The sequence below is a fragment of the Podarcis filfolensis genome (assembly GCF_964270895.1).
Source record: "Podarcis filfolensis genome assembly, chromosome: 13".
In the NCBI taxonomy this organism is placed as follows: domain Eukaryota; kingdom Metazoa; phylum Chordata; class Lepidosauria; order Squamata; family Lacertidae; genus Podarcis; species Podarcis filfolensis.
Window position 1 is genome coordinate 11,204,099 of NC_139615.1, and position 72,089 is coordinate 11,276,187.

The 72,089-nt window shown below is 41.3% G+C and overlaps 3 protein-coding genes across 3 annotated transcripts; all 3 read left to right on the top strand.

The window, feature by feature from the left end:
• Positions 1-4,667: 4,667 nt before the first annotated feature.
• Positions 4,668-10,259, top strand: LOC310747319 (vomeronasal type-2 receptor 26-like; the record flags this gene model as incomplete). Its single annotated transcript, XM_083581685.1, has 4 exons — positions 4,668-4,829; positions 5,234-5,677; positions 6,478-6,694; positions 9,358-10,259. 4 exons carry the CDS (start codon positions 4,668-4,670, stop codon positions 10,257-10,259), a joined length of 1,725 nt encoding a protein of 574 aa, XP_083437811.1.
• Positions 10,260-15,590: 5,331 nt separating this feature from the next.
• Positions 15,591-31,365, top strand: LOC310747320 (vomeronasal type-2 receptor 26-like; the record flags this gene model as incomplete). The annotated part of the gene is made up of 5 exons (XM_083581686.1): positions 15,591-15,893; positions 16,317-17,204; positions 17,839-18,066; positions 26,554-27,377; positions 31,062-31,365. 5 exons carry the CDS (start codon positions 15,591-15,593, stop codon positions 31,363-31,365), a joined length of 2,547 nt encoding a protein of 848 aa, XP_083437812.1.
• A 3,322-nt stretch (positions 31,366-34,687) lies between these two features.
• LOC310747321 (vomeronasal type-2 receptor 26-like) lies at positions 34,688-40,644 on the top strand (the record flags this gene model as incomplete). The annotated part of the gene is made up of 6 exons (XM_083581687.1): positions 34,688-35,052; positions 35,777-35,926; positions 36,788-36,887; positions 37,916-38,143; positions 39,109-39,235; positions 39,743-40,644. 6 exons carry the CDS (start codon positions 34,688-34,690, stop codon positions 40,642-40,644), a joined length of 1,872 nt encoding a protein of 623 aa, XP_083437813.1.
• Positions 40,645-72,089: the final 31,445 nt, after the last annotated feature.

Consider the following 72,089-nt stretch of genomic DNA (forward strand, 5'->3'; position numbering starts at 1 on the left):
ACCCATACCAATTATCATATCCTTCCAAATCTAATGCATCAAAATCCCTTAATGTTATCCAATCTTTAATCCATAATAATGCTGCAGCTGCATGGTATAGCTCTAGATCAGGGAGCGCGAAGCCTCCTCTCTCTATTTCATCTGTTAACAGTTGGAATTTTATTCTCGGCTTTTTTCTCATTCTCTGAACTTTGCCCCCCTACTAATATTAATTGAGAACCAAAGCTAGCTTCAGTTTTTGCTGTCATAAATCTATCATGGAAGGCAGGTTGTGTGAGTGTTCAAGCCGATGAAAAGTAGATTAAAATAAAAAATATACACACTCAGGCATATTGGGCATGAAGGGAGATTGCCTGTCACCTGATTCTTCAAAGTCACAAGAGTTCAGAGAAGGAGGATAAGACTTCAACCAAACAGAGCCATTTGGCCCAGAGGATGCTGAAGTGTACAGATCATAGTCACCATAGGTCGAAGCATTGCTAGCCACAGTCCCTGCACCATGGGAGCTTACCCAGATAAGACGGAGGAAGGACAAATAAGCACTATGTAAGTTTGCTAGCCAACTCACATTAGAGTGATTTTCTTTGTACAGTGAGGTTTAAACTGTTGCAGGACCCCACATCAATTAATACAGTTGTTATTGAAAACAGGCAGTGGCGTAGCGTGGGTTGTCAGCACCCGGGGCAAGGCAAGTAATTTGCGCCCCCTAACCCGTGGATTTGTGCCCCCTAACCCGTGGATTTGCCCTAACCCCAGATGTTGCGCCCGGTGCGGCCGGCCCCCCCTGCACCCCCCACGCTACGCCACTGAAAACAGGAAAAAAATGAATATCCAACTAGCACAACAGGGCTTTCTCTCCTCTCCAGCCTCTGTATGCTCCCCACACCTTCCACAAGACACACACACACACACACACACAAACTGTGCACAAGAAGACAAAAGGTTATTCCTCCCCCAATTTGGCATGCAGCAATGCTTGTGGAACTATCTCCCCAATGCTACATTAAATTCTCCCCTCACTGTGGGTAGAAAAACTTTCTCTACCCTCATTGTCCCAATTCCCAAGAAATAGAATTAATGGACCTGAATGTTCCTCTTGTATCTTTGAGAGTAGCAATTATTTCATCACAAGGATTTTAGATCTTGATGCTAAAATGTAATACCTACAATCTGCTGAACATATTTACTTCTGGAGTTGTGTAATTGATGGCTCACAATGGAGTAAAGAAATAATAATTCAGTTGTCATTATCTCCCCAGTAATTATAAAAACCACCATAATCAACTCATCTGGCTAGTGCTTTCCAGAATACAGTGGAAAACAGTTAAACAAGCACTACTGAAATCATTATAAGTACATACGTGTTCCAGGGACACCTAATATTAGGGAGAAGAGAGAGGCAGGGCACTGTCATTTTAGTTAGTTTCCTTCTTTCATTGTTTAGGTCAAGCTTCAAATCAGTGTTTCCTAATTAGCATTCAAGGCACGCATATGGCATGCTGTTGAGGTTAAGGATAAGATTGGAAGATGTGCCTTTGAGAAGCTCCTTGGCAGAGCCAGATGCCATCCAACTAATCTTCAAATCCAGCCCATTTGTAGTAATAAGATCCTGACATAATAGCAGCTCTGCCACATCAGCTCCAATGCCCTTTCTAGTGCAGCATTCTGTTCTTACAGTGATCAGCCAGTTAATATTGTAAACTGGAATTCCTGGCTTCCAAGTGAAGTTACAGTACAGGATGTTGCTGCTGCTGCTTTTGCTGCTCCCAGATTTGGTGTGCAAAGTGCATACAGTTAAGCTCATCAATAATAGTCCTGTAGATATTCCACATGAGTGGTATGAGCCAGGTGATCTCCTCATTGGCGGGATGGTGTCTCATATGCGTTATGTTTTCTCCAAAAGCTTATTCAACAGACACCCTTCTCAAGTCTCCAATAAGACCCCATCGTAAGGAAATGTCCCTTGATTTCATTTTACCAATTCTTTCTTTTAGTGTGGCTGTCTGCAAATAGCTTTGATTACTGTTTAAAAACAGGAATAGACCTGCTTCTTCATGGCTGGGTGGCTGGACGTTAAGAAAATGAAAAACTGAAATGCCTCTACATTTAGATTATACCTATACTAGCAGTTGAAGATTTGGAAACATTAGCGTTTCATGATCCAATTGCTCTGTGGTTTTGTTATAATACATAGCCTCTGAGAGCTTCCATTATGTAAGGGGAGTATGGGGCAGCTTTTGTATTTCACCCAAATTTTCAGACATGTTCAAGCTTTATAGTTCTTTATTTCAGGAGTGGACAACTTTTGCCCCATGGGCCTCACGTGGCCCTCAGCTTAATAGCATATGGGTGGCATGGAGGAGAAAGCATGTGGGGAAGTGAGACAGCTGAGAGGGAGAGGGAGAGAGGAATGGGGAAAAGCAGGAGGTGGGAAATAAATCACAGGGAGACAGAGAAAAAGGTGTAGCCCTAACAACTATTGACTCTGGTCATTGGCTTGTTCCTCACTCACTCCCAACATTCCTGCTTTATTTGTTAGGAGGTGCAAAGAATGAAAGGGTGGGGGAAACAGTTTTAAAAATTATATTGTGATGAGATGAGAAAAAAAACTGTGGATGACACTTAAAATGACCAACATGCAGACCCCGCAGGTATTTCAGATGATAACAAACAAATGAGGCCAAATGTGCTGGCTGTTCTATTTAAAATTGCAATCTAAGGTTCATTCTGGTTTGACAAGATTGAACTTGCTGTGTCCTTTAAAAGTTGAATGTTTTATTATCCTCTTGTGGGTTTAATGTCATACATTTTTTCCTCCAAGTTTAATTTTGCCACTCAAACCCCTTAAATGATTTTACATTTTGTACTCCTGAAATCCCTGATAATTTTCATTTTTTCACTCTGTCGAAATTTCTGTTCTACCATTTTTAGATAATGCTTTACAGTAAATGCATCAAATCTGTAGAATGTCCACCTGTCCCCAACACTTAGTGACTCTAAATTGCCTCTTCATTTTCATGCATTATAGTATGTGCAATTTTATTTTCAACTAAGATGTGCTGTGGATCTTTTTAAATGTACTGAAATGGTGCAATGGGTTCTTGCATAAAATGTAATAAGACTAGAAATTGTTCATCTGGCTTATCACACATAACGTGTAATTATTAATTATTAATAATAGTGTGTTCTCTGCCTCTTCAAGAAGGACCTTGGGGTTAAATGATTCTTTGGTACTTTCTCTGCCTGAGATATTTGCTGTCAATCTTTTCCTGCGGAAATGTATATATTCAACTAGTTTTGGCTGTTGTGAATTTTCTTAGTTGTACTGAATTGAAATAATAATCCTGTTTAGGTTTTGAAAATAATAAAATAACGTTTCTGTTAGCTAGTTTGAGTTATTCATACTAAACATTGGGCAGTGGATTTAATAATAATAATTAATTAATTGTCCATTTTCTCTGGGTCAGACTAATATTATATCCTAATAATCAGTGACTTCCAGCAAAAATCAGGGTGTGAGGTTGATGGTTAATCAGTGATGAGTCATTGAAATATATGCACATAGAGAGACTTGGCTTAAAATGCCCATTTCCTAAATTTTCAACCTACAGGTTATCATTAGGCTTTCAACCTATGAAGAGTAAGATGTAGTGAGGAAATACACATATATTATTTCATACTATCTTTTCATTTTAAATCTCCAATAGAATGTGGTTACCAGAAAAAGGGATGTGCTGTAGAACAGAATGAGAGGCTTAAAGCATCCTAGAAGGGAACACGCATTTGTGTAATGAAACAACTTGCTAAGGGAAAACTGGGAATGAGAGCAAAAATATAACACTTTTCCTTTACAGAGCAGAACATAGCTCAGCAGTATAGCACAGGCTGTGCATGCCAAAAGTCCCAGGTTCATTCCCTGGTTTTTTAAAAATATGATTTGGAAATATCCTTCTCTGAAACACTGGAGAATACATTAGCTGGCAGCCTGCAAAGAAAATACTGACTTTGGTGTGCTGAATATGAAGCAGCTTATCACATTCCTTTTATGTTCACTTAACCCTGGGTTTCAACCTATAAAAAGCTGGATTCTAAAGATACACACAGAGGTCCAGTACTGGAGGAAGTTTTTGCAGGTTCAGGAACTCTCCAAATGTGGTAATAGTTCCAAAAACTGTAGCATGCTTCAGTAAGCATTTGTAGCTGAAGCACAATGGTGATAAAGAACAAAATGGACAGCACTCATGAAGTGAAATTCAAGACAATCTATCCATTCTCTATAGACATCTCCACAGTCTATATCTGCTGAGAGATTAAAAATCCGATTTGAGCTACAGACTGCTCGAAACGGGCCTATCCTTATGAAAGCACAATTCTGCCTTTCTTATAGCGCTTCATTTATGACTAATTATGCTGGTTGTACCCTATATGTATACTCTGGCAGCTTAATCATTCTGATTAGAGTAGACCACTACCGAGACAAAACTACTTTGTGTACTGTTCAAAAGTCCCATGAAATAGCCAGCCACTTTATTTGCAGCGTGGTGACCAAGTTTTACCAGCACATCCTGGCCTTGGTGTTTGCTGTTGATGAGATCAATGAGAATCCCAGCATCCTGCCCAATGTCACACTTGGGTTCCACATCTATGACAGCTATTCCGATTCAAGGATGACCTATCGTTCTACTCTGGACCTGCTCTTTAAGTCACATCACTTTGTCCCAAACTACAAATGTGGCATTCAGAATAAAGTATTAGGAGTAATTGGGGGACTTGATTCTGATATTTCTTCACGCTTGGCAGACATCTTAGGTCTTTACAGGATTCCACAGGTAGGATTTGAGCCTGGGGGTAAGAGGGGTTTCCTTTAATCTTCCACTATAATTCCCTCTCTTTCCAGTAGGAACTTGAATGGGGAAAAGTAAAATCTGAATTATGTGGAACTGATTGGGGAGGGGGTATAACATGGATAATCAGAGATGTGAATGATAAGGGCAAGATGGCCTTCTGAATTCTATTAAATTAACTCTGTTGTATGTAAGGAGAATTGTTGCACCAGTGATATGAGTGAGCAAAAGTGGGTGGGTGGGTGTGTCTGTCTGTCCCTATAAAATAATGCAGAGTTTCACTTTAATTGTTGGAAATTTATAGGATTGCAGTGTAAAGGAGAAAAAATAATAAACGTAAGGATTATGGACCACTGATTCCACTCTAAAATGTCTGATTGTTGTTTTAGATTTCATATGGTTCATTTGAAACAGCAGACATTGATCAGATAAAGTTCCCTTCCTTTTACCGCATGGTTCCCAACGAAGGCCTTCAGTATCAGGGAATTATCCAGTTACTTCTGCATTTCAGATGGAAATGGGTCGGGCTCATTGCTATAAACGACCAAGGTGGAGAAACATTCTTGCAGACCATAGAGCCAATACTTTCCAAGCATGGAATATGTTCAGCATTCACAGAAAGAGTTCAAAAACATATATATTTCTCAGGTAATGGACTTGAAATGGTTGACGACCTACTGAATAATTTGCCAACTTTCATGAAAAGCAAAGCAAATGCAATTATTATATATGGAGAAAGTGCAACTGTTCGATGGTTGGGAGGTGTTATAGGAGTAGTTAAGATACTTCAACAAATCAATCCACAGTATAAAAAGATGTTATCTCCAGAAAAGGTTTGGATTACAACAGCCCAAATTGATTTTACATTGTATACCTTTCAAAAGATTACAGAGGTTGATAGACAAATGTTCCATGGTTCTATCTGCTTTTCAATTCAAGCAAAGGACCTTTGGGATTTTGAAGAATTTCTTAAGAATATAAATCTTTCATGGGCAGATGCAGATGGTTTTATCAACGATTTCTGGGAACAAGCATTTAGTTGTTCACTTTCAAACTCCACTGTGTCAACATACGCATGTACCGGGGAGGAGATGCTGGAGAGCCTTCCTGCGCCATTTTTTGAAATGAGCATGACTGGCCATAGCTACAGTATCTATAATGCAGTTTATGCTTTGGCACAAGCCTTACATATGACTTCCTCAACTAAAACCAACTTCAGAAAAATGGAGGGTGGAGACAAGCTATTTTATCAGAAAGTGGAACCCTGGAAGGTAATGTTTCTGTACTGACAGTTCTGTGATACCAATATTCCATTAACAAAGCAGAACATGAGCACCCAGCTCTTGTCATGCTTTTCAGATTCTTCCCTTCCCTTCAGATGATAATGTTTATACTCTAACTTATCCTCAATTATTCTTTTTGAAAGTACTTTTGACAGCAACTTCAACTGAATTTAAAGTGATTCATGATTTTCCACTCTCTTCCTTTGTCGGCTACTGAAAGTCAGAAACTTTCCATTGTGTAAAGGTTCTCTGAAAGAGAAAAAATGAGTAAAATCCATCTAGGAAAGCTATTTCAATAACCAATTCCTATTTTTGTTAGTCCATTTGATTCTCTTTCACTTTCCACCTAGCTCCACTCATTTCTTCAAGGGATGTCATTCAACAACAGTGCTGGAGATGAAATTACATTGAATGAACATGGAGAATTGGCCGCTGGATTTGATATTACAAATCTAATCACATTCCCAAATAAATCCTATGTCAGAATCAAAGTGGGAAGGCTGGACCCTCAGGCTCCTCCTGGCAAAGAATTCACCATTGATGAGGCCAGAATTGAATGGCACAGAAGTTTGACTCAGGTGGATAATAATGCATTATTATTATTATTATTATTATTATTATTATTATTATTAATTATACCTCGCTTTTATATGAAAAGTGAATATTTCATTGGTGGCAAGCTATCATTTGAATAACTCTCTTTACGCACATGAGCATGCCCAACTCCTTAAGATCATTATTGGTGGTTCTGCTTTTTAGGCTACTCTTTAAATGAGTTCTGTACATACACAGCTGCTAGGGACAGGACTTTTTTTGTGGTGGCCCCTGGTCTGTGGAAATGCTTCCCTTGAGATGTTCATTTGGCTTTGTCACTATTGCCCAGAAGTAGGATGAAAACGCTTCTGTTCCACCTGGCTGCTGATATAAGCTGATTTAGAGGTTGTAGGTTGTGTTTTATATAATATTGTTTTATTGAGATTGTATTTGCATATGGTGTATGTTTTTAAGCCACCAAGAGAGGACATTGCCTGATAGAGCAGTATAAAAAGGTATAAAGAAATAAGGAATGACAACAAAATGTTGGCAGGGCCTTACATGTATTTCAGAAAATAGATGTTTCCTGTCATTACTTTATGTGAGATTTATGAGTCAAGCCTTCAGTTTGTAACATTCAATGAAATGCAAATCTAGTTTTAATCCATTTATAAGACTGAGTATAGAACTTTGAATCTTTCTGAGTTTGAATACAGAAGGAATGTGCCCCCTGTGTAATATTGCTTAAAGCATGAGAGATATCAGATGGACGTAGAATTCTACAAACTATTTAATACTAAACTCTTCCCTTAACTTTATTCAATGCTAAATTTCCAATATCTTTGGATAGGTGCCACCCCTTTCAGAATGTAATGGCATCTGCCAACCTGGTTATGGGAAGAAAAAGAGAGAAGGAGAGAAATTTTGCTGCTATGATTGTGCTCCATGTCCAGATGGGATGGTCTCAAACGAGAAGGGTAGGACATGCTATTTCATGGTAGACCAGATTGCCCAAGTTACTGAAGTAAAATATGAGAGACTGTTTTGCAAGTTTGTTATAATTAACTTGGCACATTTTTTAAAATTATGTTGTTGTACATTATTCTCAGTGTTCATTTAGGTACAGTTTCTTCAGATAGGAAAATATTGTGCATATAATACATTTTAATACAAACGAATTCACATTTAGCATAGTGTAATAATGGCTGAACCTGTGATTTAGAATCCATAAAAGGAGCTTCCATTGATGGTATATTTAATTTCTGGTATTGAGAGAGAAGAGGAATTTTGGATAAACCATGAATCTCAATCCAACCCATAATGGAAAAGCTTCTAGCTGAAGTATCAGACACATTGCAAAAATCAATTGCTTTGTGTATGAGAAAGTATCCTGAAAAACACTTACGATCCAGACAAAGAAATGCATGCAGTAGAGACAATCTTACTAGGATCAAATGTCAAAGAGGAAGGAGACCTTGAGAAGCAATTATGAGACTTAAGGAATTTCCAGCAACTGAGGAGGAACTTGGGTAAAAAAGGACATAAAACAGAGAAAGTTCAAGTTTTGCAAAATGCTTGTATATTTTTTGAACATTTCAATACACTAGAAAGTAGACTTATGCTTGGAGGATAATGAATTGTTATTTTGAAATCATTCAGACCAAGAATGTGAAAGAAGAATCGTAACCCGAGGTACCACTGTAATTATATAAGAATCATTATTATTATGGTTCTAGGGGTTGCTCGTGCATAAGTTGTCGCCACTCCTGGCTAGGTTACCTGGGTGAACCCTTTCTGTCTGGACAGCCTCTCACCTGTGGCTGTCTCAATCGCTGGCAGAATCCGTCAGTGGGCGTTTCTTGAACTTCTTCCAGTAAAGAAGTTCTTTGACGCCTAGTCTCCTCCTACTCTCCCTGCGCGGAAGTCTTCTGCGCAGGGAGGGTGTGGGCAGCGGAGGACCCGTGCTCTCCCCGCTGGTCTCCGGCGAGGAGTCTTGGAGCCCCCTCACCGATTCCCCCATCTGCCCCCCTTCTCCACTGGTGCTACGCTGATTTCCTTCCCCAGCAGATGGGCTGCCTCTCTCCCTACTGGGACCCTCTCTGGCATCCCTCTGGAGCCTTCCCTCCGCCTCTGGCTCCGATGGCAGTTCCCTGACAACTATGGACATTCGTATAAATATTTTATGGCATTAACAAGAGGGCTAGTAAAAATGCCGTTATTATTCAGGATTAAAAAATAAGGGATCAGGATTTTCTAGTATTAAAACTTATTGGGCAATAGTAATACTCAGAATCGATCCACTAAAATGAATCTATGTATTTATTTCATAAAATTTATAAACCACTTCATAGTGGAAAAACTCTAATTGGTTGACAAGTAACTATCTATTTCAGTGGGACTGCTTTGAGTATGATTTGGTGGGATGGCACTCATTATACAAACTGTAATTGCTGATTCATATATGGAATAAAGAACCTATGGTATTTAACAGCAGGCTATGAGGGAATGCTTGTACATCTAGGACAAACATGCTGCTTCTATTGAAAATTCCAGACTATGTGCAGGATTTGTAGGAATCTTGGGCAGAAAGGTATCAAATTTTGCATGGTGAAATATAATGTTTGGTGGACTGCTTCTGATACAGATTTTAATATTCAGAACTATTCTGGTTCAATATTTTGTTAACTTCTTTTCAGATTTAGAAAATTGTGCAAGTTGTGCAAAGGATCTATACCCAAACAAAGGCCAGGATCTATGCATTCCTAAGATACCAAACTTCTTAGCTTTTGATGAAGTGCTGACCATTGTTTCAACTTCCACTGCACTTTTATTGTCTCTGATCACAGCTCTGGTGCTGGGCATCTTCATTAAGCACAGGAATACGGCCATAGTCAAAGCCAACAACAGAAGCCTCACCTACATTCTCCTCATCTCCCTCCTCTTGTGTTTCCTCTGTTCTTTGTTGTTCATTGGAAAACCTAATAAGGTGACCTGCCTTCTCCGACAAACGACTTTTGGTATCATCTTCTCTGTGGCCCTCTCTAGCATCTTGGCCAAAACTATATCAGTGGTTTTGGCATTCATGGCTACTAAGCCAGGATCCTCTATCAGGAAATGGGTGGGGAAAAGATTGGCTTACTCCATAGTCCTTTCCTGCTCTAAAACTCAAGTAGTGATATGTGCACTCTGGCTGACAATCTCTCCTCCATTCCCCGATGTGGACATGCACTCAATGCGGGAAGGAATTATATTTCTATGTAATGAAGGGTCAGTCCTCATGTTTTACTGTGTCTTGGGCTATATGGGTTTCCTGGCCATTGTCAGCTTCACTGTGGCCTTCTTAGCCAGAAAGTTGCCTGACAGTTTCAATGAAGCCAAGTTCATCACCTTCAGCATGTTGGTCTTCTGCAGCGTTTGGCTCTCCTTCATTCCAACTTACCTGAGCACCAGAGGAAAATACATGGTGGCTGTGGAGATCTTCTCCATCTTGGCTTCCAGTGCTGGCCTGCTGGGTTGCATCTTTTCCCCTAAATGCTACATTATTGTGATGAGGCCTGAGTTAAACAACAGAGAACAGTTGATACGGAGAAAGATATAAATGACAGAAGTTTTTGTTGGGTCTTAGGCTACCTGGCCTTGCTGACAATTAACAGTCTCATTGCACCTTTCCTAGTCAGGAAGTTGAAAAAATATAAATAATAGAAGGATTCAGCATATCATTTATGTTCTTGTTATTCCATATAGGAACATGTGTCTTTTATATGAATTGGGACTGTGTGAAGGAATGAAACTGTGGATAAGATCCAACATCACTTTCAATAAGACATTTGTAGCAGATCAGTCTAGGCAATGGAAAAATTCTGGAGAGCTTCAAAATCATCTACACATAGGGTGAACTAGTACACCCTAATTACATTTCTTATCTGAGTGAAAGACTGGTGACAGGGAGCTTCTTAACCATGTCAGATTGCCTCAGATCAGATGTGTTGTTTCTAAAGTGGTAAGACAATATTATCCAGTGTCTCTACCTCCTAATAACATTAGAACTCTCTCCAGAATTGTTTCCAGTAAGCAGTTAGTATGATAGCAAACAATGTCCAATACGTCTTACATAGGTGGAAGAGTGTAACAGCCCCCAGTTGTAGCAAATTAGGCAAGTGGGGAAAGGATGGGGTGGGTTCATCTCTAAAAATATTCTTAGGAATATCTCTTTCTAGCTATTTTTTCATTGTTAGCTCAGTACCTTCCTATCCAGGACCTAGTGTGGGCTGGTTTGATGGCTGGAGAACTTTGCCCCCCTACTAATATTAATTGAGAACCAAAGCTAGCTTCAGTTTTTGCTGTCATAAATCAATGAGCTAGCAATAAAAAAAAATAGCTAGAAAGAGATTGTGCTGATTATCCACTCCATCCATCACCCTCCTGTCTTGCATAACCCTCCGTTGGTCCTTCTTTTCACTCACTTCATATAGTCTGAGCACAAAATAGTTCTGAGGCCTGTTGCAATGTGATGGGTAAGCAGGGATGTTCTTTATTACACAGATATGCAGTAATTTTCACAGCTTTGTTTTCAAGATGCAACTTTAAAGGGCACAATTTTAATATATCATATTCCTGGGCTGTCGGTGGAGCTGGGTGGACATAGATCGCTGGATATTGTTTTTACATTAGCATACAGTGTATATTTTTCCAGAAATTTAAGATAACCATCCAAACAAGGGCTATAATCACTGTGTTCAAAGATACCAGTTTTCCTAGCTTTTGATTACACTTTGGCCATCATTTCATTTTTTTCTGCATTTCTACAGGCTCTGGTCACAGCTCTAGTGTTGGGCATCTTCTTTAAGCACAGAGCACTGCCATAGTCAAAGCCAACAACAGAAGTCTAATGTACATTCTCCTCACCTCCCTCCTCTTGTGTTTCCTCTGTTCTTTGCTGTTCATCGGAATGCCTAATGAGGCAACTTGCCTTCTCCGACAAACAAGTTCTGGCACCATATTCTCTGTCTCACTTAATAATAATAATAATAATAATAATAATAATAATAATAATAATAAGTTTATTTATATCCCACCCTCCCCAGCCAAAGCTGGGCTAACAACAGTAAAAATATCACAGTTTACATAAAATCACAATCAGTCAATTGAAATACATTCTAAAATCAATTCAGAATCAAATTAATGGTAATCATTGGGTTAGAGTTCTATGAGGACTACAGAAGGAGAGAGGGGGTCAGACTGTGCCTTGGCCAAACAGGCCAAACAGGTGGAACAGGTCTGTCTTGCAGGCCCTGCGGAAAGATGTCAAGTCCCACAGGGCCCTAGTCTCTTGTGACAGATAAGGGCCACAGCTGAAAAAGCCCTGGCTCTGGTTGAGGCCAGCCTAACTTCCCTGTGGCCCAGGATCTCCAAGATGTTTTTATTTGAAGACCATAAGGTCCTCCGTGGGACTTATCAGGAGAGGCGGTCCCGTAGGTATGAGGGTCCTAGGCCATATAGGGCTTTAAGGTTAAAACCAGCACCTTAAATCTGATTCTGAACTCCACCAGGAGCCAGTGCAGCCGGTATAGCACCAGGTGAATGTGATCCTATGGCGAGGACCTTGTAAGGAGTCTTGTCACGGCATTCTGCACCCACTGGAGTTTCTGGGTCAGTCTCAAGGGCAGCCCCACGTAGAGTAAGTTACAATAATCAAGCCTGGAGGTGACCGTTGTGTGGATCACAGTGGTTAGGTCAGGGCGAGAGAGGTAAGGAGCCAACTGCTTAGCTTGGCAGAGATGAAAAAATGCATCATGGCCAAAACCATCTCTGTGGTTTTGGCATTCATGGCTACCACACCAGGATCCAGGATGAGGAATTGGATGAGGAATAGACTGGCTTATTCTATTGTCCTTTCCTGTTCCTTGTTCAAGTAGGGATCTGTCTTCTCTGACTGGCAACCTCTCCCCCATTCCCAGATTTGGACATACACTCAATGACTGAGTAAATCATACTGTTTGCTCCAAATGATATGAACCCACTGGGCATGAGGCCTTTTTCTATATCACACACATTTCCTATGTGTGATGGGAACACCATGACCTTATTATAGTCAGAGTGAGTGGTCACAGAGGCCTCCAACTATGTCAGGAAGACTGTGATGTAAAGGGTTTTGGTTGTTCTTCTTGCAAACATTCCAATACAAATGCATCTTAAGTCTATCAATGTTATTAGAGTTTTATTTCCCAGACTTCCTGTGTGCTGACATTGTTTGGATCTTTTCTATCACTGTTCTAAAGATCCAGACAAAAACAGGAGTAGTTAATATTACATGGGTCAGAAGATGTGACACTTTCAATAGTTGCCTATTAGACTAGCCAAAAAAAAAAAAAAGAGAGAAAGAGAGAGAGAGAAAAGCTTTATGTTGTTTTGAACTGTTTTAAATTTTCTTTAATATTGTGTTTTAATATTAATGTTGTGTTTTATTTGTTGTAACCTGCCCTGGGACCTTAGGGTGAAGCACAGGTAATAGACAACAACAACAACAACAACAACAACAACAACAACAACAACAACATTTCATTCTCTAAAAAATAAATATTGAGGTTCTTTCACAGACTGAGTTTTGTTTTTCTTCACCAGCAAGATTTTTGCAGAAGAATTTCAAATCAGATAACCAGCATTCAATAATTTTGCAGCTATCGATTTCCCACTTTAACAGGGGAGGTTTAAGACCTGTTCCTACTCCATCACAGAAGTGAATGTCTTCCCTGCAATTATCTAAATCACTATACTCAATCAGCATGGCCTATTCTCCAGTGGTTTTCAAGAAGGCAGTTAGGAAAACAAAATTCAACACCTGAGTATGAAATGATTATAAGTACTCCAGTGCTAAGATTAGGTATGAGAGGGAGGCAGGGCTCTGTCATTTTGATCAATTTTCCTCTTTCTTTGTATAGAAAATCAGGTTGCTGTTTTTTAATTGGCGTTCAAGCCATGCCATTGTAAGCCTTGCTTCCATAATGCTGCTGAGGTTTATGGTAAGGTGTATTCACATCCCTTTGAGTATTGCACTAGCAGAGTTTGTTGCGACCCAAGGCATCTTGTTTAAATCAGGCTGATGAGAGTATTAATGCTAACATGAATGTTGCAGACTGAAAGATTCAAGAGAGTCCATGTTCAGGGGGAGTTGTGCTCTCAGAATGGTGCTTCTTCTTCTTCTTCTGCTGCTGCTGCTTTCAAATATGGTGTGCAAAGTTCAAAATGTGACTTGCTTGAGAAATAATGCTGTATATATTCCACATGAATGGCATGAGCGAGGTGATCTCATCATTGGTGGAATGGCATCCCATATCCATTACATTTTCCCCCAACTTTTGTTCAACCATCACCCTGCTCAGTCCTCTGTTAACACTCCATTGTAAGTAAATGGTCTTTAATTTTATCTTACTGATTCTTTTATATTCATAAGATTGACTGTGAAGTATTTTTTTAAAAGGAATAGAAGAGTTTTTTAATGGATGGAAGGAAGGACACAATTGTTAATAAGAATATGAAATGATCAAAAAGTGAACATAGACTATGATGGATATTTCAAAACATGACATTTTTTTGATCCAATTGCTCATTGTTCTGGTTATAATGCATAGCTGCTTAGCCGCTAGTAGACTGCGTATCACATGTTGACCTCAGCCTAATTCAGTGTGAATGGAGGAGAGAGGAAAAAATGAGGGAAAGACAGTAGACTGGGTGACAGAAAGAGAGGAAATGGAAGTGGGAGACCTACCAAACAAATCACTTTGGGGAAATAAGTCATTCTATGATTAGATGCCCAAAATATCTGCACCACACACTTCAGATATGTCTTGACCAATTTGTGCGCTTTAAAAATGGCAGTCTAGGGTGCATCCAGGTTTTGCAAAATTATATTTGCTGAGGCCTTCATTATACAAATAAATGTAAAAATCAACAAATATTATTTATCTTCTTGTAGCTGTTGTTTCACAGCCTTTTCATCGGCCACCCTGACTTCTTCAATGGCTTACTCATTTGTTTTCAACAGATTCACAATCAACTTCATGCTTTTACTCTCTGGGATTTTTTCCTCCAATATTTTTAGATAAACCTTTTCAAGTAGGGACACCAAATCTCTGGAATGCCTGCCCTAAGAAGACCCACCTGCTCCTAACACCTTGTTGCCTTTAGATGCCAGCCAAAAATTGTTATTTATAAAGATCCTTTGTGCTACTCGCACAATTTTCTACATCTGAAAAGAAGTTATCAAAATATTGAACCATAATTATTCTGAATATTAAAATCTGCATCAGCAGTCATCCACCAAGTACTATATTTGCAAATTTTGAATACTTTCTTCTCAATTTTCTTCTAAATCCTTCACATAGTCTGGAATTTTCAACAGAAACAGCATGCTTTTACTCATCTCTGAACTCCTCCTTAGACATTTATATTTTCTTAATTGATTGCCATAAATTATTACTGCCCCACATAAATATATATATACTAGCATTCCCCCATAGCCTGTTTTTGAATACCGTAGGTTCTTTATCTCATATATGTTCTTTATTCCATATATTAATCAGGAGTTACAATAATAATGAATGCAAGTTAGTCATGAAGTATTGGTTTCAAAGACACTTAATAATTAATACTGAAAATGAAATCTCTGTTCAATCTATGTGAGATATTAACAATCTGATTTGGCTTGAATACAGTTCTTATTCCTAATATACATAATTATATGAAGCAAAAGTCTAAACACACAATTCAGGCAATAGTAACCAGAATAGATTTTTCCGTTTTCCAATAAGAAAATCACCAGCTAATTATTAATTTGTTTATTTGTGCCTTATCCTCATAGTCAGGCAGTTGAAACTATCATATTTAAAGTGGGTGGATATTGTGCTAAAATGATTTTGTGTACTAGTGACAAATGATTTGCAGTGTGGTGACAAAGTTTTACCAGCACATCCTGGCCCTGGTGTTTGCTGTTGATGAGGTCAATGAGAATCCCAAGATCTTACCCAATGTCACTCTCGGATTCCACATCTATGACAGTTACTCCAATCCAAAAATGGCCTACCGTAGTACTCTGGACCTGCTCTTCAAATCACATCAATTTGTCCCCAACTACAAATGTGACACTCAGGAAAATGCAGTAGGAGTCATTGGGGGATTGAGCTCTGATATCTCCTCATGCATGGCAGACATCTTAGGTCTTTACAAGATTCCACAGGTAGGATCTGAGCATGAGCTCCATGGCAATGTCTTTTTATCCCTGCCATAAATCTCTTCCCATTAGGAATTTGGTATAAAATGGAAATGACTGCATGAGATATAATTTGGGTATTTTTTTTGGGGGGGGGGGAGAGATTCTAAAAATCATGTAATGCTGAGAATTTAGGTAAGTTAATGGGGCAAATATTGAAAGGAAAGTTATACCAAGAAAGAGTATGTGTGGATAATAATAATAATAATGATAATAATAATAATAATATCACTCTTCAAGGATCTCAGGGCAGTTCATAAGATAAAAATACAGGATAAAAGTACAAAATAAATAGTTAAAACAAAACGAAACAGTAACATTAACCCCCTTCCAACAAACTCATTTAAAAGTCCATAGAATATTAATCAGATTTCCTTTTTTCCTTTTCAGATTTCATATGGTTCATTTGAACCAGAAGTGAATTATCAACTCAAGCTCCCTTCTTTTTATCGCATGGTCCCCAATGAAGCCCTTCAGTATCAAGGAATTGTCCAGTTATTGCTACATTTCAGATGGAAATGGGTTGGGCTCATCACTCCAGATAATGAAAGTGGAGAACGATTCTTGAAGGCCATGGAGCTAATGTTTTCCAAGAATCAGATATGTTCAGCATATGCTGAAAGAGTTCAATACAATCTGCACTCCTCTGGCAGCATCATTGATATGGCATCTGAAACAAGGGTTGTATTACCCCCTTTCCTGAAGAGCAAAGCCAATGCAGTTGTTATATATGGAGAAAGAGCAGCTATTATGTGGTTAGGAGTAGCTCTGAGGATAGCTAGGATGGTTCAGATGATATTTCCTCAATACAAAGAGGTCTCTACAGCAAAAGTATGGATTACGACAGCCCAAATTGATTTCACATTAAACATATTTCAAAAACGATTTCGCACTGATATACAAATTTTCCATGGTGCTATCTCCTTTGCTATTCATTCTAAAGAGCTGCAGAACTTCCAAGAATTTCTTTCGGCCGTAAATCCTTCCTGGGAAGATGGAGATGGTTTTATCAAAGATTTCTGGGAACAGGCATTCAGTTGTACGCTTTCAAACAGCAGTGTGTCACCAGGCACTGATGAAATGTGTGATGGAGAGGAGGCTCTCGAGAACATTCCATCACCTTATTTTGAAATGAGCATGACCGGCCACAGCTACAGTATCTATAATGCTGTCTACGCTCTAGCACACGCTTTACATAGCATGTACTCAGCTAGCGTCAACCACAGGACAATGGAGTACAAGAGCAGGCTGTCTCCTCAGAATGTGGAAGCCTGGCAGGTATTTTTTCCTGCTTCCATGTAATCCTGCAGTGTCACACGTAACCATGGGCAAGTTCTGGAATTTAGCCCCTTTAGAACAATAATAAAATTTAAGTAATTCTATTTATCGGAAAGGGGAGTATTTTGTAACAAGGCATTAAATCAACATTAATGGTCACAGATATTAATATAATAATAATAATAATAATAATAATAATAATAATAATAATAATAATTTATACCCCACCCATCTGGCTGGGTTTCCCCAGTCACTCTGGGCAGCTTCCAACAAAATATTAAAAATACATTAAAACATCAGTCATTAAAAACTTCCCTAAACAGGGCTGCCTTCAGATGTCTTCTAAAAGTCAGATAGTTGTTTATTTCCTTGACATCTGATAGGAGGGCATTCCACAGGGTGGGTGCCACAACCGAGAAGGCCCTCTGCCTGGTTCCCTGTAACTTCACTTACACTAGCAGCAGGCATTTAAAAGGTTAAAACTAATGAGGCAGCCTTCAGCTGTTGAATTTACACTGTGCCATAATTTTGCCACTCTCATCTTCCATCTGCTTCCAAAAGTTCCAACACCTTCCATTAGTCTTATTGGGAATAAGTCCATATAGAACTTTTTATTTTCCCATTTTCCTTCTAGCTCCATGCATTACTTCAGAGGATCTCATTCAACAACAGTGCCGGAGATGAAATTACATTAAATGAACATGGAGAACTGGCATCTGGTTTTGATATTAGAAACTTGGTCACGTTCCCAAATCAATCCTACGCTAGGGTCAAAGTGGGAAGTCTGGATCCACAGGCTCCTTCTGGAAAAGAGCTCGCCATCAATGAGGACAGAATCAAATGGATTAAAGACCTGGCTCAGGTGGGAAATAGCTGTGCAGTCTTCCAAATGCCAACATTATTAGTCATTCAGTGAAACAGAAGGGCAAGAGGTGTAAAGAAAACAAAAAGAACATTCCTTCGCATAATACATTATTTAATTTGAAATTCACTGGAAGACCATTCCATTCAAATGTATGGCCATAGCTGTGACTTTGTCTTAGGCCTGCCATTAAATTCAGAGTAGCAAGTACTAAACAGAGGTGGTTTCAAGCACATGGATCTCCTGCCTGTGTCAATACCAGCCTTTAAGAAGGTTATATATATCCATCTGTTCCCACTGATATTTTATTAAGATTATTTTATTGCAATTCGTTCTGTTTTTAAAATATCATTTTTAAGCTGCAGGTTATTGGTTGTGTGAGCCCTCCCCCATTACAGTGGTACCTCGGGTTACATACGCTTCAGGTTACATACGCTTCAGGTTACACACTCCGCTAACCCAGAAATAGTGCTTCAGGTTAAGAACTTTGCTTCAGGATAAGAACAGAAATCGGGCTCTGGCGGCACGGCAGCAGCAGAAGGCCCCATTAGCTAAAGTGGTGCTTCAGGTTAAGAACAGTTTCAGGTTAAGAACGGACCTCCAGAACGAATTAAGTACTTAACCCGAGGTACCACTGAATATAAATTTGTACTTATTGTACAAATTAGAGTTGGCTGTTCACTATTGTGTTGGTTGAGCTTTCATTGTACATGATATTGAAACTGATCCCCCCATTAAATTTCTGTAAATCCTCTTGAGAGCATGGTCCTTTCAGGCATACCCAAAGTTATAGAAATAAAAAAGCTATGACAACAAAAATAAGGCATTTTTGCTTATCAGAAGTATATAAATAAATAATGGAAGAACAATAAAAACTGTACCATCCAGAGAAGGCATCTCAGACTAAGATGGAGCAGTGGTTGTCAGAAAACAGATGATGTTGCTTGCCATAGCTTTCTTCGGAAACCTCTGGGGCAAGTCTCTAGTTAGTGGCATTTGTTTGAAATCCTAAGCTAGTTCTGCCTTTGGATGGACTAAATATGGACCTTCTAACCTTTTTGAGTTTCTGTGATGCTCAGTACAGAAATTATTCCTCACACAGGATGTGCCACTTCTTCACTTATGAACCATATATCAGGCTTCCTCAACCTCGCCCCTCCAGATGTTTTGAGACTACAATTCCCATCATCCCTGACCACTGGTCCTGCTAGCTAGGGATCATGGGAGTTATAGGCCAAAAACATCTGGAGGGCCGAGGCTGAGGAAGCCTGACTTATATTTTGTATCACTAGCCTTCTGATTTACTAGGGTGCTATAGGATGAAATCCCTACATATTTTTCTATACTATTCCACACCCACCCACCCACCCGGTAATGCTAGAAGCCTGTAAGGCAAGATGAGTAAGCTGTATTACTTTGTCTTAGATGAGAGCATGGGTATAATGGGCATAATTTAAACCTGGTGGAATAGAGAGAAACTGGACTGAGGGACTAAGGGCATTCTAGAGGTGATGTCACTTTGTATGTCAAAGAGGACAAAGTTTCCAGGAGCAAATCCCCAAAATAGCAGTGTACTTATAGAATTGTTGTGGGTGATAATACAAAGACCTAAGAGTGATTTAATACTAGTATCTCCTATCTTCCCCCTGAGCAAAATGCCTATGGTGAACTTGAGACGGAGAACAAAATCCAGAACGCATAAAAAAGGAAACTGTGGTAATGGGTGACTTCCATTATTCTCACATAGATTGGAACATTCATGTACCCAGCCATGACAAGGAAGTAAAATGTCTAGATACCCTGAATGACTGTGTCCCAGTTAGTCATAGAATTCACAAGTTGGGAGAGTGTGTAGTCAGTTTCTGTTTACAGGCTTCCTATTTGCATCTAGTTGGTCAATGTGAGGACAGCATGCTGGACGAGCTGGGCCTCTGGTCTGATTCTGTAGGGCTCTTATGTTATTATGCTTCTCTCATATCTTTGCAAAGGTGCCACCCCTTTCGGTGTGTAATGCTTACTGTCCTCCTGGTCATATGAAGAAAAAGAAGGAGGGGAAGAAATTTTGCTGCTATGATTGTGCTCCATGTCCAGAAGGGATGTACTCAAATGAGAAGGGTAAGAAAAGTCTTTAAGATATTCCAAATCATACGATTTATTGCAGTAAACTCTGAGTAGTTCTTTTCCAAGTTTACCATCACTCGTTATTCCTATGTGTGTTTGTATGAGATGTATGTTAAAGGGTAGGACAAGCCATGCTAAGATATTCCAAATGACACACTTTATCGCAGTAAACTCCAAGTAGCTCTTTCCCAAGTCATTAATTGTGTGTGTGTGTGTTAAAACTAAGAATTATTTCACATTTATATATAACATGAATGAGGAGCCTATCTTTAGAAATATGGGCAACACATTTTAGCATCAAGATCTAAGATCATTCCAATGAAAGAATGGATGTTTTCAAATAAGAAGAGCAGCTCCTGTTCTGTTAAAATATTTTATTTTTTTTTTTTATAATATATTTATTGAAGTTTTCAAATAAAGCATATATTAGATAAGCACAACTTATCATTGTCCATTTAACATCTCTCAATTGTTACATGGGACTCCCCCACACCTCCCGCCTACACTTACATCATTATTAAATTAATTTCAAACAAATTATCATTTAACTCATCTTAATTAATAATCTTAATTTGGTTTGACATATAATTCAGCCTTAAATCTAATTTAATGGTAGACAATTGTCTGCACTGGCATCCAATTCAACACTCAACCAAATTACAATATTTTTGTAAATAAATCTTAAATTTCCTCCAGTCTTCTTCCATCCTTTCTTCTCCCTGGTCTCGAATTCTGCCGGTCATCTCGGCTAATTGCATATAGTCCATCAGTTGCATCTGCCATTCTTCCACAGTGGGTAGCTCCTGAGTTTTCCAATTCTTGGCAATTAATATTCTTGCTGCTGTTGTTGCGTACAAAAAGAATGTTCTGTCCTTTTTTAACACACTCTGGCCGACAATACCCAGGAGAAAGGCCTCTGGTTTCTTAGTAAAGGTGTATTTAAACACCTTTTTTAATTCATTATATATCTTCTCCCAAAAGGCCTTCACTCTAGGGCAGGTCCACCAGAGGTGAAAAAATGTTCCTTCATTTTCCTTACATTTCCAACATTTGCTATCAGACGAATGGTATATTTTAGCCAGTTTAACAGGGGTCATGTACCATCTATACATCATTTTCATCACATTTTCCTTCAACGCATTACATGCAGTGAAGTTCAGCCCGGAGGTCCACAACCTTTCCCAATCTTCAAACATAATATTATACCCAATATCCTGCGCCCATTTTATCATTGTTGATTTTACCATTTCGTCATGTGTGTTCCATTTCAGCAGCAAGTTATACATTCTTGAAAGTACCTTAGTCTTAGGTTCTAACAGTTCAGTTTCTAACTTTGACTTTTCCACTTGGAATCCTAACTTTTTGTCATTTTTAAACACTTCTTTAATCTGAGCATAGTGTAACCAGTCTCGCACTTTGTCTCTCATCTTTTCTAAACTCTGCAATTTCCAGTTGTCACCATCCTTTTCTATTATCTCCCAATATTTTGGCCAGTTGGCCTCCATATTGGCTCTTTTCCGAGCCTTAGCCTCCAGGGGTGACAGCCACCTCGGAGTTTTATTCTCCAGTAAGTCTTTATATTTTGTCCAGACATTAAAAACTGATTTTCTGACAATATGGTTCTTGAAGGCCTTATTTATCTTAGCTTTATCATACCATAAATATGCATGCCATCCAAACGCATTATTAAAACCTTCCAAATCCAAGACATCCGTATCTTCAAGAAGTAACCAATCTTTCAACCAGCAGAAAGCTGCAGCTTCATAATACAACTTTAAATCTGGCAGGGCAAAGCCCCCTCTTTCTTTCGCATCTGTTAATATTTTAAATTTGATTCTGGGCTTTTTGCCCTGCCAGACAAATTTAGAAATATCTTTCTGCCACTTCCGGAAACACTCTGTCTTGTCTACAATCTGCAGTGTCTGAAACAAAAATAACATTTTTGGCAATACATTCATCTTGATGGCAGCTATTCGGCCTAACAAAGAAAGTTTTAGTCTTGACCAACTATCCAAGTCTCTCTTAATCTCTGACCAACATTTTTCATAATTATCTTTAAATAAACTCAGATTTTTTGCTGTTATGTTTACCCCTAGGTATTTAACTTTTTTAACCACATTTAGTTCTGTCTCTTTCTGAAGCTGTTCCAACTCAATATCTGTCATGTTTTTCCCCAAAACTTTAGTTTTTTGCTTATTTAACTTAAATCCTGCCACTCGACCGAAGTTTTGAATCAGTTGTAGAACTCTTTTCAAACTAGACTCCGGCTCCTGTAATGTCAAAACTAGGTCATCTGCAAAAGCTTTAAGTTTATATTGTTTCGCTCCGACCTGAATCCCTTCCACCCACCGGTCCCCCCTAATCATATTCAGGAGCACTTCCAGAACCGAGATAAACAGTAATGGGGAAATCGGGCAGCCTTGTCGTGTACCTTTTTCAATTTTAAACTCTTCTGTAACCACATTGTTAACTATCAGTTTAGCCTTTTGTTCTGAATATATTGCCTCAATCCCGTTCTCAAACCCCCGTCCCACTCCCATTTCTTTTAAATTCCCCTTCATAAATTTCCAAGATATGTTGTCAAAGGCTTTCTCCGCGTCTATAAAAATTAAAACTGCTTTAGTGTTTATGTTTGTTTGTAAAAGTTCCAATATGTCTATGATGTTCCTTGTGTTAGTAAACATATGTCTGCCCGGGAGAAAGCCTGCCTGGTCTTTATGGATTATCTCACTTAAAACTTTCTTAAATCTTCGTGCCAAAACATCTGCAAATATTTTGTAATCCACATTTAAAAGGGAGATGGGACGGTAATTCTTGAGTTGTGTCTTTTCAGTTTCTGACTTTGGAATCAATGTGATAAATGCTTCTTTCCACGATTCAGGCGCCTTCTTCCCCTCCATTATTTCATTACTGACCTCCAACAAAGGTTGTATCAAATAATCCTTCAATGTCTTATAGTAGTTAGAGGTCAGTCCATCTGGCCCTGGTGATTTGCCCTGTTTCAGACTCAGGATGGCCTGTTCAATCTCTTGTCGTGTTATTTTGCCATTTAAAATTGTTCTATTTTCTTCTGACAGCTTTGCTAATCCATTTCTCTCCAAAAATTGTTTAATCTCTATTTCATCTTGTGGCCCTTGAGTATATAACTTTTTAAAATACCTCTGGAAGCACTTTCTAATCTCTCCCGGGTTCTGAATGTTCCTTCCTTCAACCTCTAAGTTTGTTACTGTATTTAATCTTTGTCTCCTTTTCAACTGCCAAGCTAGCAGTTTCCCACATTTATTTGCCGATTCAAAAGTTTTTTGTTTCATTGTTTTAATCTTCCATTCTATTTCCTGATTTATCAGCTTGGAATATTGCGCCTGATAAAGTTTAATTTCTCTCAGAATCGGTTGGGACTTCGGGTTAGATCTTAACTTCTTCTCCAACTCTTTGATACTTTCCAGAATTTTATCTTTCTTTTCATTTTGCAGTCTTTTCTTTAAGGAATTCTGTTGAATCAAGAACCCTCTCATCACAGCTTTACTTGCATCCCAGATAGTTCTTTTTTCCACCGTAGTGTTCAAATTAATCTCAAAATAATCCTTTAAGGTTTTTTGGGCCTTCTTTACAATTCTTTGGTCTCTAAACAGGCCATCATTCATCTTCCATCTAAAGGAGCCGATTGGGATCAATGTCATATCCATTCTCAAGGCGTTATGGTCGGAGCATGTTTTGGGGCAGATTTCCACCTTCCTCACCTTAGGTGCCAGACTTCTAGTTATCCATATTTGGTCGATTCGTGTCCAAGTCAGTTGAGCTTCAGAAAAGAATGTTCCTTCTCTTCCCAGGGGGTTTCTAACTCTCCAGATGTCAACCCAGTCCATATTGTCAGTCATTTCAAAAAAGGTCTTAGGTAGTCTTCCCTCTTTAGTAATGTTCTGGTTCTGTGACTTATCCATATTTGTTGATACGACCCCGTTCATGTCCCCCATCATGATGACGTTGTTGTAATCCAGATAATCCAGCATGGTCTCGTGCAACTTCTTATAAAAATCCGATTTTCCTTCATTTGGAGCATAAATTCCTAATATCAAAATTTTTTCTCCTTGATACTGTACTTCTATTGCGAGGATTCTTCCACTTTCATCTTTAAAGAGAAATTTTGGTGAAAGGCTCTCTTTTGCATAGATCACTACACCTCTCTTTTTAACTGTATCCGATGATATAAATTCTTGACCAAGCCTTTTATTTATTAACACCTTTCTATGGAGCCTAATCACATGTGTTTCTTGTAAGCATATAATGTCCAATTGTTCCTTTTTTAAAATATGAAAAATTTTAGACCTTTTTTCGGGACTGTTACAGCCATTTATGTTCCAGCTCAAAAGCTGCAGAGACATCCTGGATAGGTCTGGTTATTCTTTCTGGGGTGGTACCTTGTTCTCCGGTCCTTGAGGATCCGAGGGGGCGGGCTCCTCTGGAAGTTCTGGCGCTGGCAATCCAAGTCCTTTGTGGAGGTCTTCTCCGTGTGCTCCCAAAAACTTGTCTCTATCTTCCACTGTTTTGATTTTGATCTTTCTCCCTCTGTAGGTAAAGGATAATCCTTGTGGAAACTCCCACCTGAAGATAATTGCGTTGCTTCTCAACAGTCTTGCCAATTCCGTGTAGTTAGATCTAAGGTCCAGCAACTGCTTAGGAATGTCCTTGTAGATTTCAATTCTCTTGCCCAAAATGTCTAGTGACTTTTCGTAGTGCAGGCCCAAAATCTTGTCCCTTTCCTCCTTTGATCTCAGTGTTATCAAACAATCTCTGGGCTTCTCTGTCCTTCTGACTCTGCCAAGCCTGAAAGCAGATACAATTTTAAAGTCTTTTTCCTCTAACTTCCAAAACTTGGCAAATTCCTTAGTTAGAAATTCAATAAAATTATCTTCTTCCACCTCTGGTATTGACCGTATCCTCAAGTTGGTCTCCCTGTTTCGCAGTTCTGTCATCAAAAAGTAAATCTGATGTTCTCCAACTTGTTTGCTGAGTGGTCTTACTTCTTTCTCAAGTTCTTCCAATCTTTGACTAGTATCTTCAGCCAGTTTACGATTTTCACCTACAGCCTCCTTTAATTCTCCAATAGACTGGGCATTCTGTGCAACTTGTCCAGTCAGCTTATTCAAGCTTTCTGTGTTCTGTTCAATTTTATGTTCTGTTAAAATATTTTAAAGCATAGCATTTCACATGTGCATATATCATCCATCATCTTCAGATACATCTTTAGAAAGGATGGCCATGCACAATGGCAGAGCACAATTTAAAGTGTTGGTGCTGACCTTTAAAGCCCTAAACGGCCTCGGTCCTGTATACCTCAAGGAGCATCTCCACCCCCAGCATCCAGCCACTGAGGTCCAGCGCCAAGGGCCTTCTGGCGGTTCCCTCACTGTGAGAAGTGAGGTTACAGGGAACCAGGCAGAGGGCCTTTTCCCTTCTCGGTAGTGGCGCCTGCCCTGTAGAAAGCCCTCCCAGCAGATTTCTAGGCAATAAACAACTATTTTACTTTTAAAAGACAACTGAAGGCGGCCCTGTTTAGGGACGTTTTTAATGTCTGATGCTGTATTGTTTTTAATATTCAGTTGGAAGCCACCAAGAGTGGCTGGGGAAACCCAGTCAGATGGGAAGGGTATAAATAATAAATTATTATTATTATTATATTAAATTATTATTATTATTATATTAAATTATTATTATTATTATTATTATTATTATTATTATTATTATTATACCATTCCGATGAATGGAACTTCTTTCAAAAACTATTTAAAGGAACTTGCAGATGCAGGAGCAATCCTTGGCTCCCAGTTGGTATGAATCAGGTAGGAAAAAACTCTCAAGCTGTCAAGCAAATATTGGAGTGATACAACTTACTCTGTTCTCAATAAAAAGCCATCAGACCAGCTAATACTGTGGTCTGGGTAGGCAGGTACTGAGCTAACAATGAAAGAAAGATCAGGACGAAAGGGGTGTGCTTGTAAGCCACTCTATTCATCACCATCTTCTCCTGTTTCATACAGGGCCTGGCTGGTCCTTCTTTTCATTCCCTCCACATAGGCTGAACTGATCAAATAGTTCTGCCACGTGCTGTGATATGATGGGGAAACAGGGCATGCTTTATTAAGCAGATATGTAGTTATTTTCATATCTTTGCTTTTAAAATGAAGTGTAAATGAAATAATTTGTATGCATCATATTTCTGGTATGTTTGTAGGACTGGGTGAAAATGAACCACTAGAATAATCCTTGGTTTTAAATTGCCATACATTGCAACCTTTTTCAGAAACTTGCATCCATTGCCCAGAAGATAAGCATTCGAACAAGGACCACAATCACTGCATCCCTAAGATCTCAAATTTCCTAGCCTTTGATGACACTTTGGCTATTGTTTCAACTTCCTCTGCACTTCTATTGTCTCTGGTCACAGCTCTGGTGCTGGGCATCTTCATTAAGCACCGGGACACTGCCATAGTCAAAGCCAACAACAGAAGTCTAACGTACATTCTCCTCACCTCCCTCCTCTTGTGTTTCCTCTGCTCTTTGCTGTTCATCGGAATGCCTAATGAGGCAACTTGCCTTCTCCGACAAACAAGTTTTGGCACCATCTTCTGTGTGGCCCTCTCTAGCATCTTGGCCAAAACCATTTCTGTCGTTTTGGCATTTATGGCTACCAAACCAGGATCCAGGATGAGGAATTGGATGGGGAAGAGACTGACATATTCCATCGTCCTTTCCTGCTCCATTGTTCAAGTAGGGAACTGCATTCTCTGGCTGGCAACCTCTCCCCCATTCCCAGATTTGGACATGCACTCAGTGACTGAACAAATTATACTGTTATGCAATGAAGGATCCATCACCATGTTCTATTCTGTCCTAGGCTACATGGGCTTCCTGGCCATTGTCAGCTTCATTGTGGCCTTCCTAGCCAGAAAATTGCCTGACAGTTTTAATGAAGCCAAGTTTATCACCTTCAGCATGCTGGTCTTTTGCAGTGTGTGGCTGTCCTTTGTTCCAACTTACTTAAGCACCAGAGGAAAATACATGGTGGCAGTGGAGATTTTCTCCATCTTGGCTTCCAGTGCTGGTTTACTGGGCTGCATCTTTTCCCCAAAATGTTACATAATTTTGGTGAAGCCTGAGCTCAACAACAGGGAACAGCTAATACGAAGAAAGTAATAAACAAATTGATGAGTTTGTGTTTTCAACAATATTTTTATTATCTATGTAGGATCATAAAAGAAGTATAAATGAATTGGGAGTATTAAACTATTTCAGTTATGTTGTTGCTTTGGAGGGTTAGGGTTGATTTATAGTCTGTAGAGCATATGAGAGAAAAGTTCACAGGAGTAAAGTTCGACAAAGGATATTTAAATTTAAGTAAGAAATAACCCTACTACCCTTCTAAATGAGCGAGACGCTGATTGATGGAGTAGACCTAAAGCACTTAAGTAAAGGTGGTAGATGGAGTTTTTCAGATAGTTAATGTTGATATTACAGTGGATGCTCATGCATCATTTCTAACGCATGGAATAAAGATTTGACTATTGGTTTCTTCTTATTCTATAGGGTACATGGGTGTGAGATTTTTACATAGATATTTGAAGGCAATAAAAAACCAACTCAGAGCAACCCTTACCATCCATTTTAGAGGGTAGGATTGTTTGTGTATTTTATTTACACAATATCTATGCCACTTAACTGTATGGTCTCTCAGTGATTTATAGAAAAGTTGAAGAGGACACAATAAAGATAAAAACAGTTAATACTAATCAGAAAAGTTGCCTTAAATGCTTATTGAAATTAAAAGGTTTATCACTGGGCTCTGCTTTTTCAAGAGGGAGTGGGGCTGTCTGATCTCAGATAGGAAAAAGTTCCATAGAATTGGCCCACAATATCGAATGCATGTCTTCTGCATGATATCAGCTCCTTATCTTGGCCATGGATGATCACTGACTGTGGGTTTCCCGAAATATCTCAGTTATGTGGCAATTATATAAGCAGAGGGTCCTTAAGTTCAATCAATCAATCAAACTTTTAATGTGCCAACCAATGGCCATGTCATCATCCAAAACATTAACAGACACTAAATGTACAAAAACTACAACCTAATATAATAGAAATCTTTGTTACAAGGACAGATAAAATAGAGGATAGTCACATATGGATTGTGTAAGTTAGATCTCTGAGTCCCCTTTACAATTAACAGTTAAATTCTCTAAATGATTCACCCTCATCTTCCTCAGGAAAGAGCTAAGAGTAGGACTTGCCTCAGCAAAAGAACACATAGACAAGTTATTTGTATGTTTTACAATCTAAGAATTGGTTGATGTATATTTTGCTTACTTAAAAACAACAACACCTGACTTTAAAATGTTTCTATTATTTTCTGTAAACCTAACACAATAAAAATGTTAAGTATTTTCATCCTACACCCTTACTATCATTCACATGATTATTCCCCTCATTCCCCCCCCCCCCCAAGGTTGAATGATTAGTGCAGAACACTGGGTGTTCGATTGATTTTAATTCAGACAGAGGAATAGGGGTGTCTGAAGATGTAACAGACTGCCCCAAATACCGCCTTTCTTAGACATTTTAAAACAGATGTTGGTTGCCCACTGATCTGGTATATTTTAGCAGTGGATATCCCATAAAGGATTGATCTAGATTTCAGAAGCATTCTGAAATACCTATGGACTCTGGGGATCTATGCTTGGACAAGAATATTTGCTTCACTAGTTCAGTAACTGATGATTTGTCATGAATAAACAAACACTGCAGAAGCGATTGTCCCTCTTGTAATTATAAAAATACCATAATCAATTCATCTGGGCAAAGCTCCAATGGATTCCTAGAAGGCCACAGAAAAACAACAAGCCCTTCTGAAATCATTACAAGTACCTGTGCTTCATAGTGAGATAAGATTAGGGACAAGAGAGAGGTAGAGCTCTGTCATCTTGATCTGTTTCCATCTTTCCACAAGATAGCTCAAACTTCAAATCAGTATTTCCAAATTAGCATTCAGGGCTTCCTTATGAAATGCTGTTATGGATAAGATGGAAGGATAGCCCTTTGAGAATGTGTTGGCAGAGTCAGATGCCACCCAAGTCATCTTATTCAAATCAGGCTGATGTTAATAACATGTTCATGATGTAAGAACAGCCCTGATGGACCAGGTCAAAAGCCCAACATCTACTACAGCATTCTGTTTAGAAATGGCCAACTAGTTGATGTTGTAAACTGAGAAATAGAGGGTTGCCATGTGTGGAAGGGAGGTGGCAATCAGGATGTTTGTGTTGTTTCTGTTTTTGTTGCTCTTAAACATGTTGCACGAAGCGCACACTGTTGGGTGCAACATAAATAATCCTGTACATATTCCACATGAGTGGTATCAGCCAGGCGATCTCCTTATTGGTGGGATGGTATCTCACATCCATTATGTTTTCACCAAAGTTTTGTTCAACAAGCATCCTTCTCAGGACTTCATTAACATTCCATAGTAAGGAAATGGAACCTACATTTACATTTAGTAATTATTTCTCTTTGTAAAATTGTCTGAAAATTGCTTTGAGGAAATTTAAACTGAATTTTTAAGCAAATATGAAGGAATAGATAGGTGGGTGGGTGGACATTAACTATTGGTAATAAAATTAAATACTCAAACATCTGTAAACTTAGAAGGTATCTAAATTGGCAGCTGGGCATGTGGAAAGAGTAAGCTTTGGTGTTCCATCATCATCATCATCATCATCATCATCATCATCATCATCATCATCATTATTATACATAGACACAGAGTCTTTCCTGTGCATGGCGTAGCTTTGTACTGCATCTACTTATCCTCACATTCAGATATACATTTGCATGCAGAGAGTTGCCACTAGTCAGATAATACTGAGCTTGATGGACATAGTATTTTTTCTCCTGTTCCTTTTATGTTCATTTATCCCTAGGTTTCAAAATGCTAGATGCTAAAGATTCACAGAGATTTTATGGAGCATGAAGAATAGATGATGTTGAAAGTGTTGGGATATAAATCAACCTGCACTGAAGGTTGATATGTCTGCATGGGAAAGGGTAGATACAGAGAGGAATCTAAAAGCTTCCTAGACTGTCCTGTAACCTGTGCTGAATTTCCTTTGGGCTAGACTGATATACTTAGGGTTGCTGATGTCATTTGCTACTTCCTTCTTCTTCATGCTTGGCTTGACATCTTCCATGTGTCTCCTCCTGAGATGCAAGAGAAAGCCTGGCTAGTTGCTTTCTCCACCTTAGTTCCTCAGAATGAGGATCTTTCCTACCTAAACTCTGTGTCAGTGTGACTATATCCAACATTGCTTCAGTATTAAGTTCAACTTCCACTGATGCATTTGAATGCCATCTTTCACCAGAAGAAGTCTTTCCAGGTTCAGGAACACTTAGAAAGAGGCTAAGTTCAAAAATCTGTAGCACACTCCTATAATACAGACTGTGTTTTGGTTAAAACTGTAGAGTAATAAAGAACAAAACAGAAAAAAATATTGGGGATGAAGAAAGTCAAAATCAACAAGTTCTGTCCCACCCCTGCAAATTCTTTATGGATGTCAATTCTGTCTATACATTTCAAGGGAGTATAGCTCTGATTTGGGCTGCAGACTAATGCAAACATGCCTTTGCTTGTGATGTACAAAAAACATATTTCAGCAAAAGGTAGTCACACAAGTCTTTCTATCCAATAGACTAAGCTAAAGATGAGCTTTGCATCTTGTACCCAGTGCCTATAGTCAAGCAGCTGAATTTCTTAGACCTTGAGTAGATGAAAACTGTGATAGAATATTTTTGTACACTCCTGAAATAGCTCATCACTTTATTTGCAGTGTTTTGACCAAGTTCTACCAGCACATCCTGGCCTTGGTGTTTGCTGTTGATGAGATCAACGAGAATCCCAAGATGTTGCCGAATGTCACTCTTGGGTTCCACATCTATGACAGCTACTCTGATTCAAGGATGACTTATCGGACCACCCTGGACCTGCTCTTTAAATCATATCACTTTATACCAAACTACAAATGTGGCATTCAGAAAAATGTGATAGGAATCATTGGAGGCCTGAGTTCTGATACTTCCACATCCATGGCAGACATCTTAAGTCTTTACAAGATTCCACAGGTAGGATTGTAGATTGTGGGCAGTGGGAATTTCCCTTAAAGTGCCCCATTGCCTAATTCACTCGCTTCCTCTTTCCAGTAGACCTTTGATGATTCATAAGAATGATGTGGTTCCATAGGGGTAAATGAAAGGCATCTGAAACATGTGGAATTGCTTGGGAGGGTATAATGTGGTATCCAAAGATGTGAATGAGGGACATGGTTGCAAAGACTGATCTGGTTCTCTGGCAGTATCACCAAAAGACATGTGAGGAATGTTGTTAAAGATTCTCATTTCCTATGGGTGTGTGTTGTCATCCTCTCCCATCACAGTTATCCCTTTTAGTTTCACATTGTCAGTAAAAGGGATATTAAACAAAATCTCTTCATCATCATCACTATCTACAAACTTCTGGCAGTCCCCAGAGTCTTCTCAGGTGCATAAGACGAGAGCCCTGCTGCCTTCCCTCTGCACCATGGTTGCAACGACTGTGTATATAGTACTTGTAATGGAGAATTGCTCCAAATGTGAAAAGAGTAAATATCTAGAGTACAACTTGACCAAGACTGTGAGTGTATGTGTTTTTCAAAGGATGGTGATTCTTCTAAAAACGGCATGTTGGGAATTTATAGGATTGCACTATAAGAAAAGGGCAACAGATAAATAGAATGATTCTGAACTCCTCTTTGCACTCTAAAATGTCTGGATTTCTCTCCATCCACCCAGATTTCATATGGTTCACTTGAACCACAGGTGAATAATACAAAAACGTTCCCTTCCTTTTACCGTATGGTTCCCAATGAAGCCCTTCAGTATGAGGGAATTATCAAGTTACTACTGCACTTCAAATGGAAATGGGTTGGGCTTATCGTGGAAGATGATGAAGGTGGAGAATATTTCTTGCAGACACTGGAGTCAATGCTTTCCAAAAATGGAATCTGTTCAGCATTCACAGAAAGAGTTCAAAAATATGAGCAGTTTTCCAGTAACATACTTGAAATGATAAAAAACAAACATAATACATTGCCAATTTTTATGCAGAGCAATGCCAATGCAGTTGTTATATATGGAGAAAGTGCATCTATTAAATGGCTTGGAAAGTTTATATTGTGGTGCGAGGACCCGATCCCCGCGTCGAGGAATAAATACACAAGGACACATGATATATGGTTAATGGGCATGAAATGGCCACAACTTTATTGATTACAGCAGTGAAAAGGTATTGGCTTAGGCATTGGATGTTCAACACGTGGTGGGTTTATTCAGCAGTAGGTGGAGCCTGTTGATGCAAATCCAACGAAAGCTCACCCCTGATGTCACCGAGGGTCGTGCCATGGCCTCCCGCCAAGCAGGCATCGGACAGAATACACGACCGCCAGATTCCTTTAACGGAATACCCCTAGATTGGAGGCATAGGCGATGGCCACACCTAGCTCCTCGACACAGTACAACACATAAATCCAATGCCTAACCTACCCACCAATACCACAAAAGTTGTGACGATTGCTACGAGGTAGGCGAAAAAACCAAAAGGCCGAGTGCCAAATGGAAAAATTCCTACCAGGCCCCCCAGGCAACCGGGGCGACCAACCTAAGGTCCATAGCAAGGCCAAGTGACCTAGGCCCTAACCTAAAGGGAGTGGAGGGTGGGTGACTCGTGACGGTGCGGCGAAGAGTGAGGCTGAGCCGAGGCTGGCGCCGCAGCATCAAGCTGCCCGGCACGCCCCCCAGAGGCACCTGATTGGCTACCTGCCGGTGGGCGTGGGCGCCAGCCAGGTAAGTGAGGGATAGCAGGGGGCTCCCGCCCCCTGGGCGGGGCTCGGCTTCCGCCCACAACCACTCCCCTCTCTTCGAGGGAGGAGAGTCCTTGTGGTGCGAGGACCCGATCCCCGCGTCGAGGAATAAATACACAAGGACACATGATATATGGTTAATGGGCATGAAATGGCCACAACTTTATTGATTACAGCAGTGAAAAGGTATTGGCTTAGGCATTGGATGTTCAACACGTGGTGGGTTTATTCAGCAGTAGGTGGAGCCTGTTGATGCAAATCCAACGAAAGCTCACCCCTGATGTCACCGAGGGTCGTGCCATGGCCTCCCGCCAAGCAGGCATCGGACAGAATACACGACCGCCAGATTCCTTTAACGGAATACCCCTAGATTGGAGGCATAGGCGATGGCCACACCTAGCTCCTCGACACAGTACAACACATAAATCCAATGCCTAACCGCCACCCGAGCCAAAGGCTCGCCGCCAATACCCTCACAGCTGCAACCAATCCCTGATGCTGCTGATAACGCTATCTAACCAGATGTCGTTTCCAAGATCGGAAAGATGAACCCCGTCAGACCGGTACAAGGTTTGGTCACCGGACCGGATGCGGGTATGAGAAATGACGCGGCCATTCATAAAGCGCACACGACGGGCTATCACCCGGTTCAGGAGTTTCCTGGTTTTTTCAATGGCCATACAGCTATGCGCACCACGCCAAGAGAGCCTCTGCAAGAAAGAGGACCAGAACACCGTTGTTCCGGGGCACAAAGCCGCGATTGCATCCAGGTCCTTTTTTATGTCCCATAACAAGTCCACGCTTTTTCTATTAGCAAGATCGTTCTCTCCCAAATGAACGATGAGGATGTCCGGAGGTCTAGACGTGGCTACTCTCTTCGTCAACAATGGTATAAGCTCTTCCCAACGCATGCCACGTCTCGAGAACCAGGAAACTCGCACTCCGGGTGGCAAACCGAGGTACGGGGTAAGGCCGCAGCTAACCGCCCGAACGCGGGCCCAGTGGACTATACTGTGGCCACAAATCCACACAGTTCTCCAGGGAACAGCTGCAGGTGAAAGAAAAGAGAAACGGGTAAGCAAATGCGGCGTAGTTACCGGATATAACCTTTATAAGCATCGGATTTCCAACGGCCCAGTTCCTTAATCCTATCTACGGGCAGGCCCAAGCGTGCGGCTGCAGAAGCAGCACCGATCCTGAAAGAGTGTGCTGAATAATGCCGGGAAGGTAGACCGCAAGCGTCAATAGTCTTGCGGAGTACCCTTGTGAATTGGTGTCTCAATAGGGGTGACCCGTCTTCGTGGACCAGAAGTGGGCCCAGGCCGGGTGGTCTGAGGTCAAGGTACCGCCTGGTATCCTTAACCGGGCAGGGGCCCTGCTCCCCAGACGCCATGAGTTTAAGAAGAACACCTCTACCGGCCTGGTCAGTTTTCGATTGACGTATCCGAACCGTCATGCTAGATTCAAACAACTGCACGTCTTCAACAAGAAGGCCGCGAGTCATGCCATTCGTTCCGACCTCAACCACGACCTCGCCCACCCTCAGGGCGGCAAAAAAGGCGATGGCGAATGCTGCGGAAAAAAGGCGGGCCTCGAACTTGGACCAACAGGTCGACCTAAGTTTTTTGCGTATCAGAGAGAGCAACCCGTACGATATAGGCTTGCGGCCCTCGGCCCTGGGGGGTCGTAACCTGCCCCAGCCGTCGATAGCTCTACGGATAAGGAAGGCACTGCATGGATCAGAGGCGAACGTGGCCTTAGCAAAGAAGCTAATGGCGGCTGCATGTATCTTTAAGGTTTTAGGCGCACGTCCCAAGTCATCGAGGTGTGAAAGGTATTGCAGAACGTCGTCCGTGGTGGGAGGGACATCAGGCAAAAGCCCAGATGTCCCGGACCTGAAACCCATGAAATCGCACCAGGCCTTCTTGTAAGACCTGAGGGTGGAAGGCGCGACAGACGCTAATACTCCCTGAATCACTTTGCGTCTCCAACGTTCCACAGGTGCTCCGGAAAGGGTTCTGGTAACAGCTGTGCTCCAGGTGCCAACGACCGGAAGCGGGTCATCGGAGGACGAACGACCGCAGAAGGGAGGAGACCCTCTCCGATTTAGCTGATTGCCTTGCCAGTATGTCCACCACTGCCTGGTTGTCGGTTCTGAAGCACACCCGACGATTTCGAAACTCCTCTGTCCAAATATGCACGGCCACTACTATGGGGAAAAACTCGAGAAAAGTGAGGTCCCGCGTGATGGCCTCACCCTGCCACCCGGCGGGCCAGCGCTGCGCACACCATCTTCCCCGAAAGTATACGCCAAAGCCCAAAGACCCGGCGGCATCGGATTGCACCTGGAAATCTGAGGACAAGTTAAGGACGTCCTGCCAAAGGGAAACACCGTTGTATTGGTCCAAAAATGTAAGCCAAACCTCCAGATCTGCCTTTACTGATTTTGAAAGTCTGACCCTGTGGCGTGCGTGCTTGAGACCTATTGAGAGCCTAGCTAGACGGGCACAGAAGGGGCGCCCGGGAGAGACTACCCTACAGGCGAAATTGAAATGTCCCGACAGGGATTGGATCTGCCTGAGAGTGATTTTCCTTAGCTGAATGGTAGCACGGATTAATTCTTTAAGTGTGTCAATTTTATCTTTTGGTAGGCGTGAAGATTGGGCCACTGTGTCCAGCTCGATGCCTAAGTACGTGAGGCGTGTAGCTGGGCCCTCGGTTTTATCGGCTGCCAGGGGAACCCCCAGTTCCTGGGCCAGGGCTGAGAAGGCCTCAAGCAGTGAGGCACATTCACCAGTGTTGTACCTTCCTGCGAAAAGGAAATCATCCAGATAATGTGTAACTCCGACGGCCTTAGTCCTAAAACGCAAGGCCCAATCCAAAAAGGTGCTGAATGTTTCGAACGCCGAGCAAGCCACTGAGCAGCCCATAGGCATGGCCTTATCCACATAATACTTTCCCTGAAATTTGAAGCCCAGCAGCCAAAAATCTTTGGGGTGCACTGGCAACAGCCGGAAAGCCGACTCTATGTCACATTTTGCCAAAAGTGCCCCGTGACCAAATTGCCTAATCAATTTAACTGCCTGATCAAAGGTCGCATATTTTACCGAGCATAATTCAGATGGAATAGCATCGTTTACTGATCCGCCTTTCGGATAAGAAAGATTGTGGATGAGTCGGAATTCGCCGGGGGTCTTTTTGGGGACGATGCCCAAGGGAGATATGTGTAAGTTTGCGAAGGGGGGGTTATCAAACGGGCCTGCCACCCTACCTGCACTTACTTCCTTAGCTATCTTTCTTTCAGCGATTTCGGGTCTCTCCCTAACCGATTTCTGATTGGGAGAATCCCTCGCTATTAAGGAACCTGCCACCGGTATCCGAAAACCGCTGGAAAAACCTTCCCGAAGATAAGAGGCCGCGTTTTTGTCTGGGTAGAGGGATAAAAGGTTGCAGAGAGGGGCTAGCTTGATAGGGGAAGGCGCTAATCCCAAAACTAACTCATCTTCTGGTCCCGGCTGCGGGGGTACCCCTGGGACTGGCGTGATGGAACCCCCGACCTCCTCGAAAGGGCTGTTTTCCCCCTCTAAAGCAGGTCGTTATGGGGTGGGCCCCCGAGCATCTCTCGCATTCGTGCGGGTATTTGCACGCTGACCTTTGGCAAGATCCCCTGAGCCGAGGCTGGCGCCGCAGCATCAAGCTGCCCGGCACGCCCCCCAGAGGCACCTGATTGGCTACCTGCCGGTGGGCGTGGGCGCCAGCCAGGTAAGTGAGGGATAGCAGGGGGCTCCCGCCCCCTGGGCGGGGCTCGGCTTCCGCCCACAACCACTCCCCTCTCTTCGAGGGAGGAGAGTCCTTGGCAGCCAAGCTAATTCATATGATGTTTCCTCAATATAAGAAGAGGTTATTCACAGTAAAAGTATGGATAACAACAGCCCAAATTGATTTCACACTATATTCTATTCAAAAGATTATTGACAATGATATACAAATGTTTCATGGCGCTATCTCCTTCACAATTCACTCGAAAGAGATTCAAGACTTCCAAGAATTTATTAAGATTGTAAATCCTACTTGGGCAGCAGAAGATGGTTTCATTAAGGATTTATGGGAAAATGTATTTAGTTGTTCGATTTCAACCTCCACTAAGTCTACATTTTTTGATAATACGTGTACCGGAGAGGAGACGTTAGCTAATCTTCCTGCACCTCTTTTTGAAATGAGCATGACTGGCCACAGCTACAATATCTATAATGCTGTCTATGCTTTGGCACATGCCTTACTTACCATGTACTCAGCTAGAGCCAGCCACAGAAGAATGGAGAATGGAGGTAGATGGTTTTCTCAGACCATGGAACCATGGCAGGTAATGCTTCCTCAATGACAAAATTCAATTATCATAAAGAACAGTGGTGAGAAATGCCTTATCTATTATGTGATTGACCACCAAATCTTTAGAGATCATGAGCACAAAGTTCTTTTTTTGCTCATCTTCTCAAATTTCTCTCTTCGTTGCCAGAGGCTGATCTCATACAGCCATAATGATTATAACCTTATTCCTCCCATAGAGGGCATTTTTGAAGTTCTATTTGCAGCACTTTCAATTGTTGAATTTTCACTGATTCACAAGTTCCCATGGAATCTCTGCCACTGACGGCCAGATACTGAAGGCCATTGTGAATTGCAAATGTTCTTTGACTGAAGAAAAGAAGTAAAATCTATCTCATAAAGCCATTACAACCATTTTAAAGAGCATGACAACATATTTTAGACTTCTTTCTCTTTCCTTCTAGCTGTACTCATTCCTCCAGGGGATATCATTCAATAACAGCGCTGGGGATGAAATTAAATTTAGTGAACATGGAGAATTAGCTGCTGGATTTCATATTACAAACTTGGTGACTTTCCCAAATAGATCATATTTTAGGATGAAAGTGGGGAGCTTGAATCCTCAGGCTCCTCTTGGCAAAGAATTCACTATTGAAGAGGACAAAATTGAATGGCACAAAGACTTGACTCAGGTGGGAAAATAACCCCATTGTGTCCCATATGCTCCACGTTCATGGTTATTCTACAAAATGGGTGGGCAATAGATGTGGAGAAATCAAAATAATTCCTTAGTATAATGCACATTTGTGTTTGAATTTATTTTGAATATCATATTGTGTGGGCAGCTTACAGAAATTGCTTTTTAAAGGTTTACTATATGGAGGGTGAACAGTTGATTTGAGACCAGCCACCATTTGAAGGACTGGTTTCACCCATGTGAACATTCATACCCCTTCAGATCAGCACTTTGGGTCCTGTAGACCCTTAAAATAAGTTACATCCATAAATCCACTAAGGAAATGATTTTTTTTTAGTGGTGAGTCCCAAATTATGGAACTCTCTCCCTTGAGACGTCCACTTGAACTTTCACTGCTGGCCTGTATACTGGTTTGAAGACCCCTGTGTTACAGCTGGCTGTTAATTAAAATAAATTCAAAGACGCTGCTAGTATTTCAACAACAACAACAACAACGGCAATGATAATATTGTAATTGTGATTCACTGGTTGCACTTTGTGTTTTGTATGGTATTATGTTATTAAATGTTATTTTTTTTATTTGTTATATGTTTGTAAGCCATCAAAAGACAGCATTGCCTGATAGCATAGCAGCCAGCTCCTAGGGCCGCCCCCAACTCCTAGCCAACCCCAAAGTCAAAGGGCATTCCCTTCAAATAGTGTGCGTGGACTGCATCATGTGATTGATTATGCAAGGCAGTGCTTACCAGGGCCCCCACAATATTTTATTCAAGTTGGCACCCCTACCTGACCAAAAAGCTGCCCCTTAAAAAAAAACAACCACCCTTTTTTCAACATTGTAACAGAAAGTTAACAGGAGTTATCTGTTACCATTGCTAACAGATAATCTGTTTTTTGTGTGATTATTTTTTTACTAAATACTAAATATTAACATTCAACTATTCCTGTGTCTTTGAATAGGTGCCACCCCTTTCAGTTTGTAATGATATCTGTCATCCTGGTTACAGGAAGAAAAAGAAGGAAGGGAAGAAGTTTTGCTGCTATGATTGTGCTCCGTGTCCAGATGGGATGGTATCAGATGTGAAGGGTAGCATATGCTATGTTATGATATACCAAACTATTACTGAAGTAAAATTTGAGAAGTGCTTTTGCAAATTGGTTATAATCAGCTTTGTGGGGTTTCTTAAATTGTGGTGTTATGCATTATTCTCAATTTTCACATAGAAATACTTTTATTTGATAGTTTCTATTAATCAGTTCGAAAGCACGCCAGTGCAAGTAGATAAATAGGTACCGCTCCGGCGGGGAGGTAAACAGCATTTCTGTGCACTGCTCTAGTTTCGCCAGAAGCGGTTTAGTCATGCTGGCCACATGACCCAGAAAAACTGTCTGTGGACAAATGCTGGCTCCCTCAGCCAGGAAAGCGAGATGAGCGCCGCAACCCCAGAGTCATTTGCGACTGGACTTCAAGGTCAGGGGTCCTTTACCTTTACCTTTTTAGTGAATATATTAGTTTGGGTGGAAATGCAATAAGGCAACAATTAGGAACAATATTGGTTGATTTCAAATTCTCATTCATTATTTGCCTTTTCAGAGATGGAAACTTGTGCCAGTTGCCCGGAAGATCAATATCCAAACAAAGGGAGGGATGAATGTACTCCTAAGACTCCAAACTTCCTAGCTTTTGAAGACACTTTGGGCATAGCTTTAATTGTATGTGCACTTTTCTTCTCTCTGGTCACAGCTCTGGTGCTGGGCATCTTCATTAAACACCGGGACACTGCCATAGTCAAAGCCAACAACAGAAGCCTCACCTACATTCTCCTCATCTCCCTCCTTTTGTGTTTCCTCTGTTCTTTGTTGTTCATTGGAAAACCTAATAAGGTGACCTGCCTTCTTCGACAAACCACTTTTGGCATCATCTTCACTGTGGCCCTCTCTAGCATCTTGGCCAAAACCATCTCTGTTGTTTTAGCATTCATGGCAACTAAACCAGGATCCAAGATGAGGAATTGGATGGGAAAGAGACTGGCTTATTCCATTGTCCTTTCCTGCTCCATTGTTCAAGTATGGATCTGCGTTCTCTGGCTGGCAACCTCTCCCCCATTCCCAGATTTGGACATGCACTCAATGACTGAGCAAATTATACTACTATGTAATGAAGGATCAGTCACCATGTTCTACTGTGTCTTGGGCTATTTGGGCTTCCTGGCCGTTATCAGTTTCACTGTTGCCTTCTTAGCCCGGAAGTTACCAGACACTTTTAATGAAGCCAAGTTCATCACCTTCAGCATGTTGGTCTTTTGTAGTGTTTGGCTCTCCTTTATTCCAACTTACCTGAGCACCAGAGGAAAATACATGGTGGGTATCGAGATCTTCTCCATCTTGGCTTCCAGTGCTGGGATACTGGGCTGTATATTTCCCCCAAAATGCTACATTATCGTGTTGAGGCCCAAGCTGAACACCAGGGAACATCTAATACAAAGAAAAAATTAATTAATAGGAGAATTTGTGGTTTCAATTATGTTATTGATATTCTACATAGGTACAAAAGATGGAAATGAAATAAACCATTTGAAGGAATGAAATAATTTCAGGCATTTTGGTTTCATATTTTTTGGTGAAATAATTGTATTTTATTTTAGAGTTTTTTCTTAGAGGTGGTGGGAGAAAAGTTCACCATAAGGTATGAATGACATATACATAGGAAATAGGAACCTGCCTGAACAAAATTCCACTGTCCTTCTGATTTAGGAAGAGGCTGAGAGGTTCAGAAGAAATAAAATAAAGGAGCAGGTCAAATTTTCAGAAACTTCCAGCTGATGTTATAGTGGAGATACAGTGGTGCCTCGCAAGACGAAATTAATTCGTTCTGCGAGTTTTTTTGTCTAGCGAATTTTTCATCTTGCGAAGCACGAAATCCCATAGGAATGCATTGAAATTCAATTAATGCGTTCCTATGGTCAAAAAAAGTCCAAACAAAGCCAAATTTGGTACAACAAGAGTTTATTAACTGCTCTTTAAAGTCACACATACTGTAAAGAGCAGTTCAAAAACTGAAGGAACAATAAATTAAGTTTCTAAACATGACAGAAAAACATTTAAAAATCAACAAAGTGTACCGTACATTTTCTAAGACTCTGGGGGACCACTCGAAGAAGGTTCCTCTTCCACTCTTTGCTTCTTGCTGAAGAACCTGTCCATGGTCTGCTGCTTCATCCGCCTTTTCAGCACCTCCCTGAAAGGCGACATGACCCTCATATCATAAGTGTTCCCAAGGTCATGTGCCAGGTCCTTGTCAGGGTGCTGCTGCTGTGCAAAAGCCTGCACATCCTTCCACTTCTGGCAAATGTCCCTCAGTTCTTTGGAGGACAGCCGTTCCTCAGTTGCTTCCTCCTCTTCCAGCGAGGCCTGCTCCTGCACAGCCTCTGCCTGCAGTTCGAGCAGCTCCTGGGTGGTCAGCTCGTGGTCGTGCTCCTCCACCAGCTCGCTGATGTCCTCCTCTGTGACCTCCAGTCCCATGGTCCTCCCCAAGGCAACAATGTCCTGCACCACTGTTGACTCTGGTGCATCAGAGTCACTTGGTTCCACACAGTCCGGCCACAGGCTGCGCCAAGCACAATTCAAATTTCTCTGGCTGATCCCGTTCCAGGCCGTGGTGATCATCTTCAAGCAGGTGACGATGTCGAAGTGGTCCTTCCAGAATTCCCGCAGGGTGATGGTGGTGCAGTCAGTCACCTCGAAGCATCGCCTGAAAAGCTCCTTGGTGTAGAGTTTTTTGAAATTGGCGATGACCTGCTGATCCATCGGCTGGAGCAGTGGCGTGGTGTTAGGCGGCAGGAACATGATGCTGATGAAGCTGAACTCCTCCAACAAGTCTTCCTCAAGGCCTTTAGGATGAGCAGGAGCATTGTCCATCAGAAGCAAAGCCTTCAGCGGCAGGTCGTTGTCCAGCAGGTACCGTTTGACAGCAGGGCCAAAAGCAAGATTGACCCAGTCCACAAACAGCACACGTGTGACCCAAGCCTTGCTGTTGGATCGCCACATGACACTCAGCTGCTCCTTGTCGACCTTGTGTTTCTTGAAGGCCCGTGGGTTCTCCGAGTGGTACACCAGCAGGGGCTTGATCTTCAGGTCGCCGCTTGCATTGGCACAGAAGAACAGGGTCAGACGGTCCTTCATGGGCTTGTGGCCAGGCAACTTGGCCTCCTCCTGTGTGATGAAAGTCCTTTTGGGCATCCTCTTCCAAAACAGCCCGGTCTCGTTGCAGTTGAAGACCTGCTGTCGAACGTAGCCCTCCGTCTTCACAACCTCCAGGAACTCCGCTGCAAAGTCTTCAGCCGCAGGAACATCAGAACTGGCAGCCTCTCCATGCCTGACCACGCTGTGGATTCCAGATCTTGTCTTGAACCGGTCAAACCAACCTCTGCTTGCCTTGAAGACTTCTGGCTCGCCTGAGGTTCCTGGCTGTTCCCGGACGAGGTCTGCGTGCAAGGCCTTGGCCTTCTCGCAAATGACGGCCTCAGTCACTGTGTCCCCTGCACGCTGCTTCTCTTCTAACCAGATGAGCAGCAACTTCTCGACCTCCTCCAGAACAGCTGGGCGGTTCTTCATGATCCTGGTGACTCCCTTGGCTGCATCCGTCAAAAGGATCTTCTCCCTCATCTTCAGGATGGTCCCGATGGTCGATGGATTCCTGCCGTACTCCCTGGCGAGGTCTGTCACACGCATTCCACCGTCGTGCTTCCGGATGATCTCCTTCTTCATTTCCAGCCGTCACCTTCTCCTTCTTCCTCTCGCCGGCCTCTGCAGCAGCAGTCTTCTTGGGTCCCATGGCAGCACAGCTCCTTCGTAAACTCAGAAAAAGAAAAAAAAATCAGTGCTTCACTTCCAAAAAATTCAAAAGCACCCAGCCACCCACCACACAGAAAATCAAACACAGAACCAAGTCCTAGAATTCCAAACACCCCAACCCAAAATCCAAAAAACCCCAAAAAAGTTTTAAAAGTCTAACTTACGAAATGGCTGCAAATCACCAAAGTCTTCAAAATCCTCAAATGGCTGTAAAAGAAGTTTTGGAAAAGCTTTAAAAATCACCAAAGTCTTCAAAAACCTCAACTGTTCCCCCAGCCACCCACCCACCACACAGAAATTGCAAACCCCTCCCCAACTGTTGCAAACACCTCCCCAACTGTTCCCCCAGCCCCTCCCCAACTGTTGCAAACCCCTCCCCAACTGTTCCCCCAGCCACCCACCACACAGAAATTCAAATCCAGAAATTTTTTTTAAAAAAACAACATGGCCCAATGGTCACAGAAAATCATAAAAATGCAGAAAAAACCCACACAAGCTCCCAGATTCTTGCAAACCTCTCCCCAACTGTTCCCCCAGCCACCCACCACACAGAAATTCAAACCCAGAATTTTTTTTAAAAAAACCACATGGCCCAATGGTCACAGAAAATCATAAAAATGCAGAAAAAAACCACACAAGCTCCCAGATTCTTGCAAACCTCTCCCCAACACCAAGTCCTTGAATTCCAAACACCCCAACCCAAAATCCAAAAAACCCCAAAAAAGTTTTAAAAGTTTAACTTACCAAATGGATGCAAAAGAAGTTTTGGAAAAGCTTCAAAAAGCACCAAAGTCCTCAAAAACCTCAAAAAAGGCTACCACACCGCGTGCTATGTGTTGCTTCTCGAAGTTCAAGTTGCAACTGCACCTCTTCAAGCAATGCACGCTGGGTATTAACGGTTTTACAAAAAAGGAAACAAACTTGCAAGACGTTTTCGTCTTGCGAAGCAAGCCCATAGGGAAATTCGTCTAGCGAAGCACATCGAAAAACGAAAAACTCTTTCGTCTAGCGAGTTTTTCGTCTTACGAGGCATTCGTCTTGCGGGGCACCACTGTAGTAGTATAATTCCATATGCTCAAAATAAATATTTAACTATATTATAACTATTGATTTCTGGTTATTCTATTGAATATATTGGTTTTGGATATTTACATGTATGTTTCAAATAAACAATTCATCTCATATTTGTCTCCAAGGAGCTCAAGGTGGCGTTCATAGTCCCCTCTCCCCCATTTAATTCCCACAGGAACTCTGTGAGACTGAGAGGCAGTGACTGGTCCTAGGTCAGCCAGTGAGTTTCATGGCTGAGTGGAGATTTGAACCATGGGCTCCCAGGCCTTAGTTCAACACTTTAACCACTACGTCACATTGGCTTTCCAGTTATCACAAAGGAAGGCTATCTTAATATTCAGGCCTTAGCTACCAATTTTCACTCCAGCCTTGGAGCATTTGCCTCAGACTACCATCATTAACCAACTCTCCTGAGTGATCTTATTTCTCCTAACTGCTGATTAACTCCCCTTTCTTCATTGACCCGAATCCCCAGACAATCAGAACCTGTCATTCCCCATCAAAATGAATTCACTTGATCCAGTCCTCACATATAAATACTAAAAGCAGTCATGTCTCTGTATCTGGACACTGAGATCAACTTCTGAGGCCCTCCTCCATGTGCTTCCTCCTTGAGAGGTCCAAAGGGTGGCAAGACAAGAACTGGCTTTCCCTGCAATTGCTCCCCATCTGTGGAATGCTCTCCCCAGGGAAGTTCACCTGGCACCTTCATTATACACCTTTAGGCACCAGGGGAAAACATTTCTTTTTAACCAGGTCTTTGGTTGATCTGATTTACATCCTATGCCCTTTCAAACTGTGTTTTTTTTGGGGGGGGGTTATTGGGGTGCTGTTCTTATTTTTATTATGTATTTTGTGGTTTTATGTTTTGATTTTATCCTGTGAACCGCCCTGAGACCCCTGTGTATAGGGCAGTACATACATTCAATAAATGAATAAAATAAATAAATCAATATCAGAACCCATCACCAAGCAGCTGTTGCTAAACAGGGCTGCAGCACAGCACAAGACCTCAGCATTTGATGGTAATAATAATAATAATAATAATAATAATAATAATAATAATTTATTTATACCCCGCCCATCTGGCTGGGTTTCCCCAGCCACTCTGGGCGGTTTCCAACAAAACACTAAAATACAATAACCTATTAAACATTAAAAGCTTCCCTAAAGAGGGATCAGATGTCTTCTAAAAGTTTGGTAGTTATTTTTCTCTTTGACATCTGGTGGGATGGCGGGTGCCACTACCGAGAAGGCCCTCTGCCTGGTTCCCTGTAACTTGGCTTCTCGCAGCGAGGGAACCGCCAGAAGCCCTCTGCGTTGGACCTCAGTGTCTGGGCAGAACGATGGAGGTGGAGACGCACCTTCAGGTATACTGGACCGAGGCCGTTTAGGGTTTTAAGGTCAGCACCAACACTTTGAATTGTGCTCGGAAACATACTGGGAGCCAGTGTAGGTCTTTCAAGACCGGTGTTATATGGTCTTGGCGGCTGCTCCCAGTCACCAGTCTATCTGCCGCATTCTGGATCAGTTGTAGTTTCTTGGTCACCTTCAAAGGTAGCCCCACTTAGAGCACATTGCAGTAGTCCAAGCGAGATATAACTAGAGCATGCACCACTCTGGCGAGACAGTCAGCGGGCAGGTAGGGTCTCAACCTGCGTACCAGATGGAGCTGATAAACAGCTGCCCTGGACACAGAATTAACCTGCACCTCCATGGACAGCTGTGAGTCCAGAATGACTCCCAGACTGCGCACCTGGTCCTTCAGGGGCACAGTTACCCATTAAGGACCAGGGAGTCCTCCACACTCACCCATCTCCTGTCCCACAAAAAGAGTACTTCTGTCTTGTCAGGATTCAACCTCAATCTGTTAGCCGCCATCCAGCCTCCAACCGCCTCCAGACACTCACACAGGACCTTCACCCCCTTCACTGGTTCCAATTTGAAAGAGAGGTAGAGCTGGGTATCATCCGCATACTGATGAACACCCAAGTGAGAGTCCGGAGACCCCGCTAGGGGCGCTTTGGAAGATGGCCAACAATACCATCTCTCCAGCTCACACGAGGTAATTAAGAGGCTAATGATGGGAGTAAATTAGCCTCCCGAATTTTCCCAGGGGTTGGGAAAATGCTGCCTCATCCGCAGTTGCCAATAAATCACCCCCGAGTTCGAAAGAAGGAGGGGGTGGGGGCACTGGACGGAAAGCCCTCGAGTGAGTTTTTGGATCTCCTGGACGCTACTTCTAATGGTGATCCTAGTTGCATTGCTCAAGATAAATAATTGAAGAAGAGTAAATGCACATGTTTCGAGCGAAGGAAAGGCTGTACTGATTGCTAATTAAATCCACTGAGAAGCTGAGTGACAGGTTGGACTGAACAGAAGACTACATCAAAGAATCACAGCTATGTCGGTATGTTGAAACGGATCGGAAAGGGGGGAAACTTTTCTCTTTTTCAATATGATTTACCTAACAACCTCCCCCCAGAAGAACCACCACATGATTGATAGCAAGTGAGATGGGAAAATAAACTGTGTAGAAACAAAATTATTAACCAAAGGCTTTGTTTTGCGGAAGATCTGGAAAGGAAACGAAAGGCTTTTGGTGTGACGCAGTTCTAATTGGGAACCGCCATTATGAGACAGATTTGGTTGCAAGATTTACAGTCAAAGGGGGAGAGGTGCTACGGTTTTGTTATCATATCTGAATTCCACGGCTGAATTGGCAACAACTCCTCTGGAAAGGCTGATTTATGGAGAAACTGGTCTGGGAAAGTTAATGAGCAGACGCTTAGACTGTATTTTATGGGAACTGTTGAAATGGCACCTGCCATTTGAATAGGACTTTTGGATCAGCGTGAAAACCCACACAGGACTATAATAATGTTTGCTTCAACTCCCTTGTGGAGATAACTCAGAGGTTATTAAGAAGAAAAATGATAACAAGAAGAAGATTGGAAGACGGGATTTGTAAAGGATAACAACAAAGAGATGGAAAGATGGGACTTGTGAACATTAAAGCAGCAGAAATGTGAGATGGTTGGACCCTTTCTGAACTCGAAGCATGGGTAACCCCAACAAAAATTTAAAATTCGGCTAAATATTTGGAGTTTATTGTGTATTGGTATAATTTGGAATTAATGTGATATGATTGGTTTGTTAATTGGAAATTTAATAATTTTTTTTTTAAAAAAAGAACACCCAAGTGAGAGCCCAGGGGTCTGAACACTCACCCCCCCCCCCCACTTTCTGAACACGGCCCAGGAGGAAGGAGCAGAACCACTGTATAACAGTGCCCCCAGCTTTGAACAGAGGTCACTCACAGGTGTGCTCCAGCAGTTCTGACATTTCAGAAGTCATTATCTCCCCTGTAATTATCTAGATCACCATAATTTATTCACATGCTCAAAGCTCCAGTGATTTTTGAGAAGGCAGATGGGGAAGGAAATTCAAGAACTGAGAATGAAATGGATATAAGTAGTCTAGTAAATCCACAGGCAAGTAAAACTAATAACAACTGAGAGGCAGGCAGGGCTTTGTCATTTTAATCGCATTTCTTTATTCCTTTATTTCTTTTATTCCTTTTCTCTCTCCCCCCCCCCCCGAATGGGAGCTCAAGAATGGCCACCAATTCAGATGCCTTTGAAATCGAAGACGATATTCTCATGGCCTACTAGCCTTCATGACTGTGTTCTATTTCCACAATCAGAAGCAGTATACTTCTGAGTGCCTGAGCATGTATAGTCAGGTTGTGCTTGCAGGCTTCCCACTGGCATCTGGTTGGCCATTGTGAGGACAGCATTCTGGACTAGATGGGTCTCTAGTCTGATGCTGCAAGGCTCTTCTTACGGTTTTAAACTTTGGATAGGTACCACCCCTTTCGGAGTGTAATTCTCACTGTCCTCCTGGTCATGGGAAGAAAAAGAAGGAGGGAGTGAAATTTTGCTGCTATGATTGTGCTTCATGTCCAGAAGGGATGTACTCAAATGAGAAGGGTAAGAAAAGTCTTTAAGATATTCCAAATCATACGATTTATTGCAGTAAACTCTGAGTAGTTCTTTTCCAAGTTTACCATCACTCGTTATTCCTATGTGTGTTTGTATGAGATGTATGTTAAAGCATAGTTTTATTATTTCACATTTATATATCACATTCATTATCATGAGGAACATTTCTTTCGAAACACGGGCATTACATTTTAGCATCAAGCTCTAAGATCATTGTGATGAAAAAATGGATGTTATCAAATAAGGTGATGATGTTAGCATCAATATATCACCACAATCATAAACTTTTATTGCACTAGCCAAAGACCATGACACCATCCCAAAACATCAAAATCTACAGTAAAAACTGGTGGAAAAAAGCTCTCCATCCATTGAGCTAATCTAGGCCATTAATCTGCCCAGACACTAAGGTCCAGCACTGAGGGACTTCTGGCGGTTCCCTCACTGCGAGAAGCCAAGTTACAGGGAACCAGGCAGAGGGCCTTCTCGGTAGTGGCACCCACCCTGTGGAACGCCCTCCCACCAGATTTCAAAGAGAAAAACAATTACCAGACTTTTAGAAGACATCTAAAGGCAGCCCTGTTTAGTGAAGCTTTTAATGTTTAATAGACTATTGTATTTTAATATTTTGTTGGAAGCCGCCCAGAGTGGCTGGGGAAACCCAGCTAGATGGACGGAGTATGAATAAATTATCATCATCATCATCATCACTATTAATGTAAAACACTTTACACTGCCCTCAGTAAGAAATCAGCTAAAAATGCCTCTCAGCTAACAATGAAAGAAATAGACCATGCCTGTAGCTACCTCATTCATCACCCTGTAATTCCTGCCTTGTATAGCATGTCGGTGGCTTTACGTTTCTCCTCTCCATATAGGCTGGGCACCAAGTAGTTCTGCCGCAAGAGATATGATTCGGAAGCAGGGGTATTGTTTATGCAGATATGCATTAATTTTAAATCCCTTGCTATTGCAATGAAATTGATAGGACACAGTTTTTATGCATTATATTTCTGGTATGTCTGTAGAGCTGAGTGACACTGAACTACTGGATATTCTTTGGGGTTTTTTTTTAATTGGCATACAGTGCCTCGTTCCCTCCCCAGAAACTTGTATCCATTGCCCAGAAGATCAGCATTCAAACAAGGACCACAATCACTGCATCCCTAAGATCTCAAATTTCCTAGCCTTTGATGACACTTTGGCTATTGTTTCAACTTCCTCTGCACTTCTATTGTCTCTGGTCACAGCTCTGGCGCTGGGCATCTTCATTAAGCACCGGGATACTGCCATAGTCAAAGCCAACAACAGAAGTCTAACCTACATTCTCCTCACCTCCCTCCTCTTGTGTTTCCTCTGCTCATTGCTGTTCATTGGAATGCCTAATGAGGCAACTTGCCTTCTCTGACAAACAAGTTTTGGCACCATCTTCTGTGTGGCCCTCTCTAGCATCTTGGCCAAAACCATTTCTGTTGTTTTGGCATTTATGGCTACCAAACCAGGATCCAGGATGAGGAATTGGATGGGAAAGAGAATGGCTTATTCCATTGTACTTTCCTGCTCCATTGTTCAAGTATGGATCTGCGTTCTCTGGCTGGCAACCTCTCCCCCATTCCCAGATTTGGACATGCACTCGATGACTGAGCAAATTATACTGTTATGCAATGAAGGATCCATCACCATGTTCTATTCTGTCCTAGGCTATATGGGCTTCCTGGCCATTGTCAGCTTCATTGTGGCCTTCCTAGCCAGAAAATTGCCTGACAGTTTCAATGAAGCCAAGTTTATCACCTTCAGCATGCTGGTCTTTTGCAGTGTGTGGCTGTCCTTTGTTCCAACTTACTTAAGCACCAGAGGAAAATACATGGTGGCAGTGGAGATTTTCTCGATCTTGGCTTCCAGTTCTGGTTTACTGACTTGCATCTTTCCCCCAAAATGTTACATAATTCTGGTGAAGCCTGAGCTCAACAACAGAGAACATCTTATACGAAGAAAGAATTAAATAATAGTTCTATTTGGCATTCTCATTAATGTTATTGAAATCCTACATAGAATAATAAAGGAAGTGTAAATGAGTTCGGACCATGTGAAAGAATCAAACTATTTCATCAACTTTGTCAGTTTTTTGGATGAGTTGTAAAAAGGGTGTCTTTTATTTTAGGGGCTGTAAAACTGATGAGAGAAAAGTTCCCAGGTGGATATAAGGTTGAGCTAAAGAAATATAAGCTTCAGCAGGGAATAGGAACATAAGAACTCTACTGCCATTCTGATTGGGTGAGAGGCTGAATGGTAGAGCAGACAGAACATTTAAGTGTAGGTATTAGGAACTTTTATGAGTGTTATAATTGTTGTTAGAGTGGATAGACTCGTATAGTTCCTTGTGCATGAAATAAAATTTTAAGTACTGTTTTTCTATAGGAAGCATGAGCTATGGATTTTTACATGCATAATTTATAGATAAATCTCTGCACATCAATACTGGAGGGTCGGATTCTTGCTTAATTTTAACTTTGAACAATTTCTACACCGCTTAACACATCCCTCTTTCCAATATGTCAATAATAAGTTTATTGCGCTAGCAAAGACCATGACAAAACCATACAAATGCAGGCAATATATTCATAATATAATGCAAAACCTCTGCTTAGACACACAGAAACATGTCTTGCAAGTAAGAATATAAATGGGGAGTCTCCATGACTACATAGAGTGTATTTCAATTTTGACCTCCAAATCCCCCTTATAATTTACTATTTTTTACCCCAGTTCCTTCTTCCTAATCTTTCTTGTTACCATCACAAAAAGGGCCACTTTATGAGTCACTAAGGTGTTGCAATCACTCAACAACCACAGAAACCTCTTTGCCAAGGAGAGACTGCTTTCCTGAACAAACAGGGAATTTGGAAAGCATCTCCTAGGCTTCCTGTATAATGGGCAATATAACAAAGAATGAATAATGCCTTCTACATGCGGTTGCCCACATGTACAAAGTCTATCTGTGTATGAAACCTTGTTATAATACCCATCTGGCACAGCTGAGGGCATTACTTGGAAACACAACTCAATAAAGGTAGATCTTAATGGAACAGGCAAGAGTTTAGAAAATAACTGGCTCTATAATGCAAGATTTTTAAGAGTGGAAACCATGGAGAACATTTGGAAAATTTCATTGCTTGTAGGTCCCTTCTGGGGACTTTCACTACTATTTCTTTCTCTGCCATTATGGAGCAGATAATTGAATCCAGAGAAACCAGGACTCTTTGTTATGACAGATATGTTTGCTTCAGCTGTTTTACTACTAAGGATGCAGCATAATCGTTGCAGAAGTTGACCTGTAATTATCAAAATCACTACAATCAATTGACATGCTCAAAGCCCCACTGGCTCTCTTGAAGGCAGCAGGAAAGCCCCAGGTCTAAAATGATTATAAGTACTGCAATATTCCATAGACCTCTAAGATTGGGGTCAGAAGAGGCGCAGGGCACTGCCATTTTTATCAGCCTATTGTCTTTCTCTGTGTTGGTGTTTATATACTGGCATTCATAATATGCTTTTATAACTGTGCTGAGGTCCAGTATAAAGTGGATAGTTGCCTTTTTAAAGAGCTCATTTGTCAAAGTCAGCTGCCACCCTAGTCATCTTCTTTAAATGAGGCTGATGTTAGCAATAGTGCTGTAGAAAGGAGGCTGGTGAGTCTATTTGTGGAGGGAAATTTGTCATCGGGATGTTTTTTCTGCTTCTCCTGCTGCTTTCAAACATTGAGTGCAAAATGCACGCTTTGAAATGTACCAGAAATGATCCTGTACATATTCCACATGAGTGGTATGAGCCAGGTGATCTCCTCATTGGTGGAATGGTGTCTCTTATCCATTATGTATCCCGCCCAGTCGACTTCACTGAACACCCTTCTCTGGTCTTGACTGAAATCCCACTGTAAGTCTTTAGTTTAATTTAGAGATTCTTTATTAGGGCACACTACTGAAATGTTCATTGTTCACTTTGTTTCATTATCTTCTTGTGGTATAGACATCCTTCCACACTTCTTTATTTGTTCCTTCTGTCCTTCTGTATGTCCCTTGCCTGATATGTGCTCCTCAAATCACCAATAATATTCAGGTCTTTGTGAAGATTTGCAGTGTAATCCTTATAGATAATGTTTTTCATTGCTGACACCAACTCTGTCTGCTGTGTGGAGAGCCATCAGTCCCAGACTCTGGAGACTGTTAGGTGCCAGGAGAAAAACTGCCTCTACAGAGAGGTGCTTAGTCTTTTTTATTGATTTTCTGTAGGAGCTATTTTGAGTTGCTCTGGGAATGAACATGCGTGCCTCTCTTTGCTGTTGTGCATTGGTTTGATTTTCATTAGCGTCTTCACTCCTGATTGTGGAGACTTGAGTTCAAATTCCGACATAGTCAGGTCACACAGTTTACAAGCTGTGAAGACAGAAGGAAGGGGAGAACCATGCATACCATCCTTGAATGAAAAGATCCTTGAATGAAAAGTTGTGTTTATAGCGTAGGGAATAAATAATCAGATCTAAATCTCACACTGTGCTGCTCATATTTCACCAGAAGTGGGTTAGTCATGCTGGCCACATGACCCGGAAAAACTGTCTGCAGACAAACGTCGGCTCCCTCGGCCAGTAAAGCAAGATGAGTGCCACAACCCCAGAGTCGTTCACGACTGGGCTTAACTGTCAGGGGTCCTTAACCTTTTTAAAGCTCATGCTAAATAATATTTGTATATAGGACCATTTGTGTCATGAAACAGCTTGTTAAGGTGAGCTAGGAACCAGGGCAGCAAAGCATTAGACAAACACTTGCTATCCAGTGTGGGGCCAGTGTGGTGTAGTGGTTAAGAGCAGTAGTCACGTAATCTGGGGAACCGGGTTCGCGTCTCCGCTCCTCCACATGCAGCTGCTGGGTGACCTTGGGCCAGTCACACTTCTTTGAAGTCTCTCAGCCCCACTCACCTCACAGAGTGTTTGTTGTGGGGGAGGAAGGGAAAGGAGATAGTTAGCCCCTTTGAGACTCCTGAAGGGGAGTGAAAGGCAGGATATCAAATCCAAACTCTTCTTCTTCATCATCTTTCTATGTTCTTGCAATTGTTCTACAGACTTTAGCAGCAGTTTTGAAAATTAAGACAGTGGAATTTAGGGAAATGCTTGAGCTAATCAATACAGAAATATACAGCATCTATGTTACGAATATGGTTTGGTTTGAAGCCTAATCCAAACATTCCCTTAGTTATGATGTACTTTCTTCCGGTTAAGAACAGTTTCAGGTTAAGAACAGACCTCCAGAACGAATTAAGTTCTTAACCCGAGGTACCACTGTACAAGTATGAAAGCACATTACTGGAAAAGCTAGCCACAATACATTTTACTTTCTTTCTAATACAGTAGTACCTCGGTTTACGAACTTAATCCGTACTGGAAGTCCATTCTTAAACCAAAACCATTCTTAAACTGAGGCACACTTTCCCCAATAAGGCCTCCCACCGCCGGTGTGCTTCCACTGTTCGGATTCTGTTCTTAGACTGAGGTAAAGTTTGCAAACCGGGACACTATTTCCAGTTTTGAGGAGTTCTTAAACCGAATCGTTCCTGGATAGGACTGTTCTTAAACCAAGGTAACACTGTATAACTAAGTTATTGCTCATCTTGCTTTTTATCAGCTGAGCCTTTGAGATCTAGAGTAGATAAATAGTGTGTTAAAATGACTGTGCCGTGTTTAATGCACGCACGAAATAGCAAGTGACTTTCTTTGCAGTGTTTTGACCAAGTTCTACCAGAACATCTTGGCCTTGGTCTTTGCTGTTGAAACAATCAATGACAATCCTAAGATCTTGCCCAATGTTACCCTTGGGTTCCACATCTACGACAGCTACTCTGATTCAAGAATGACCTATCGAACCACTCTGGACCTGCTTTTCAAATCAAATCAGTTTGTCCCTAACTACAAATGTGGCATCCAGGAAAATATAATTGGAGCAATTGGAGGACTTGGTTCCTTTACTTCTTCACGCATGGCAGATATCTTGGGCATTTACAAGATTCCACAGGTAGGATCTGAGTATGAGGGCAATTTGCCACATTATTCTCCCCTTTCTTTCCAGTGCAATTTGAGTACCAGTTGATGAAGAAATAGAAAAGGAGCTGTAATATTTGGAGTTGCATTGCATTATAAAATGCCTAACTACCTAAGAGACTTTCTCAAAACAGCTTTTGGAGGAATTAACTGTTAAGATACCGCTTATGAAGAAGCACAAGTCAGGAGATGGCAGGGATAAGACATGGTTCAATTGCAAGTACTTCATGGCTTTTACAGATTGAAGAAAGTTAGAAACCTCTCGCAATATTAACACCCAGGGGAAACTTACTGTATCTTACTGTTACTGAAAAGCTGCCCAAATGTGTTTTGTTTTTTACAAGAACATAATATCAGAACCTATTTTATGTGTCTGCAATACCTGGATCTATTTGATGTTAAAGGATATTGTTTTGATAGTGTACAGCACTTAAGATACTTTTTTAAAAAATTAATGAATGAATGGTCATGGCGGCAGTCTTGGTACATTTTAGCTAATGACTACCTGTTTTGCTTACAACTGTCTATTAATCTGAAGAGTGTTGACTATTTTGGGATTTATTTATTTAAATGTTTTAGTATAGAAGTCATTGATCACAAGAGATTAAATTGCCTTGGAAATATTCTAAATGAAAAAGTAAAATATCAAAATATTTAAATCCATGAGACTAGAATGCGGAAAGGAGCAAATGGATACTCCTTACCCATTCTCAATTGTCTGGCTGTTCCTCTCTTCTTGCAGTTTTCATATGGCTCATTTCAACCAGCAGTGAATGATCTAATCACCGGTCCCTCCTTTTATCGCATGGTTCCCAATGAAGGCCTTCAGTACCAGGGAATTGTCCAATTGCTTCTCCATTTCAACTGGAAATGGATCGGGCTCATTACAAAAAAAGATGAAAGTGGGGAACATTTTTTGAAGATCATGGAGCCAATACTCTCCAGGAATGGAATCTGCTCAGCATTCACAGAAAGAGCTGTAGAATATATGCATCAAGCCACAATAAATCAATTTAAGAAGTATGCAGAGAGTATTTGGCCAATCCTCGGTGTAAGCAATATCAGAACTGTTGTCATACATGGAGAAATTTCATCAGTTATGTGGTTGGTTTGCATTATAGGGTCAGCCAGAATAATCCAAGGACTTTTTCCTGAATATAAAAAGAGGCTCTCTGAAGCAAAAGTGTGGATTACCACAGCCCAAATTGACTTCACATTACATCACTTACACAAGTTAATAGATATTGAAATTCAAGTTTTACACGGTGCTATCTCCTTCTCAATTCATTCGAAGGAGCTACAAGGCTTTCAAGAATTTGTTCACACTATCCACCCTTATTGGTCAGAGAAAGATGGTTTTATCAAAACTTTCTGGGCACAAGCATTCAGTTGTTCTTTTTCAAACTCCACATTCATCTCTAACCCATGTACTGGAGAAGAGAGGCTGGAGAGCCTTCCTGCTCCATTTTTTGAAATGAGCATGACTGGCCACAGCTACAGTGTCTATAATGCTGTCCATGCTGTGGCACATTCCTTACATACCTTGCAGTCCTCTAGATCGAGCCACAGATCAAAGGAGGCCATGGACACACTGTCTCATTGGAATGTAGAACCCTGGCAGGTAATGTTATCTCACAAGCCCAACTCAATTTTCAATACCCTACCACAGGACAATCGTTTGGCATGCAGTAGCCAATGCCAATGACCAATTTCTCTTCCATGAATTCTTGTTCAATGTTCTCTTAGCATTACCACCATGGATAAATCTTATTGTTGTTGTTTTAAATCCAAATAGAAGTTATTCAAGTTTTTCATAGAAAACAAAACAATCAACCATCATGTCTACATTCAGTGCACACTTCTTAATGTTTTGCCACACTGTGATCTATCATAATGGCATAAGTCTGGAATTCATGAATACTTTGTCTCATACAAAAAACAAAGATAAATTCATGAAAGAAAATTACAGTGCTACCTCAGTTTAACAACAGTCCTGTTTATGAACAATTCAGTTTACGAACTCCACAAAACTGGAAGTAGTGTCCCAGTTTGTGAACTTTACCGCAGTCTAGGAACAGAATCCAAATGGTGGAAGGGCACCGGCGGCGTGAGGTCTCATTAGGGAAAGCATGCCTTGGTTTAAGAACAGTTTCGGTTTAAGAACGGACTTCTGGAATGGATTAAGTTCGTAAACCGAGGTACCGCTGTATATGTAAAATTCAGGTTGAATATTTCAACACCTGAACAATGCTTTGGTTCTGTCTCTTTCTGCATAGCTGCACTCATTTATTCAGAGGATCTCCTTCAACAACAGTGCTGGAGATGAAATTACATTTAATGAACATGGAGAATTAGTAGCTGGATTTGATATTACAAACCTGGTCACTTTCCGAAATAACTCCTATGTCAGAAAAAAAGTGGGAAGGCTGGAACATCAGGCTCATCCTAGCAAAAAGACAATCATTAAGGAAGATGGAATAAAATGGCACAGAGGATTCACTCAGGTGAGCAATAGCAATTAATAATCATCAGGAAGCCATTTCTACCTTAACGTTTGCTTCCACTTTATGTGTGTAAAGGTGGTGTCTCCCCTTTGCATGAACACTCCGGCACAGTCAGCATCATATTTACAGTCTTTATTACATATGTACAAGAAACAGCTACAGTTCAGGATTAAGTGTCCGAACCCATTGAGTCAGATTTGGGGAGTGGCTTCCTTCGATTCCCACGCCAACAAAGTAGGCGTGGGAATCGCGTGAGATGTCTTTGACCCTTCCTCTCCCTCCTTTTCTGTGCTGATTTTCCAGAGTCTGAGCTCCCTTCCTGAGCCTCTGGGCAGTTGAAGAGCTCTTCAGCATCCCTGAGCCCTTGCTTTGCCTCTTCTGTCACTTGCTCCTCCAAATTCTCCCTGACAATGTGTCACCTTTAAATGTAAGGATCTTGTATTCCATTCCATTTGACTTTTGTTTTTAATAGCACACCATCTGGTCTTAAATAAATTCTGCAAACTTTTTCTAAATACTAACTGTTCCTTCATAGACAGCTGGATCGAGGCGGGTCGAGGCTGCTGATTCTTCTAGATCTGTCAGCAGCTTTCGACATGGTCGATCACGAACTCCTGGACCACCGCCTTGCCGACGTAGGGATTCAGGGCACAGTCCTTCAATGGCTGCACTCATTTCTCTCTGGTCGGGGACAGAGGGTGGCGCTTGGGGGGGAATTGTCATCGCACCACTCCTTGGTGTGTGGAGTACCTCAGGGTGCTATACTCTCCCCGATGCTTTTAAACATCTTTATGCGCCCCCTCGCCCAGCTTGTCTGGAGTTTTGGGCTGGGTTGCCATCAGTATGCTGATGACACCCAACTCTATCTGTTGATGGATGGCCATCCTGACTCGGCCCCAGACACACTGACCAGATGTTTGGAAGCTGTGGCTGGATGGTTATGTGGGAGCCGGTTGAAGCTAAATCCTTTGAAGACAGAGGTCCTGTGGCTGCGACGGGACGATATGGGATTGGGGGGGGGGCAACTCCCATCTCTTGCAGGGGCACAATTAGTGCCAGCACCGCCCGTTAAGAGTTTGGGTGTAATCTTCGACACCTCCCTTTCCATGGAGGCGCAGATTGCAGCTATAACAAAGGCGGCATTTTTCCATCTCCGCCAAGCTAAGCAGTTGGCTCCTTACCTCTCTCGCCCTGACCTAGCCACTGTGATCCACGCGACGGACACCTCCAGACTGGATTATTGTATCTCGCTCTACGTGGGGCTGCCCTTGAGAATGACCCAGAAACTCCAGCGGGTGCAGAATGCTGCAGCGAGACTCCTTATGGGGTCTTTGCTGCGAGATCACATTCACCCGGTGCTATACCAGCTGCACTGGCTCCCGGTGGAGTACAGGATCAGGTTTAAGGTGCTGGTTTTAACCTTTAAAGCTCTATACGGCCTAGGACCCTCATACCTACGGGACCACCTCTCCTGGTATGTCCCACAGAGAAACTTACGGTCTTCAAATAAAAACATCTTGAAGGTCCCAGGCCACAGAGAGGTTAGGCTGGCCTCAACTAGAGCCAGGGCTTTTTCGGCTGTGGCTCCGATCTGGTGGAACACTCTGTCACAAGAGACTAGGGCCCTGCGGGACTTGACATCTTTCTGCAGGGCCTGCAAGACAGAGCTGTTCCACCAGGCCTTTGGCCAGGGCACAGCCTGACTCCCTCCCTCGGCAATCTTCGCGGAGCCCTGGCCCAATGGTTGCCAGTGGCTTGATTTGAATTAATTTTATAATGAATGATTTTAGAGTGTTGTGTTGTGTTGTACTGTTGTACTGTTTTATTGTTGTTAGCCACCCTGAGCCCAGCTTCGGCTGGGGAGGGCGGGATATAAATAAAATTTATTATTATTATTATTGTTGTTGTTGTTGTTGTTGTTGTTGTTGTTGTTGTTGTTGTTATATCTTTGGATAGGTGCCACCCCTTTCACTATGTAATGACATCTGCCATCCTGGTTACGGGAAGAAAAAGAAGGAGGGAAAGAAATTTTGCTGCTATGATTGTGTTCAAGAGGGAACGATCTCAAATAAGAAGGGTAGGGCATGTAATCTTAAAATATACTAAATGATCCATTTTATCACAATTAAACGTGAGCAGCTTTTTGAAAGTTTGTTGTCATTAATCTTGTGGGTTTCTTTTTTTTAATGGATTTATGTATTGTTCTCATTGTTCTAATAGTTACAATTATACTGAGGAGTTGGGCACAACCATAGTTTAAAGCCGTGTATCCATCCAGTTTCTCACCCAGTTAACATGACTTTTAACCATACTTTCTTCCTACTCACTGCAAAAAGTTGCAATATTGACCTTCCCCTCAAAGCACACCATGTGATGTGAGTCAAATATCAATTTTCTGTGTTTAGTACATATGTCAGCTATTTAAGATATTTATGTAACTTTTTTTTGGATACAGAAAAATATGGCTCGTGTGCCCCTTGGCTGATTTTTCCTATCAAAACCTCCACAAATGCTGCCAAAAAATCAATGCACCCATTGTAATATGAGAGTACAGCAATAGTGTTATTCCACATGCAACCTTTATAAAAAATAGTTGGATAAATGATAGCTTCCAGAGATGTATTTTTCATGAGTCTGACCAGACTGTGGGAGGCAGTGGAAGACAGGAGTGCCTGGCGTGCTCTGGTCCATGGGGTCACGAAGAGTCGGAGATGACTAAACGACTGAAAATCAACATGAAAGTGGAACTGGAAGTCCGTGAACCATTATATGCCACAGGGAAAATATAACAAGGGATTAAAAAAAAGTCTGAAAGACAAGGGAAGCTCTAGAGTGGGAGGGAACAGAAAAAATGTATCTTTTTTTTTTAAAGAAAGAAGTTGTTTGGAGAGATGATGAAGGATATCAAGAAATGAACTAGAGTTGCTCCCAAGATTTGGATGACTGCTGGAATGATTCCTACATTTCAATGTTTAGGATTAGGAATTATTTTTAAATTGTGATCTTTGTATGAAGGGTGGTATAGAAATTTTAAAAATACATGAATAGAAACCTTTATAAAAATCAGGTGGAGGGATCCTAAAACTCCTCCAAAATATAGTGTCATTAATATAGAAATGTCCAGCTCCAACACTTAGCAGTAATTTTAAGGAATTTGGTCAGAAAATTTTTAAGCTTTCCTTTCTTAAAAAATGGTGGTTAGCTCATTTTGTAATAAGATTGTTCTTAACCCTGAAAACGATCTTGATTGTTCATAGTTTATCATAATAATTTACATTATCAGGTGAAGAAACTTGTGTCAGTTGCCAAGAGGATCGTTACCCAAACAGAGGGCAGAATCAATGCATCCCTAAGATTCCAAACTTCCTTGCTTTTGATGAAACTTTAGCCATTATTTCAACTATCTCTGCACTCTTGTTGTCTCTGGTCACAGTTCTGGTGCTGGTCATCTTCATTAAGCACCGGGATACTGCCATAGTCAAAGCCAACAACAGAAGCCTCACCTATATTCTCCTCACTTCCCTCCTCCTGTGTTTCCTCTGCTCCTTGATGTTCCTTGGAAAGCCTACTGGGGCAACCTGCCTTCTCCGACAAACTGCTTTTGGTATCATCTTCTCTGTGTCCCTGTCTAGCATCTTGGCCAAAACCATCTCTGTTGTTTTGGCATTTATGGCTACCAAACCAGGATCCAGGATGAGGAATTGGATGGGAAAGAGAATGGCTTATTCCATTGTCCTTTCCTGCTCCATTGTTCAAGTATGGATCTGCGTTCTGTGGCTGGCAACCGCTCCCCCATTCCCAGATTTGGACATGCACTCGATGACTGAGCAAATTATACTGTTATGCAATGAAGGATCCATCACCATGTTCTCTTCTGTCCTAGGCTATATGGGCTTCCTGGCCATTGTCAGCTTCATTGTGGCCTTCCTAGCCAGAAAATTGCCTGACAGTTTCAATGAAGCCAAGTTTATCACCTTCAGCATGCTGGTCTTTTGCAGTGTGTGGCTGTCCTTTGTTCCAACTTACTTAAGCACCAGAGGAAAATACATGGTGGCAGTGGAGATTTTCTCGATCTTGGCTTCCAGTTCTGGTTTATTGACTTGCATCTTTTCCCCAAAATGTTACATAATTCTGGCGAAGCCTGAGCTCAACAACAGAGAACATCTTATACGAAGAAAGAATTAAATAATAGTTCTATTTGGCATTCTCATTAATGTTATTGAAATCCTACATAGAATAATAAAGGAAGTGTAAATGAGTTGGGACCATGTGAAAGAATCAAACTATTTCATCAACTTTGTCAGTTTTTTGGATGAGTTGTAAAAAGGGTGTCTTTTATTTTAGGGGCTGTAGAACTGATGAGAGAAAAGTTCCCAGGTGGATATAAGGTTCAGCTAAAGAAATATAAGTTTCAGCAGGGAATAGGAACATAAGAACTCTACTGCCATTCTGACAGAACATTTAAGTGTAGGTATGAGGAACTTTTATGAGTGTTATAATTGTTGTTAGAGTGGATAGACTCGTATAGTTCCTTGTGCATGAAATAAAATTTTAAGTACTGTTTTTCTATAGGAAGCATGTCTATAGATAAATCTCTGCACATCAATACTGGAGGGTCAGATTCTTGCTTAATCTTAACTTTGAACAATTTCTACACCGCTTAACACATCCCTCTTTCCAATATGTCAATAATAAGTTTATTGCGCTAGCAAAGGCCATGACAAAACCATACAAATGCAGGCAATATATTCATAATATAATGCAAAACCTCTGCTTAGACACACAGAAACATGTCTTGCAAGTAAGAATATAAATGGGGAGTCTCCATGACTACATAGAGTGTATTTCAATTTTGACCTCCAAATCCCCCTTATAATTTACTATTTTTTACCCCAGTTCCTTCTTCCTAATCTTTCTTGTTACCATCACAAAAAGGGCCACTTTATGAGTCACTAAGGTGTTGCAATCACTCAACAACCACAGAAACCTCTTTGCCAAGGAGAGACTGCTTTCCTGAACAAACAGGGAATTTGGAAAGCATCTCCTAGGCTTTCTGTATAATGGGCAATATAACAAAGAATGAATAATGCCTTCTACATGCGGTTGCCCACATGTACAAAGTCTATCTGTGTATGAAACCTTGTTATAATACCCATCTGGCACAGCTGAGGGCATTACTTGGAAACACAACTCAATAAAGGTAGATCTTAATGGAACAGGCAAGAGTTTAGAAAATAACTGGCTCTATAATGCAAGATTTTTAAGAGTGGAAACCATGGAGAACATTTGGAAAATTTCATTGCTTGTAGGTCCCTTCTGGGGACTTTCACTACTATTTCTTTCTCTGCCATTACGGAGCAGATAATTGAATCCAGAGAAACCAGGACTCTTTGTTATGACAGATATGTTTGCTTCAGCTGTTTTACTACTAAGGATGCAGCATAATCGTTGCAGAAGTTGACCTGTAATTATCAAAATCACTACAATCAATTGACATGCTCAAAGCCCCACTGGCTCTCTTGAAGGCAGCAGGAAAGCCCCAGGTCTAAAATGATTATAAGTACTGCAATATTCCATAGACCTCTAAGATTGGGGTCAGAAGAGGGACAGGGCACTGCCATTTTTATCAGCCTATTGTCTTTCTCTGTGTTGGTGTTTATATACTGGCATTCATAATATGCTTTTATAACTGTGCTGAGGTCCAGTATAAAGTGGATAGTTGCCTTTTTAAAGAGCTCATTTGTCAAAGTCAGCTGCCACCCTAGTCATCTTCTTTAAATGAGGCTGATGTTAGCAATAGTGCTGTAGAAAGGAGGCTGGTGAGTCTATTTGTGGAAGGAAATTTGTCATCGGGATGTTTTTTCTGCTTCTCCTGCTGCTTTCAAACATTGAGTGCAAAATGCACGCTTTGAAATGTACCAGAAATGATCCTGTACATATTCCACATGAGTGGTATGAGCCAGGTGATCTCCTCATTGGTGGGATGGTGTCTCTTATCCGTTATGTATCCCGCCCAGTCGACTTCACAGAACACCCTTCTCTGGTCTTGACTGAAATCCCACTGTAAGTCTTTAGTTTAATTTAGAGATTCTTTATTAGGGCACACTACTGAAATGTTCATTGTCCACTTTGTTTCATTATCTTCTTGTGGTTTAGACATCCTTCCACACTTCTTTATTTGTTCCTTCTGTATGTCCCTTGCCTGATATGTGCTCCTCAAATCACTAATAATATTCAGGTCTTTGTGAAGATTTGCAGTGTAATCCTTATAGATAATGTTTTTCATTGCTGACACCAACTCTGTCTGCTGTGTGGAGAGCCATCAGTCCCAGACTCTGGAGACTAAAGCTCACACTGTGCTGCTCATATTTCACCAGAAGTGGGTTAGTCATGCTGGCCACATGACCCGGAAAAACTGTCTGCAGACAAACGTCGGCTCCCTCGGCCAGTAAAGCAAGATGAGTGCCACAACCCCAGAGTCGTTCACGACTGGGCTTAACTGTCAGGGGTCCTTAACCTTTTTAAAGCTCATGCTAAATAATATTTGTATATAGGACCATTTGTGTCATGAAACAGCTTGTTAAGGTGAGCTAGGAACCAGGGAAGCAAAGCATTAGACAAACACTTGCTATCTTTCTATGTTCTTGCAATTGTTCTACAGACTTTAGCAGCAGTTTTGAAAATTAAGAAAGTGCAATTTAGGGAAATGCTTGAGCTAATCAATACAGAAATATACAGCATCTATGTTACGAATATGGTTTGGTTTGAAGCCTAATCCAATCATTCCCTTAGTTATGATGTACAGTGGTACCTCGGGTTAAATACGCTTCAGGTTACATACACTTCAGGTTACAGACTCCGCTAACCCAGAAATATTAGCTCAGGTTAAGAACTTTGCTTCAGGATAAGAACACAAATCGTGCAGCGGTGGCGCAGCAGCAGCGGGAGGAGACCCCATTAGCTAAAGTGGTGCTTCCGGTTAAGAACAGTTTCAGGTTAAGAACAGACCTCCAGAACGAATTAAGTTCTTAACCCGAGGTACCACTGTACAAGTATGAAAGCACATTACTGGAAAAGCTAGCCACAATACATTTTACTTTCTTTCTAGTACAGTAGTACCTCGGTTTACGAACTAAATCCGTACTGGAAGTCCATTCTTAAACCAAAACCATTCTTAAACTGAGGCACACTTTCCCCAATAAGGCCTCCCACCGCCGGTGTGCTTCCACTGTTCGGATTCTGTTCTTAGACTGAGGTAAAGTTTGCAAACTGGGACACTATTTCCAGTTTTGAGGAGTTCTTAAACCAAATCGTTCGTAGATAGGACTGTTCTTAAACCAAGGTACCACTGTATAACTAAGTTATTGCTCATCTTGCTTTTTATCAGCTGAGCCTTTGAGATCTAGAGTAGATAAATAGTGTGTTAAAATGACTTTGTGCCGTGTTTAATGCACCCACGAAATAGCAAGTGACTTTCTTTGCAGTGTTTTGACCAAGTTCTACCAGAACATCTTGGCCTTGGTCTTTGCTGTTGACACAATCAATGACAATCCTAAGATCTTGCCCAATGTTACCCTTGGGTTCCACATCTACGACAGCTACTCTGATTCAAGAATGACCTATCGAACCACTCTGGACCTGCTTTTCAAATCAAATCAGTTTGTCCCTAACTACAAATGTGGCATCCAGGAAAATATAATTGGAGCAATTGGAGGACTTGGTTCCTTTACTTCTTCACGCATGGCAGATATCTTGGGCATTTACAAGATTCCACAGGTAGGATCTGAGTATGTGGGCAATTTGCCACATTATTCTCCCCTTTCTTTCCAGTGCAATTTGAGTACAAGTCGATGAAGAAATAGAAAAGGAGCTGTAATATTTGGAGTTGCATTGCATTATAAAATGCCTAACTACCTAAGAGACTTTCTCAAAACAGCTTTTGGAGGAATTAACTGTTAAGATACCGCTTATGAAGAAGCACAAGTCAGGAGATGGCAGGGATAAGACATGGTTCAATTGCAAGTACTTCATGGCTTTTACAGATGCAAGAAACTTAGAAACCTCTCAATATTAACACCCAGGGGAAACTTACTGTATCTTGCTGTTACTGAAAAGCTGCCCAAATGTGTTTTGTTTTTTACAAGAACATAATATCAGAAACTATTTTATGTGTCTGCAATACCTGGATCTATTTGATGTTAAAGGATATTGTTTTGATAGTGTACAGCACTTAAGATACTTTTTTAAAAAATGAATGAATGAATGGTCATGGCGGCAGTCTTGGTACATTTTAGCTAATGACTACCTGTTTTGCTTACAACTGTCTATTAATCTGAAGAGTGTTGACTATTTTGGGATTTATTTATTTTTAAAATGTTTTAGTATAGAAGTCATTGATCACAAGAGATTAAATTGCCTTGGAAATATTCTAAATGAAAAAGTAAAATATCAAAATATTTAAATCCATGAGACTAGAATGCGGAAAGGAGCAAATAGATACTCCTTACCCATTCTCAATTGTCTGGCTGTTCCTCTCTTCTTGCAGTTTTCATATGGCTCATTTCAACCAGCAGTGAATGATCTAATCACCGGTCCCTCCTTTTATCGCATGGTTCCCAATGAAGGCCTTCAGTACCAGGGAATTGTCCAATTGCTTCTCCATTTCAACTGGAAATGGATCGGGCTCATTACAAAAAAAGATGAAAGTGGGGAACATTTTTTGAAGATAATGGAGCCAATACTCTCCAGGAATGGAATCTGCTCAGCATTCACAGAAAGAGTTGTAGAATATTTGCATGTTGCCACAATAAATCAATTTAAGAAGTATGCAGAGAGTATTTGGCCAATCCTCGGTGTAAGCAATATCAGAACTGTTGTCATACATGGAGAAATTTCATCAGTTATGTGGTTGGTTTTCATTATAGGGTCAGCCAGAATAATGCAAGGACTTTTTCTTGAATGTAGAAAGAGGCTCTCTGAAGCAAAAGTGTGGATTACCACAGCCCAAATTGACTTCACATTACATCACTTACACAAGTTAATAGATATTGAAATTCAAGTTTTCCACGGTGCTATCTCCTTCTCAATTCATTCAAAGGAGCTACAAGGCTTTCAAGAATTTGTTCACACTATCCACCCTTATTGGTCAGAGAAAGATGGTTTTATCAAAACTTTCTGGGCACAAGCATTCAGTTGTTCTTTTTCAAACTCCACATTCATCTCTAACCCATGTACTGGAGAAGAGAGGCTGGAGAGGCTTCCTGCACCATTTTTTGAAATGAGCATGACTGGCCACAGCTACAGTGTCTATAATGCTGTCCATGCTGTGGCACATTCCTTACATACCTTGCAATCCTCTAGATCAAGCCACAGATCAATGGAGGCCATGGACACACTGTCTCATTGGAATGTAGAACCCTGGCAGGTAATGTTATCTCACAAGCCCAACTCAATTGTCAATACCCAACCACAGGACAATCGTTTGGCATGCAGTAGCCAATGCCAATGACCAATTTCTCTTCCATGAATTCTTGTTCAATGTTCTCTTAGCATTACCACCATGGATAAATCTTATTGTTGTTGTTTTAAATCCAAATAGAAGTTATTCAAGTTTTTCATAGAAAACAAAACAATCAACCATCATGTCTACATTCAGTGCACACTTCTTAATGTTTTGCCACACTGTGATCTATCATAATGGCATAAGTCTGGAATTCATGAATACTTTGTCTCATACAAAAAACAAAGATAAATTCATGAAAGAAAATTACAGTGCTACCTCAGTTTAACAACAGTCCTGTTTATGAACAATTCAGTTTACGAACTCCACAAAACTGGAAGTAGTGTCCCAGTTTGTGAACTTTACCTCAGCCTAAGAACAGAATCCAAATGGTGGAAGGGCACCGGCGGCGTGAGGTCTCATTAGGGAAAGCATGCCTTGGTTTAAGAACAGTTTCGGTTTAAGAACGGACTTCTGGAACGGATTAAGTTCGTAAACCGAGGTACCACTGTATATGTAAAATTCAGGTTGAATATTTCAACATCTGAACAATGCTTTGGTTCTGTCTCTTTCTGCATAGCTGCACTCATTTATTCAGAGGATCTCCTTCAACAACAGTGCTGGAGATGAAATTACATTTAATGAACATGGAGAATTAGTAGCTGGATTTGATATTACAAACCTGGTCACTTTCCGAAATAACTCCTATGTCAGAAAAAAAGTGGGAAGGCTGGAACATCAGGCTCATCCTAGCAAAAAGACAATCATTAAGGAAGATGGAATAAAATGGCACAGAGGATTCACTCAGGTGGGCAATAGCAATTAATAATCATCAGGAAACCATTTCTACCTTAACATTTGCTTCCACTTTATGTGTGTAAAGGTAGTGTCTCCCCTTTGCATTAACACTCCGGCACAGTCAGCATCATATTTACAGTCTTTATTACATATGTACAAGAAACAGCTACAGTTCAGGATTAAGTGTCCGAACCCATTGAGTCAGATTTGGGGAGTGGCTTCCTTCGATTCCCACACCAACAAAGTAGGCGTGGGAATCGCGTGAGATGTCTTTGACCCTTCCTCTCCCTCCTTTTCTGTGCTGATTTTCCAGAGTTTGAGCTCCCTTCCTGAGCCTCTGGGCAGTTGAAGAGCTCTTCAGCATCCCTGAGCCCTTGCTTCGCCTCTTCTGTCACTTGCTCCTCCAAATTCTCCCTGACAATGTGTCACCTTTAAATGTAAGGATCTTGTATTCCATTCCATTTGACTTTTGTTTTTAATAGCACACCATCTGGTCTTAAATAAATTCTGCAAACTTTTTCTAAATACTAACTGTTCCTTCTTTTTTTATATATATATAAATTTTTTATTGATTTTTCAACACATATTAAAAGACAAAACAGCACAATACATAAACAGACAAACAAACATATAAACACGTATAATTTCTTGACCATTCTTTCCTTACACCTTCCTTCAGCGACTTCCCCATACCTCCCCTTTCTGCATCCCTGTTTTAAATCAATCCAGCAACTCCTAATTTCAATTTCTTATAGCACTTTCTTTAAATCTTTTTTCTCATATCCAATTGTTTGTCACTGCAATTCTATTTTGCATTACCCAAGACATTTTAACATTCATTAATTTTACAACAATTCTTAAGATAAACTTTAAATTTCTTCCAATCTTCTTCCACCGTCTCTTTCCCTTGGTCACGGATTCTGCCAGTCATCTCTGCCAGTCCCATGTAGTCAATCACCTTGGTCTGCCATTCTTCCAGTGTGGGTAGTTCTTGTGTCTTCCAATACTTTGCTAAGAGTACTCTTGCTGCTGTTGTAGCATACATAAAAAACGTCCTATCTTTCCTTGACACCAATTGACCTACCATGCCCAGGAGGAAAGCTTCTGGTTTCTTCACGAAAGTGCTTTTAAGCACCTTTTTCATTTCATTATAAATCATTTCCCAGAAGACCTTAATCCTAGGGCACGTCCACCAAAGGTGGTAAAAGGTACCTTCAGTTTCCTTACATTTCCAACATTTGTTATTGGGCGTATGGTAAATTTTTGCCAGCTTGACTGGGGTCATGTACCACCTATATATCATTTTCATAATGTTCTCTCTTAAGGCATTACATGCCGTGAACTTTATACCGGTGGTCCATAACTTCCCAGTCAGCAAACATAATGTTATGACCAATGTCTTGTGCCCATTTAATCATAGCTGATTTAACCGTCTCATCCTGTGTATTCCATTTCAACAGCAAGTTATACATTCTTGACAGATTCTTAGTATTGGGTTCCAATAGCTCTGTTTCTAATTTTGATCTCTCCACCTGGAAGCCAATTTTCCTGTCCAGTTTGAAAACTTCATTTATCTGATAGTAATGAAGCCAATCTCTTACTATTGACTTCAATTTCTCATAGCTCAAGAAAGTTCCCTCTCTTAAGAGATTAGGATTTGCTGAATTAACAAATTGAACTAGAGAACAAGAAGGGGAGGTATGAGGAAGTCAAGGAAATATGTGACTGAAAACTGTTATTGAAACTGAATTGTTTTTAATTTTTTTTCTTTTTCTTTTTCTTTTTGTCTTTATATAAATTTGGAAAATTCAATAAATATTCATTTAAAAAAAACACCAAGAAAGTTCCCTCTCTTTCAAGAGGGTTCCTTGTTCTCCAGATGTCAATCAGATTCATATTGTCAGTCATTTCAAAAAAGGTCTTAGGTAATCTCCCATCCTTGGAGATCACCTGTTTTTGTGCTTTGTCCATATTTGTAGAAACCACTCCATTCATGTCTCCCATTAAAATTACATTATAATCCAAAAAGTCTATTAATGTCTCATGCAATTTCTTAAAAAATTCTGACTTCCCTTCATTTGGTGCATAAACTCCTATTATCAGTAATTTTTCTCCTTGAACTTGAATTTCAATTGCCAAATACCTTCCTTGTTCATCTTTAAATATTAATTTAGGGGCCAACTTTTCCTTTGCATAAATCACCACTCCTCTTTTCTTCACTTTGTCCGATGAAATGAATTCTTGTCCTAATCTTTTGTTAATAAGTAATTTTCGATGTACTCTAGTCACATGGGTTTCTTGTAAACAAATCAAGTCCAATTGTTCTTTTTTTAAGATATGAAAAACCTCTCGTCTCTTTCTAGGAAGATTGAGGCCATTACAATTCCAACTTAGAAATTGCAGACATCTTGTTATTTATTTGGTTACCCCTCCAACAGCTCCAAGAAGATCTTCTTCTGTTGATTTTTTAGCTCCAAAAGATAAATTGGAAATATCTGGTAAATCCTCTAGGTCCGTAGGTTCCGCCGTTCCCTTCAGAAGATCCTCCTCGTTCCTTGTCAGAAACTGTTCTTTATCTTGCACTGTTTTAATCTTGATTTTCTTTCCTTTGTAGTTAAAAGACAGGCCTTGTGGGAACTCCCATCTGAATAGTATGTTGTTCTTTCTCAATAGAGTGACCAAATCCTTGTAATAGGTCCTCGCTTCCAAAATATATTTAGGGATATCTTTAAAGATCTGCACACGAGAGTCTTCAATCTCAAGGGCTGTTTGAAAATGTAAATTCAATATCTTGTCTCTCTCCTCCTGAGATCTCAAAGTTATCAGGCAATCTCTTGGGCTCTTTCTGTTCTGTCTCCTTCCCAGTCTGAAAGCAGTTGTTATCTTAAATTCCTCCTCTTTTAAGCTGTCCTGCCAAAAGTCCAGAAATTCTTTTGTAAGATAGTCTATCAAATTGTCCTTTTCATTTTCTGGAATCAATCTCAATCTCAAATTTCTACTTTTCCTCTGTAGTTCCATTAAAGACAGGGCAGCATCATGTTCCTCCAGCTTTTTACAGACTGGTACTATCTTTTCCTGTGTGTTTCCTGCAGAATTTTTTGCCTCCTCTGCCGAAGTTTTTGCCTCCTCTGCGATCTTTCTGGTTATCTCATTTTCTTGAACTAATTTATTTATAGTCTCTGTATTCAGGTCCAATTTTGTTGATAATTCATTCAACTGTTTGGAGTTTTCAGTGCTCTGCTTTGTTAAGACTTCCAGAGTTTCATTTATTTTAACCAACGCCTTTGTTATTGTTACTGTATCCATGGAGGGAGTTGAAGCAGGTGCAGTTGGGTTTACAATTGAGCCTCTTCTCTTTTGTTCAACTTTGCTCTTAGCCCTTGTTAATCTCTCCTCTGTTGGGCCACTCATATCCCAAGGTCTTTCCCACGAGAATCACTTTCAGCTGGGAAATTCCACAAGCCTGTTCCTTACAGTAAAAAATAGTGGCTATATTCCTACAGCCTCTAGATGGAGCAGCTCAAAGTTCCAAATACAAAGAAACGAAAGTTCCCTTCAGAGGTAAACAAAAGTAGCAACCAATTGTCCAATAATTTCCAAAATATCAAATTGTATCTTTCCAAAGTGCCAAACTTGTAACAAATAGTGTCTTTAGTTTATCCAAGGCAAAGCGCCTACTTTGTAGCAAATCGAATGACAGTTCTCAGTCCCGGTGGCTCACTTTCCAAGCAGTCCTCCCCAAGGGTTTAAAACGGCAGAACTTTCCCCTTCTAAGCTTCTTTCATACAGGTAAAACAGGTCACAAATCTTCCCCCCCTGCCCCTGCCTGCTAAGGGGGGGATTTAAGTCCAATGTCAGAGTCCGTCAATTTTAAGGCTGCTTTCTGTCAAATTGCAGCTTCCTGTCCGTTGCTTTATTTACATGCAGTCCGAGGGAGGCAGACTTCCTTATTTTTTGCCTTCTCCGTTTTCAGCCAATTTCAAATTGTTTCCTTTTAAATTTGTTGTTCAATCTTACTCACGGTAGTCCAATTTAAGTTCCAAATGTCAGGAAGGAATCGGCGCTCTCCGTCAATGGCGACGCGGCTTCACTCCACGGGCTGGGTAGCGGCTCTCAGCACCGCGCTCCCCGATGCCACTCCGGAGCCTTTAAAAAGGCTCCTTTGCAGTAAGGGGGGCGCTTAAGGTGCCCACCGAGCCTCCTTGCTCTCAGGCTTCCGCGCCTGAGATTTTAGGGGTCCCCGCTTCGCCGTAGCGGTCAGACCCGAACTCGTGAAGTAGCCTCCCTGAGCGGAGCTCAGCAGGAGGCGGCCATTAGCGCTGGCGCCGACTGGAAGTCTCCAATACTAACTGTTCCTTCATAGACAGCTGGATCGAGGCGGGTCGAGGCTGCTGATTCTTCTAGATCTGTCAGCAGCTTTCGACATGGTCGATCACGAACTCCTGGACCACCGCCTTGCCGACATGGGGATTCAGGGCACAGTCCTTCAATGGCTGCACTCATTTCTCTCTGGTCGGGGACAGAGGGTGGCGCTTGGGGGGGAATTGTCATCGCACCACTCCTTGGTGTGTGGAGTACCTCAGGGTGTGATACTCTCCCCGATGCTTTTTAACATCTTTATGCGCCCCCTCGCCCAGCTTGTCCGGAGTTTTGGGCTGGGTTGCCATCAGTATGCTGATGACACCCAACTCTATCTGTTGATGGATGGCCATCCTGACTCGGCCCCAGACACACTGACCAGATGTTTGGAAGCTGTGGCTGGATGGTTACGTGGGAGCCGGTTGAAGCTAAATCCTTTGAAGACAGAGGTCCTGTGGCTGGGACGTGACGATATGGGATTGGGGGGGGGCAACTCCCATCTCTTGCAGGGGCACAATTAGTGCCAGCACCGTCCGTTAAGAGTTTGGGTGTAATCTTCGACACCTCCCTTTCCATGGAGGCGCAGATTGCAGCTATAACAAAGGCGGCATTTTTCCATCTCCGCCAAGCTAAGCAGTTGGCTCCTTACCTCTCTCGCCCTGACCTAGCCACTGTGATCCACGCGACGGTCACCTCCAGACTGGATTATTGTATCTCGCTCTACGTGGGGCTGCTCTTGAGACTGACCCAGAAACTCCAGCGGG